Source organism: Perca flavescens, chromosome 7 (genome assembly GCF_004354835.1).
Source record: "Perca flavescens isolate YP-PL-M2 chromosome 7, PFLA_1.0, whole genome shotgun sequence".
NCBI classification, from domain to species: domain Eukaryota; kingdom Metazoa; phylum Chordata; class Actinopteri; order Perciformes; family Percidae; genus Perca; species Perca flavescens.
The window spans coordinates 719532-791620 of NC_041337.1; the positions used below are offsets into that span (position 1 = coordinate 719532).

At 42.2% G+C, this 72089-nt stretch overlaps 3 protein-coding genes across 3 annotated transcripts; 2 read left to right on the top strand and 1 right to left on the bottom strand.

The window, feature by feature from the left end:
* The first annotated feature begins 339 nt into the window (after positions 1-339).
* On the top strand, positions 340-20536 carry ptk6b (PTK6 protein tyrosine kinase 6b). The gene is made up of 8 exons (XM_028583820.1): positions 340-867; positions 6276-6397; positions 8161-8324; positions 8742-8907; positions 12817-12978; positions 14849-15030; positions 15347-15500; positions 20112-20536. The coding sequence occupies exons 1-8, from the start codon at positions 494-496 to the stop codon at positions 20297-20299; spliced, it is 1512 nt and encodes a 503-aa protein (XP_028439621.1). The 5' UTR covers positions 340-493; the 3' UTR covers positions 20300-20536.
* A 37532-nt stretch (positions 20537-58068) lies between these two features.
* LOC114559284 (general transcription factor II-I repeat domain-containing protein 2-like) lies at positions 58069-60229 on the top strand. The gene is made up of 2 exons (XM_028583872.1): positions 58069-58741; positions 58993-60229. Exons 1-2 carry the CDS (start codon positions 58069-58071, stop codon positions 59004-59006), a joined length of 687 nt encoding a protein of 228 aa, XP_028439673.1. The 3' UTR covers positions 59007-60229.
* Positions 60230-61276: 1047 nt separating this feature from the next.
* ppdpfb (pancreatic progenitor cell differentiation and proliferation factor b) lies at positions 61277-65893 on the bottom strand. Its single transcript, XM_028583954.1, has 5 exons — positions 65696-65893; positions 64485-64580; positions 63575-63652; positions 62120-62213; positions 61277-61790 (listed from the first exon to the last, which is right to left on the bottom strand). Exons 2-5 carry the CDS (start codon positions 64537-64539, stop codon positions 61676-61678), a joined length of 342 nt encoding a protein of 113 aa, XP_028439755.1. The 5' UTR covers positions 64540-64580; positions 65696-65893; the 3' UTR covers positions 61277-61675.
* Between the last annotated feature and the right edge of the window lie 6196 nt (positions 65894-72089).

The window sequence follows — 72089 nt, forward strand, 5'->3', positions numbered from 1 at the left end:
ATCTCTAATAGTAGAACCTTCTACAGTGTAGAAATATTCTGTTACAAGTAGGCTAAAACTCCAGCATTCAAAATGTTATTACATTATTGTGCTCATCACTTTAATGTTGCATCTGGTAACGGTGGAGCTCATTTAAATGACTTTATATTCTGTTGGGTAAGTTGTAAACTGAATGATCAACCAAGCTTTTTAAAACCCATAATAATCACATCATTACCCACGTGGGATTTCTAACTAGACCATGTCTGAGATTTTTGACGCGTCTTTCAGATAATAGGCGTGGCTCTCGTGCATTTTATCATAGGCTGGAATCAGGAAGTTTGTGACAGAGAAGTCTCCCTCTCAGCAGCGCAGCCCAGAAGCAATTCGCTGCAAAGGCATTCCGAGGATTCCTCCTCCTCCTGCCCCCCCTGTCCGACAGGTGTAGCCGGCTGCGCTCAGTCGGAGGCATACGGGGGCGCGGCGGCTGAGAGAACGTCATTCATGCTCATCTATGGGTGAGTGTCTGCGGAAAGCTTGCCCGTGTCTGGACGCACTATGGCTGAGGATTTTCGGCGAAAAGCCTCCAGAAGGAGAAGGAGAAGGAGGAGGAAGCGGCGGCGGAGAGGAGGAGAGACCGAGACCGAGACCAGCCAGTCCGCCGCCGCCGCCGCCGCTGGAGAGATGCTCCATGTACACGGCGCTGTGGCCCTTTCAGTCCCGGCACGTGGACGAGCTGTCCTTCAATGAGGGGGACCTGTTCAGTGTTGTCAGCCGCAGCGGGGACTGGTGGACCGCACGGAAAATCGACAAGAACGGGTGCGTCCTGGACACCGGGATCGTTCCCAAAAACTACCTGGAGCGGGCCGAGTCCCTACGAAACCAACCGTGAGTGGTGACGCCTACTTTTTCTAAATAGCCTACTTCAAAACCAGACTGAGGTTGATTCTAAATAGTCTTTTTCTCTTGCTCATGTCCAACCATTGGTAACTTAAACAGTTCTAAATTCAGCAGACATTGATGTAGGCTACCATTGTGCCTGTATAATTTAACTTGTTATGCAATAGAAATAATTTTTAAATTCTAACAAAATAATGGTGAAAAGTCATGAAACGAGCACACTGTTGAAAAGTTAATTACATGCTTCCCAGCATAAAAATTTAGGAAATTCTTGTCGCCTGGAGGCATTGTGGGAAGTATGGACATAAACATACATAGCCTACCCTGCTTCCAATACCCATAGGCTACTTCAAGACTAATATGCCAGAAAAGAAATGTAGTGGGCTATGTCCCAATACATAGTATGTCAAATGCAGAATGCCAAAAAATAAAAAAACATGATGTCCTACTGCATCTGGTCAGATTTTGCAGTATGCAAGCCAGCATGCTTTCTTGGCTATTCTGTCCCACAATCCTTTCGCACAGCATATGAGCAACAGGGTCAAAGATCAAGGCGCAATTCTATGGAGAAGTAGTAGCCTATGTCCCAAACAGTATGTACTCTGTAAGGACAGCCACAGTACATACTCCGTGGCGACCAGTCATTAGGGGCAGGTGTGACATCGCTTAGAGCACCTTTAAAAGGCCTTGGTGCCCCCCAGCCTCGGGATATTGTCATCACTCAAACTGCTGGTAAAAGTAACCGCGGTTAAACGTGGAGTGGTTAGCTTACAAAATAAGTCAAGTTAGCCCAGAGGAAGAACGTTTCACCTTTCTCTTAGAGAGCCCTCAGCCTTGGGTCAGTGAAAACCCATTTTATCATCCTGCCTTTGTGGTGCTGGTCTGTATGGTGATCACGTTGTGTTGGATTGATTGATATTAGCTACGTTAGATGGTGACGAGTGTGTACATGCTCGGTTGTTGTCATAGAATGCATCTGTATGCATCGTCGCATGACGTTAACTTTTTCTGGCTGAACTCTAACGTTACTACCACGGCCCCTAAAAGCACCGTGATCTGGCGGGGCCTGTAGCCGGGCTCGCGGTCACCTATTGACGGCTAAACAACTGGTGCTGGTAGCAGCATCGCTCTATGTGTTCATGTTACAACGCTGTCTGTTTTGTGGAGCCATGCGGTTTGTTGACATGTTAACAGAGTGAGTTGCAGAGTATTCTAGTGTGACTGGTATGTAGGCCATCTTTTGAAATTGTGCCCCACCAATTTTCTTTAGATATAAACACATCACTGTACATACTAAAGGTAAAATAGTCTTCCTACCCCTGTCAAACTATAAAACAAGGCTGCTTGAGGCTGTAGAGATTTGTGCAATAGTTTCATGGTGAGGGAAATACATGTGTTACGTGCAATATGTTTTTACCACGGGATGTGTGCAATACTGTGATTGTGACAGCTTTGGAGTCCAAAACTAATTTCCCTAAGGGGACAATAAAGTATGTCGTATTGTATCGTATCGTATCGTAGAACAAGTAGGCTATGAAGTTTGGAACTCAGCCACTAGACTTCATTATAAACTTTAAAAAAATGTCTAATTTTAATTTTCGAATTTTTGGATTGCATTACATGAGTTAAGCTTGAAGCTCTGTTCAGCTCCAGCCACATGACTCAGTTTGGGATTTGGGGTTTACTGGTTGTTAAACACATGCACATCTTTCTTGTCCACATACTCACAGCACTGTGGAGCATTCCCTTTTGAATTTCTATTTCATTATATTAGACCAGTAGACCCGATAAGAGTCAATTTGGGATCGAAATAGTATTTTCCTATGTAATAAAATAGAAATGTGAGAGTTCTTGGAAGGCACGAAAGCTGATCTAATTTAGTGCCAGTGTTAAGGTTAAAGCTTTAGGCTTAGGGTGTTGTATAAAAAGCAGAACTTTGCTTGAGTTTCCTTGTTAAAACTCAAGTCTTTTACATTTCTCTGAAAACTTGTAAACACATGCTGTTAAACACACTTTATGGAGCGGCTGAACTGCATTAACGGAACCAGAAACATTATCAAGTCAAACAAGAGGAAATGCAAGTTAATTATGTACTTCCACACATTATTACAAAATTGTAAAAGTATAAACATTGTTGCGGTGCTACTCGTTGGACTTGTATGTGTGCATTTGTCGCATGTTTCAATGTTGTGACACACTGAGTAGGTTGGTTTGATAGTTGCCAGAGAAGCTGACAGGAATGTCCTTTGTATGCATCTCATTAAGATACAGAGACACCGTAGTTTAAAATAAGATAATTATACTCTATATTTAGCAATAAGATACATTTGGATGCTATTTGTTTGTCTACAGAAGATCTAATATGAAAAAAAAGCTACAAAATAAATCGTCCATCATCACTCAGCCGCATTTATAATATATTTTATTATATTATATCATATTTATAATTTTTAATATTGAGTGTTTGGGGCTTTCTCATAACATGTCAGCTTCTATTAATGTCCCTTTGTCTCTTAACAGAAAGTGAGCATTTATAGAGCATTAACTTCATGACAAACAGGACATGCCTCAAGCCTCTGTTGTAAGCAACCCTGTGAGAAATGTCGATTACATCTTTCATACATGTCAAACATGTTGACAGCCAGCGTCACCACTTCTTGTTTTCTCTCTCTCTCTTTCTCTCTCTCTCTCTCTGTTTATTGCTTCGACCGAATGGGAAGTGTGTGATGTGAGGTTAATCTCACATGTCAACAGCTGCTGGAAGGCTGGAATTTATTAAAGTGTTGTTGGTTTTTATTTCATTACAATAAATGTTATTTATTAGGTGATTTTATATGTATATTGTTCATCATTATTAAGTGTCCACTTTAAAACACTTCAGCCACATTCATACAACGTAAGATTAGCAGTAAGAACAGTTATTTTAGGGCTGCAACTGATTATTGTCATGAATGACTGATCTGATAATAAAAATTCAAAATGTCCATTACAATTTTCAAGGCTCATGTTGAAAGCAACTAACTGTCCACAGCCAAAACATATTCAATTAAAAATCTTATCATATGACAAAGAAAATCTGTAAAATGTCCCATTTGAGATGCTTGGAGCCAGTGAATGTTTGGCACATTTGCTTGCAAAATAATAAACTATTAACTGATTATCAAAACAGCTGGTGATACATTTTAAAGGTGACATATTGTGCTTATTTTGTGGGTGCTCTACTAGAACATGTTTACATGTTTTAATGTTCAAAAAACACTTTATGTTTCTCACACTGCCCATGGCTGCTGCACCTGTATTCACCCTCTGTCTGAGACGCTCTGTAGGGGCGCCTGTCTCTTTAAGCCCCCGAAAAAGCCCAGACTGCTCTGATTGGTCAGCGTTTCCAGGTGCACATCTGTTCACTTGCTGTCTCTGTACTGTCTGTCATTGCAGCCGGGGATTGACTGTAACTGAGTATAGCAGCACTTTCGTTCGACCATGAAAAACCCCAATAATTACCTCTAAACCAAAAACTACACAACCGACATGTTCCAGCAGCCGTGTTCTGAAATTGGGGGGAAATTAACAACATGTGCAACCAATATTCCAGGTTTCCCCGAGCAGAAAACTCTGAGTTAGTTAACCCTGAGATGAGGGAAACAGAAAGGGAGGTTAATCAAACCTGAGAGAGAGAGGGGGAACTCCCGCCCGTCTCAGAAAGAGAGGGAACTTAACCTCAGAGTCTGTGAACCTAACCCGGTCGGGAGCGAGTTTTCTTCTCTCAGTCTCCTCCCTCTGACTTGGCACTCTTTCTTTTCCTCATTCATTCATTCATTCAGTCTGTATCAGGCGCATTTTAGCACAGTTTGTTATCTGCATGAATAAAAAAACAGGGTTGGTTTGCAAAAAACAATGCGACACAAAGAATGTGCTAGGATGTAGAGCATGTCCGCGATGGGTGACATTAGTGATATGAGGACAGATAAGGTTATGTAGGCTAACATAATAAATAGGTAGTTATCTGGAAATGAAAAAGCATTTATAGTCGGGGTCTCAATATCATCTCCAGACGTATGTTTAACTCCCTGAGAAGTAATACAGCTTCTTCATCAACGGGATCCTTGACAAAAGGAAAAGCCGTTTTATAGTCTGCCTTGCTGACTGTTGCAAAGCACCGTCAGAAGAGTGTGACTCGCTCTGAAACGTTTTTTTTTTTTTTTTTAAAGATTATTTTTTGGGGCTTTTCCTTTTAGTGACAAGAAAAGGGGAGAGAGATGGGGGTGACAAACAGCAAAGGGCAGCGGGTTGGATTCATACCCACGCCGCTGCAGGACTCAGCCTACATGGGGCAAACGCTCTTACTGGGTGAGCTAGAGGCCACCCCCTCTGAAATGTTTTTTAAACGTTTTTGTAGTGTTCCCTGGACACAAACCTGTAAAAGAGCCATGGATTGCAGGTGAATGATGCAAACCCTTTGAAATAAAAGATTATGAATTATAATTCTGTTAATGATGGTGCTGCAGCCTCAGAATGGGATTAGTAGTCGTAGTACTTTTATAGATTATAGGTTCAATACCATTTCACCGGCAACATTATACTTATGATTAAATATGACATCAATGCACTACATTGGAACTTACGCATTGACTCTAGCAGCAATTTTCTCCCGCGCAAATTCTCTCTCTCTCTTGCAGCAGCCGCAGTGTTGCTTTTTTTAACAAAATACATGTTCAGACTCGCGGCATGAGTATTTCCGCCGACCAGTTTGTTTGTGGTTGTTGCTGCTCTGACAACAATATAATCATGAATACTGTTTTAACCTCGTCTGCTACAGTATAAGCCCATCTGTAGAACCCAAAACTGCAACCAAAAAAGATACACCGAGAAAACAAAATCACAACAAACTAATTCCACTTCCAATCTCTCGGATTAAGAACCAGGAGGACTTTGTGCATTCACTGCTGTTCCAGCCCTACCTTCAGCCTCAGGCCACCATCAGAGCCCAGATAATAACCTGAGGCAGAAAGCTTGGTGTGGGAACGGCATTGAATGCTTTCTTCATTTTGCGTACTGTACTCTTGTCTTTGCACCTACAGTACGCAAAATGAAGAAAGCATTCAACATGTTTAGATACTCTGACCTCTGATAACTCAACGTTATACCTTGAAAAATGAAACCAGATCCCAGGATGTTCACAGGTACATATTGTTGTCAGATCCAATGCTGTTTTGATGAGCAGCAGAGAGTAAATTGCCAGATCTTGTACACAAAGATTATTTTAAAAGATGATTTCAGAATATACCATTTGTAAGATATCTCAGAGAATTATTTTCAGTGTCACACCGTTAAAGTGTGAAGCCATGCAACCACTTCCTAATAATTACTTTCGTCTATGGCTTTCTGTCTTAAACCAGGTGGTATTTTGGGACAATGACCCGCCACGAGGCCCAAAGCCACCTGCTGGGATCAGGAAACGATCACGGAGCTTTCCTCATCCGACGCAGCGCGAAAGATGACATTGGATACGTTCTTTCACGTAAGATAAGAGAGAGGAGAGAGGGGAGATGGAGAAGCCCAAAACGAGAACAAGAGGCGTGTGGTGTTTGAGGGTTTAAATAAGTTTCACAGTTCAAAAACTGTGCAGTATGTATATTATTTATAGTGTCAAATCATAACAGGACTTATCTCAGGACACTTTACACTTTAGAGTAGGTCTAGACCACATTCTATAATTTACAGAGACCCAACAATTCACCCTAGGAGCAAGCATTTCTTGCAAGCAAGTTTTTTTGTTGGCTTATCCTGGCAATGTACTTACATTAATCCAGACTACAGCAGCAGTACGTGAACAAATCACACCAGACAAAGTGAAAAAAATGTTAAACACAACAAACAGTATGCCCTTTTAAGCATGTGCATCTATACAAGTAGGCAACATTAATGTAATTATAAGTTATAAGTTAATACAAAGATGTATTACACAGTGCCAGATGGAAAATGGAGATCCAGGCTTTGATTAGCGAGTCCAGAGCATCATCATCAACACATTACCTGACCTTATTTTGTGATGGTAACCTAATTTCGCCAGCATGGGTTCTGTTTTAACTAGTCTCACTTTGTCAGACTAGTCTCACATCCTCCATGGCACTGTGGAGGAGGGTCTGGCTAGTCCACACAGCATTCTGGGATGGGAGAAAAACATGCTCTGGTTTATTGGCATTTCTGTAAACCAATCACAATCATCAGGGGCGTTGCTAAACTTTGCACGGTGCCTCTGCTAAATAGTCTCAGGAAGGAACTTGTTTTGGTGGAACATGTGTACGTTCAAAAGTAGTTTTAATCGTGTGACAGAAACCTCCGATTGGACAGATAGTCTAGCTGTCTGGATTTACCCTGCAGAGATCTGAGGAGCAGATAACCATAGTCCTCACAAATCCACCAGAGGTTAGAACGCCAACACAAAGGAAGAGGAAGGGGACGGACATCGGCGAAAAGACATGCATCCGGCAGAATTTCCTGCGGCACCAGAGCAATCCCAGAAGTGGGACGTGGTGGATATAGACTACGTTTTAACTGATCTTCTGACTAATTGATCCCAAACAACATGAAGGCTGTAATGCGTTATGACGTTGCATAGTCGACAGTGTCACAGTGTCAATAAGATAAAGGGTGTCCCTTACCCCCTTCTCTTCCCACTAAAGTTAATATCATCATAGCTTCATGAGTCTCTATTTGGCAATGTGACTATAAGTTCTAGGCTCTTAAAAAAAAAAAAAAAAACCTGATCAAGAGATTATTTGAGTTCAGCTGGTGGCTTGTGTCTTTGTTAATGAAATAGTTTGACATGCTGGGAAATACACTACGGTTTGTTTTAGGCAGAAAGTCAGAATAGACGATCGATACCACTCTCATATCTGTAGGGTAAATATGAAGCTACAGCCAGCAAAATGTTAGCTAAGCTTAGCTTAGCACAAAGACAGAGGGATACAGCAAGCCTGGGTATTGGACATAATCCACCTACCTGCATCACTAAAGCTCACTTTTTGATATTAATGAACATCCGTTACGTTCAAGCCATTGCCAAAGTTGCAATAAACTAAAAAATTAAACACTTGGAAGAAAAGTTTTAGGAGACAAACCATTTAAAATGTAAATGTAACTGAATTAAAATAAAAGCTTTGCATTCCTGTTGGACTGTTGAAAGTCCCTCAGTATTAAACCTTTCATTGGACTCTATTGAGGATGGATTTGTAGCAGCTTAAACTACAACTTAAGACTTGTTTGTGAATCTTCCTGCAGTGAGGTCGAGCAGTCGGGTGAAGCATTTCAAGGTCCTCAAAGCAGATGAGAGGAATTTTTACGTGGAGCACGGCCACCATTTCAGCTCTCTGATCGACTTGGTGGAGTACTACCGCGCAAACAGCCTGAACAACACCAGCACGCTGGGAGTCTCCTGCAAGAGGGTAGGACGGGCTCTGTTGGCTGGTTGGATCTTCTTGCTTCTTTAGTTCCTCTTATTTTCTGGTCAAAACAAAAAACGGTGGACAGAGAATTCACTCAAACACAGTTGTTGCTAAAGCGATGTGTGTTTGTAGATGTGGTGTTATTTACGCCCCCCCCGTAAATAACCACATCGGGGTACAACCCCCGCCCCCAATAATCAAAACTGGGCTTCTTAGGACATTTTAAACAATTTTGCTCAGTGTTTTTGTCGCATTTTTCAACTTTTTTGACAATGTTTTCCCGAAGTTTTTTTTTTATCCATGCAGACATGTCCCGGGACTGCCCCAGATAGTTGGAGATCTCTTGAATATTTGTATGTACTACATTTGTGTCCCTTTATGACCTACAAGTGTGTGCATGTGTGTTCCCTCCATCAGAAAAAGCCCAGCACTCGGGACTTGAATCCTTTTACGGTGGATGAGTGGGAGCTCCCCAAACAGGAGTTCACCTTGGAGGAGGAGCTGGGCAGCGGCTACTTTGCTGACGTCTACCGGGGGCGCTGGAAGAACCACATTAATGTCGCCATCAAGATCATCAAAAGTGGTATTTCATCATCTCTGTTGATCTAATGAAGCGTGCTTTCATCGATGGGTTTCTGATCATGTGGACGTGTTTGGCTCCACAAATAACTAAAGAGATGGATGAAAAGTGTTCAGTACACAAAAAGGGAAACCTCTCTTTCAGCTTAGAGTACATACAGTAATCTGTTTATTTCATCTAGTAATCCAGTCAGAACCACTGGTTTTAACAAGGTGGTGGATGGATTTGTCTAGAAACTAGTAAACAAGGTGGAAGACAAATTATGATTCTTTACTTAAATCAAAGTACTAATAAAACAATTTAAATACTTAATTACAAATGCAAGTGCTGCATTTAAAAGGTTACTTACAAGTATTATCAGCAAAATGTACTTGAAGAATCAAGAGTAAAAGTATTATTTGATTGTTAATATTGATGTACCAATGTACAATGAATTGTACAGTTCTGCTCAAGGTTTTGACTACTATATATTAAATAAAGTATGATACTTTAATCCAGTGGTTCCCAATTTGGGAACGACTCCTCTAAACGCTCACTAGATAAATCTGGACTTTTTCTCCAATCATACACATCTAAAACATGACAAGGTGCCTAAATAGGCAATGCTTTTGGGGAGGGGTCACAAGCCAACAAGATCGGTATATGGATTGGTGTAATCTTTAACAATGTATTTAGATCCTGCTGCAGTGTAATCCAGGTTGAGGGGGCAGAAAAAGAGAAAGGGTCCTAATTTGCACCCGGTGCAGCGCAAAGCCCAACGCAAGTGTCTTTGCTAGTTTAAGACCGATGCAGTTGTCATTTTCCCATCCAGCGCCCGCGTCGGCACCCATCTGTGGCCGATGAGCGTGCTGGTCTTACAGGGAGGTGTTTTCAGGTGCATTCTGGGGCGTGCTGGTCTTACAGGGAGGTGTTTTCAGGTGCATTCTGGGGCGTGCTGGTCTTACAGGGAGGTGTGTTCAGGTGCATTCTGGGCGTATTGCTATCTTAAGACAGCAGGAAGTGGTCGCGCCATTGACCAACAAAAACCTGGTCTAAAGTCAATAACGCAGCATTTCATTGTTATTTTAACAGAGCATTAGTAAAATGCTCTTAGGCTTGTGCACAGCGCGTGCACACTATGCTTGTTACACACACAGGGACGCACAGCAGCACACACACATGCAAAATACGTGCAAATCCGCCATCATAATAGCAATGCTCCAAGGTCAAAACGCGCCTGGCTTTTAAAGGGAATGGGAGATGATCTCTGATTGGTTGATTGCATGTTACGCCCAAAACACACCTCTGATTAATGAAGACACTAAGGACAACCCTTTAGAACCATGCGATCAAAGCCATTCGGTCCGTTGTGGCAACACTGGCGAATATCCAGAAGTTAAAGCCCGAGCAAGAACAATCTTTGCTGAGTTGTGTTGGTGGCCATGATGTTGTGGCCCTCCTCCCCACGGGGTTTGGGAAAAGTTTGATTTTCCAGCTCGCTCCGTTAGCGGTGAAGGAGATGGCTAAGAATAACGCTAGCGATGGTAACCCGACGTCACGACCAAACGTTAGCGATTGGTTCTGGCAGATCCAGAGTGGCTCTGGGCAGATCCAATAGTTTTAAACTTCAACATAGTACCCGCCTTCAAGGAAGTTAACACTTGTCAATGGAGAGTGGCCAGACTCTCTGTACAAATGAAATGGACCAGAGTCTGGTAGGATCAGGCTACTCTGGACCAGAGTCTGGTAGGACCAAGCTAGTGTACCAGAGTCGGGGAGGACCAGGCTAATAAGCTATGTCCTGCTGTGCAGCTAAACCGTTTTTAGACACCTAAAAAAATCTAAATCAGTTTAAGTGTATGGTATATGTACAATATTTTCACCCCTTTACCTTGCTGTCAGACAGCTCTTTACGACGGGGAACTGAAGCCGTTATCTCTGCTCTCTGTTGTCTTTCCTTCATTGTTCAAGAATGCCAATATGCATAGTCAATAACATGTTAGACCACATTTGAGTGAAACTAATGAGAGACAGAATAAGAATGTAGAGAGATGCATCATGGTAATCCCTTTTGAGACACCTCTTTCTTAAGTGTGGAATTCAATTGGCACCCAGTTGGATTGTTCATTTAAAACTGCTGCTGCTGTCTTGTCAGTAAAACCCTTTTTTGGTTGGGTCTTTTTGGCATAGTGTTAGTGCTTATGCTAATCTCAGTTTCAGTGTAACAAACACCTTTAGAAAGTAAAGTGGGAGTAGTTGGCTGAGCCATTTTAGAAGCATGAAGCAACTTGCAGTGTGTCGAGTAGCCCTGATTAACCTGATGACTCATTGTACAGCAATAATTTAAGGAAGTAAATGGTTTATGCGTCTTGTTATTTCCAGGTATCACTATAAAGTGAAACTCAGGCCAGTTTACTGTGAATGATTCATAATATCATGTATGATCAATAGTTTATGACACAGGTCAACACTGACTATACTGTTTGACTCTAATAAAGCACAGCATTTCCCTGTAGTCAGTTTCCTTTGGTTAGTTTGTAAATCATGCTTGTGACATCATTTAAGTGATGAGATTTGAGGTCATTGACACAAACCTGATGAAAAAGGTACTCCGATGAGATCAGTGGAGGAATGGAACTAAGTACATTTACCCAAGCAGTGTTTTCCCTGGCTTTGTGGAAGATTTAGGTGCGGGTATCTGGCGATGGGTTAAGGCGTCCTTTCTCAAGAAAATGTTGTGTCTTTGTAGTTGTGTCGTTTCTCTTTTTGGTCATTTTGGTTTCCTTTGGGGTTGTTTTAGCTCTCTGTGCTTATTTATCATCTCTTTTTTAGTCGGTTCGCATCCCTTTGTGGTAGTTTTGTGTCTCTTTTTTCACATCTTTTCAGGCCGTTATCTCCGTATCTGTGTCTAAAACGTTGGAAAAGATAGAGCAGATAATAAATAACTTGCACTCAAAAAGCAAGGCAAGAAAGCAAGGCGGAAAGTTAGTGCCAAAAGTCACGTGACAGTTTTTTGTACTTGTAGAATTTGTTATGTACTTGTAGGATATTTTTTGTCATTGAAGAAATACGTTTTTGTATGTGTAAAACATACTGTATTTGTTTGATAGGTAGGTTTCTTATTTGCAGAACAAAATGTATTAGTTTGTGAATGATGTTTTGTATTTGCAAACCGCAATTAGTTTGTTTGTGAATCGTTGGGCGTGAGTAAAACACGTTTTGTGTGTGTGTGTGTGAGGTTTTGGCATGATTCTAACTCCATAAAAATGTCACACGATTGTTTGTTTTGTCCAACCAACAGTCTAAAATCCAGAAATATTCAATTTTTATTGATATGAAACAAAACTTCAGCGGCAAATCTTCACATTTTAGAAGCTTTGTCTCATCCTTTCAGCATAGTTGAGGACACAGTCATGTCAGTGTTCCGTGCTTCCGTTCAGTATGATCATGGTCATTTGATCTGTACAGTGAGAGCATAAAAGTCCTTCAGCCAGAAAGTCTGATTTCAACTTACTGTATATATCCATAAGTTACCACAAACAAGATGAATACAAATGCACAGTGTCTGCTCAGCTTTAGACCACGAGAACAAATCCCTTTTATTGCTCTTTAATTGATCTCCCAAGCAGCATGCAAGATATTTTCCATAATAAAAGGCTGCATACTTTGCACAGTATATTGTATAATTACCACAGTTAGCATGGTTTTAATTATAAATAAAGAGCAGTTGCAATGTCACTGTGCCACAAAATCCTTTAAAATTAGCTTACCATCTTATGTTTACGAAACAGAGTCCCATCGTTGCATATCATATTTTTGTCATATTTGTTAAAAGTGTGGTTTCCTTGGTTTTCTTTTCTTTCCTCTCTCTTCCTCTGTTGTCTCCCTTCCTCTTTTTTTTTTTTTAATCAGTGTCTTTCTCTCTCCCTTCAGATTCAGAGTTGAACCACCGTGAATTTCAGAGCGAAGTTCAGATCCTAAAGCGTCTCCGCCATCGTCACCTCATCTCTCTGTTTGCCGTGTGCACGGCCTCGGCACCGTACTACATCATCACCGAGCTGATGGAGAAAGGCAGCCTGCTCAGCTTCCTCAGAGGTAAAAAAACAACAACCTCAGTCTACTTCAACTTCTCTCTTTTGTACCAGTCAAATATCACAATATTTTTGACCAAGTTCCTCAATATGGATACTTAAGATAGAAGTATGTTAAACTAAGTAAAGCGCTGAAACGTGGACACATAGGGTCACATTTGGGAATGTAGCGTTATCAGCACCGTGGCCAACTCGCAGAAAGTGCACGCTGTGATACTTCAGCTTATGTTGTATTTACCAAACCTGCAGTTCATCGGGTCATCAGCGCCTTTCTCCTCCCACTATACTGTAAATTGCGTGCATCTTTCTAGCATGGATCAGCCACCATGTCAGTCAAAACAGTGAAAACAAAGATTTAGCGATAACGTTAATCTGCTTGTTCATGAGGTAACCGCTCGATGTGTGTTATTTCGGCATTAGTGGTGGGGAAATGTATGTATTGACTAGTCCTGGTGCTATGATAGGGCTGAGTGCAGACTGCCATATACCCACTGCTGATGCTAGGATGGTTTGAAATGATCCTGATGCCAATATTTGTAATGTAGCGAGGAGTTTAACAGCTGCTGGAATGGAATGTGAACGCTGAGTCAGAGATATGTCATCTTTGATTTCTTCCAGTAACTGTAACATTGCATGGCTGCTTAATCTGTAACACTTAATGATTTAATGTTCACTCAACTGAAAAAGTGTGATCCTTGTGGCAGCTCGTCTCCTTGACCTATGTCTTCGTCTTGCTCGGATTACTGCTGCCAGTTCACCAGGAGGCATACGCCAGGAAACCCTCTTCCTTACACCTGCTTTTTAAGAGGCGGAGAATTTTCATCGCAAAGTAGAGTTGCACTTTCACGGGGCGGTTTTTGTACATACAGCGGAATACATAATTAGGAGCACTTTACTCTTCCCCTCCCATCTCTGTATTGGAAACTCCCACTGTCCCCTTGACCCTCCTGCGAATGCATATGCATGACACGGAAAAGCGCAATTTACCATTTTCAGTCCCCGCGACAGGCAGTCTGCGCTTTTACCTCAGTGCGGCCTGTTTGTACATACCTCGCCATGCTTTTACGCGCACGTTGCGAAACAAATACACCTGAAGTGGGCGCAAATGCGTTAGTACATCTGGCCCATAGTGCCATAGAACGATAACACCCGAGCAGCAGTTGCTGGTTGTATTTAGCCGCTACAGAGCTCCAGGACGTTGGCTACCAGCGGCAGTTGTTTAGCCACCAACAGGTGACTGTGAGCCGGCTACAGGCCCTTTCAGGGGCCGTGGTAGTGGAGTTTAGACAGAAAAAGTGAGCGTAATGCAGCGCTGACAGTTAAACAGATTGTTAAGTTTAGGAAAAAGATCATGGTTTGGATTAAGATTTGAGCGTTTCCGAGCTGAAAGTATTTTGTTTTCGCTGCCTGGCTCTAAATCCATGGTGGTATTGAAAGGGGGATTTCATTCTTGCATGTTTTGTTATTTTTATATATATATATATATATATATATATATATATATATATATATATATATATATATATGTATGTGTATGTATGTATATATATATATGTGTATATATGTGTGTGTATGTATGTATATATAAATGTGTGTATATATATATATATATATATATATATATATATATATATATATATATATATATATATATATAGATAATATCGAGCCTCATATCACAATATTGATAAATAATATTGCCCAAATAATGTCCAATAAAAAAGGATACGAGGAGACATTAACAAGCAAAGTGAATTTATTTATTTGAATACCATACAAGAGTTTTCGCAAATCTAAAGTTACCATCTAGACCTGGTCGGGGTCTGATTCTCTGTGCTGATTGTTTTCTCTGTTATTTTCTTGTCCTGTTTCAGGTCCAGAGGGGCCAGCCCAAGATGTTGTATCTCTCATTGACATGGCGGCCCAAGTGGCTGATGGGATGGCATACCTGGAGGAGCAGAACAGCATCCACAGAGATCTGGCGGCTCGAAACGTTCTGGTGGGAGAGGACAACATCTGTAAGGTGGCCGACTTTGGATTGGCCAGAGTGATCAAGGTACGGGCAGGGGCGTAGCACGAACTTCTGGGCCCTGTAGAGAGGCATTCTCTATGGGCCCCTCTCCACATCCACAGCTATTAATTCTAGCATCTTTTTGGGTCTCCCTCACTAGAGCTGGGTATTGTGACTTTGATACCTGTTCCTAAACGAAATTTGGTACCCAGCCCTACTCCTCACATGAGGGCCCTGGGTACTCAGTCCCCTTTCCACTCCCAGTCCGACAACCCTGGGAACAGGGAAGGAAGGGATATGGAGTGTCTTATCTGAAATCAAGTCAAACTTGTCGTTTTTAAGACCAATATTTCCAATCCAGGAGCCGTTCTACATCACAGAAGATAAAAAGATTCCCTTCAAGTGGACCGCTCCTGAGGCCATCAGCCATGGGAAGTTCTCCAACAAGTCAGACGTCTGGTCTTTTGGTGTGTTGCTCTATGAGATTATCACCTGTGGCGGTGCTCCTTACCCAGGTTGGTGGAACTAAACATTTTTTGGATTGGATGTTTTAAATATTTAATAGCACTTTCAATCATGACGTAACTACAGTGGGGCTCGAAAGTTTGGGCACCCCAGGTAAAAATTTGTATTAATGTGCATAAAGAAGCCAAGAAAAGATGGGAAAATCTCCAAAAGGCATCAAATGACAGTAGACATTCTTATAATATGACAAAAAGTTAGATTTTATTTCCATCATTTACACTTTCAAAATAACAGAAAACAAAAAAATGGCGTCTGCAAAAGTTTGGGCACCCTGCAGAGTTTATAGCATGCACCGCCCCCTTTGGAAAGCTGAGACCTGACAGTGTCATGGATTGTTCTCAATCATTGTCTGGAAAGACCAGGTGATGTCAATCTCAAAGGTTGTAAATGCCCAGACTCACCTGACCTTGCCCCAACAATCAGCACCATAGGTTCTTCTAAGCAGTTGTCTAGAAAACTGAAACTGAAAATAGTTGACGCTCACAAAGCAGGAGAAGGCTATAAGAAGATAGCAAAGCGTTTTCAAATCCCAATATCCTCTGTTCGGAATGTAATTAAGAAATGGAACAGTCATCAGGAACAGTGGAAGTTAAAGCAAGATCTGGAAGACCAAGACAAATATCAGACAGAACAGCTCGCAGGATTGTGAGAAAAGCAAGTCAAAACCCACGTTTGACTGCACGATCCATCCAGAAAGATCTGGCAGACACTGGAGTTGTGGTACACCATTCCACTATAAAGAGATACTTGTTTGTACAAGTATAAGGTCTTCATCAGAAGAAAACCTCTTCTACGTCCTCACCACAAATATCAGCGTTTGAAGTTTGCAAATGAACATATAGACAAGCCTGATGCATTGTGGAAACAAGCTCTGTGGACCGATGAGGTTAAAGTAGAACTTTTTGGCCGGAATGAGCAAAGGTACGTTTGGAGAAGAAAGGGCACAGAATTTAATGAAAAGACCTCTGTCCAACTGTTAAGCATGGGGGTGGATCAATCATGCTTTGGGGTTGTATTGCAGCCAGTGGCACAGGGAACATTTCACGAGTAGAAGGAAAAATGGATTCAATAAAATTTCAGCAAATTTTGGACGCTAACTTGATGCCATCTGTGAAAAAGCTGAAGTTAAAGAGAGGATGGCTTCTACAAATCGATAATGATCCTAAACACACCTCAAAATCCACGGTGGATTACATCAAGAGGCGTAAACTGAAGGTTTTGCCATGGCCTTCACAATCTCCTGACAACAGAATTGAAAATCTGGATAGACCTTAAAAGAGCAGTGTGTGACAGACAGCCCAGAAATCTCAAAGAACTGGAAGACTTTTGTAAGGAAGAATGGGCGAAGATACCTCAAACAAGAATTGAAAGACTCTTGGCTGGCTACAAAAAGCGTTTACAAGCTGTGATACTTTCCAAAGGGGGCAGTACAAGGTATTAACTCTGCAGGGTGCCCAAACTTTTGCAGACGCCATTTTTTTTTTTTCTGTTATTTTGAAAGTGTAAATGATGGAAATAAAATCTAACTTTTTTTGACATATTATAAGAATGTCTAATCTGTCATTTGATGCCTTTTGGAGATTTTTCCATCTTTTCTTGGCTTCTTTATGCACATTAATAAAACAAATTACCTGGGGTGCCCAAACTTTCGAGCCCCACTGTATATGAAATGATGAAATAACAAGTCAAAGTCCTGCATGAGAGATCAAAGTTTGTAACAATTCTCCATCATTTAAGATAAGTCAGTGCCACACAGTAGTCTATAGTACTGCTTGGATGTGTGTCCTCAGTTGGGATGAGATCTTTCAGGATCTTTATTTATGCACTGTTCTCAGCTTTCCTTGAATCATACTTTTTGGACACCTTTTAGGCTGGAGGCAGACAGAACAAACAATATCATTATTCGTAGTAAAGGACACTTTTTTTTTCTTTTTTTTTTTTAAAGGTACAAGCACAGCTTTTTCAGGGGTTGAAAATATGTTTGTTCTTCTTCACCATCCCTGGCTTTCCTCAATTCTGATACAAACAGGGTTTGCTGACTATCTTGTAAACTGGTCTATTTAGTAAAAGATTTCCTGTTAACTCGTCCATTCCAGCTGGATAAGGAAACACAAATGGAAAATGTTATTCTAAAAAGACTGTACGCACCTTTTGAAAGATACCCACTAGATTTGCTTTGGGAAGGGATCTCTTAAATATGAGGAATGTTTCAATTGACATACTATTGTTTTAGGACCAGACTTTTTCGAAAGGTTGTGAAGCAATCCTTTTAAGTATATGCCCCTGTGTTTGTCACAAGAAATAACACACACTTGTCATTTCTTAATGCATCTTAGGGAGAAATTAGAAGCGCAAACACAGCAGTAATCATTGTCCTGTAGAAATGAAATGACGCCTGATTGAATCAAGATTGTGATCTTAATGGAGTAATCATGCAACCCTAATACCACTGCTATCCGTAAAGTAGATATAAGTTGACATCCGTAGCCTTCTTAACTAGAGATGCTCCAATACCATTTTTTCCTTCCCAATGCCGATTCCGATACCTGAACTTGTGTATCGGCCAATACCGGTTTCCGATCAGATACCAGCGTGTCATATATTTTACTATGTTGAATGAACAACACAAACAATGAACGCTGTAATACTTTCTTTTATTATCCAGTTTGACTGGGAGTCATAACAGAAAAAGAACATAAATACATTTTTAAGTTGATTTTCTTCGGGGGTTAGGGTTAAATTACGTGGTATCAGATCAGTGCATCAACTGCAGTACTTCCGATACCGATTCCAGCATTTTAGGCGGTATCGGAGGCTTTTCGGATACTGGTATCTGTATCGGAACCTCTCTACTCTCTTCTCTTCTAATCATTTACTTACAGTACAGTAGGCCCATATATTGTTTTGGTTAAATTTATAATAAAACATCAGATTTTATAAACTAAATGTGTTTTGTGTGCAGAAATATTTATGTGTAAAGTAACTAGTAACTAAAGCTGTAACAGATGAATGTAGTGGAGTAAAAACTACACTATTTCTCTCTGAAATGTAGCGGGGTAGAAGTAAAAAGTGGCATTAAAAGAAAAAGACTCAAGTAAAGTGCAAGTAGCTCAACATTTGGACTTAAGTACTGTAATTGAGTAAATGGACGTAGTTATGTTTCACCATCTTGGATAACAGTCATGGGCAGTCGAATTACGAACGCTGTGTTTGAGCTGTGTTACTGCTTAATGGTTGCACGGCGTTCGTCGTTTGACTGGTCATGACTGTTATCCAAGATGGCGGCCGCATGTAAATTTATAATCTATTTTTGTAATAAACTGTCTGTACACTTACAACGTTCTCAATGCTTCAGTTTACATGCAGGGACCCCCATTATGCTACCGTGGAAGTGTGGTGATATTTTGAGCCTTGTTAGTGGTGTAGAAATAGAGATTTACCCTCTGCCCCGCACCAGCGGTTTGCGCTAGCTTGTTTAAAGCTAGAGACACATTGGGTTAGCATGAAAACATATCCCAGAGAACTGTCGACTCGGTACACATATGTTATTAACCCCTAGGGTCATTTAGCACCGGAATTGTCCTTTAACATTAATTGTTAATTGTTAATATGTCAGGTCTTGTCGTTCTTTCTAGCGTTCCTGCATTTAAAGGTGAACCGTTAGAAGTTGAGGGCAAAAGGTGATGAATTTTATCTCTAATTGTTATAATTTTATCATTAAAGAAGCTCATGAAGTCATCACTACTCAGAGCTAGAGGAATAGATGGCTCAGTAGAGCTGTGACTCTGTCAGCCTGGCTACAGTGCTGAAAAGAAACCTTGGGTTGTTTTTATTTTCTTCTATTACTGATGAATAATAGTCTGATCTGGCCTTTCTTAGGGCCTTCCTATAGGTTTTCAGACTGTCTTGCCAATCTAAACGAGAGTCTTCCAGTTTGGTGGAACGCCATTTACTTTCAAGTTTTCGCGAGGTTTGTTTAATTTGGGAGTTTGGGAGTTATACCAAGGTGCTAGTTTCCTTTGCTTCATCATCTTCTTTTTGAGGGGAGCAACAGAGTCTAAAGTCGTCCGTAGGCAGGCCGTCTACAAAATTATCAATTTAGGAGGGGCTAAAGTTAACATAAGAGTCCTCTGTTATATTAAGGCACAACATTGAGTTAAATGCTGTTGGAATATCTTCCTTAAATGTATCTATAGCACTGTCAGATAAGGCATCTAGTGTAGAAGCTTTTATCTAATTTCGTATAGACTGGGAGTGAGAATTAAAAAGTTATTAGAGAATGGTCTGATTATAAAGGATTCTGCGGAAATACTATTAAATCTTCAATTGCGATGCCATATTGCCAGCACAAGGTGGAGGGTGTGGTTAAAACAGTGAGTGGCCTTATGCACACTCTGACTGAAACCAACTGAATCTAGTAGTGAGTTGAAAGCATAAAGCATGTTAGTAGTCAAAGTAGTGTTAGATACATTTTCAAGATCACCCCATCTCAACTAAAGCTTGCACAGGAATACATTGAAAACAAAGCCTCCATGTGTATCTACAGGTATTTTAGTGGGAAAGAATGTTAACCTCTCCTCACTATTTCTGTTCTCCCTCAGCCTTTAGCAACCAGGAAGTGTACCAGCAGGTTACCAACGGGTACAGGATGCCAGCCCCGGCCAAATGTTCCAACTCTCTCTACCAACTCATGCTGAAATGTTGGAGCTTAGAGCCCGACGACAGGCCAGACTTCAAGACTCTCAAGGCCAAACTGGACAGCAGCTCTTACGAGTTGGAGAGTGACTAATTTCCTTTTTTGTCTGACTAAACAGAAAAAGCAGTCACATTAGGGAGGCTGAAACCAGAGCATGTTTGGCATTTCGACAAGAGAAAATTCAGTAAAATTTACCTCATTTTCCTATGCTTATGTGTGTACGTGACTGAGAACAACCATCTTTGAAATCGGTCCAGTATTGAGTGAGAACACTGTGACATCCAACCGGGCTGCAATGTAATCCTGTAGGTCAATTTCTGTTTTTGCTGCTGACGGACTCAGATTATTATTCTAAGTGTCTGACAACATTATGGAAAGGATCCCTACAGAGATAGACCTTTTAGTTAAAGAGTAGAATCTTCTTTGTTTAACCAGAAGCAGCTCTGAAATCGCTATAGAGCCAACATATTTTTAATTGTAAATCTGTAAACTACGTTTTTATTTCAACCAAAACTAGAGTTGTGATGGTTGGAAAAGACGACCCAAAACGGTTTATCATAGTTTTATTTTGTTTCTGTCGACTTTGAATGAAGTGTATTTTACGATGCTAAAATGACTGATTATTTACATGGAGTCTGGTGGCTTTAGAGACAGCAATTTCTCAGATGTTTTTTATGTTTAAAAGAAGGATCTTACTCTTTAACAGAAAGGTCGACCTCCTTAGAAATCCTTTCTACAATGTTGCTGACACTTAGATCAATAAAACATCAGCGGCAAAACAAGCACTTTGGTGGACGTAAATTGAAGGTGCGCAATTGCCCATTACAATTGCACATTGTAGCTTGTTTTTTCACTGACTGCCGACTGCAGCGATCTATATAATACTGGACCAGTGTCAAAGATTGTTGTTCCCATCAGTCACTTAGACACAAGAACATATGAAAATAGGGTCCAGGTTGAAAAAAAGTTATCCTTTTAATGTGAATTTGAATGTATTCTTCATCTTGCCTCCTGTCATATTCTATCATTCTTGACCTTTGAAACAACTCTTGACAAAGAAATCTTACATAAAGCTGCATGTGGTAGCTGCTCTGGAGCTTATGATCATATTACAGGCTCTTCATCAGCAGATGGAGTTTGACTGTTTCAAGCAGGAACATTGAAAGTGGAGATTTCAACAACTACATGTCAATGACAACTGGGCTGACAAGCTACAGCCGCTGGATGAAGATCATGCAATATGATCAAAAGCTATGCAAAGGGGTGACTAAAGAGACCCTGAGCTTAGATTGTTTTGTCAACACTCTCCATTTAATTGGTGCTGGATAGGGCTGGGTATCGTTTATTGATACCTTAAAGGAAATAACGACTATTTGTGTGGCTTTACTCCAATCCCTTTAAGGTTACTAGTATCGAAAAATAATCAATACCCTGCCCTCGTGCTGGATGAAATTAAAGTAGAGCAAATGTCTTGAACAGCTCCAGCTAACAGTATTGAGTCATCATGACAATATCAAAACATTTAAAGAGAAATACACCAGCAGCCGTGAACCCATTCATTTAAAAAGCATTAAACATGATCAGTTAGCTAGAACAAATGTCTTACTTACTGATAGACTCAATAACAGCTGTCTGCAATATTAACCTTTGGCCAGCAGGGGGCAGCACAGTCACAGTATGTGAAGATCTCCCTTTCTTTTCTAACCAGTGAAGGTTTTAATGCACATTTCTTTTACAATTCAGTTGCACATACCATTCCAGCTTTTTCAGCAGTATCGCTCAAATCAAGTCTAATCTTCTCTTAGTTGCTATAAACAGAACCAGCAAAAACTGGTGAGTAAGAATCATCCCTCGCCGTTTCTCAGTTACTTTTTGCATCAGTGCCATAGATCAGCATGCAGCACCTTAAATTAAGCAGCTACATACAACCAAAGAGTGATGTTTCCCTTTGTTTAGAATCATTCAATCAAGGCCCGAGAAAGTAAAATCATCCAGATTGGAGGGAGGTCTAAAAAGATCAATGATCAGTTTGTGTTACATAAATGTTATATTTTCTATTTTCTTAATCATCTTGAGAATCCTCAACTTTATTTGTGACAGCTTGTGGGGGGGGGCGGTCCAAATGGGAATATGAAAAACAGGCCAACAGTTACAGAGAACACATCAACAACAGTTCAAGTTTCAAAGTTAAAACAAAGTTTTTCATCCCAAACACTCATATTTTCTTGATTTTAAACGGTATCAAAGCCGTAAAAGCCGGCATTAAATGTAGTGACGTTGCCCATGGGAATAATTGTGTTTTTAAAAAGAGTTTGATCCAATGTCAGTGTTTGATTTCCAGTTCTTTAAATGTACACGTGTTTAGTCATCTATGCTGCTGATGAAACGCTTGGAAAAGTTCTTGGTTTTAGTGTCAGACTAGTGGAGAAGCATTATAAGCCGTTCCACTCGTTTCTTATCAAAGCACCTGACTAGCATCTACTACTGTCCAAGCACAAGGTCACTTTCTGCACTTATACTGTATGTACAGTCCTCTGTATAGGCTCTTTTGTTGTTTGTATGTCACTTAATGTGCAATAAGGAAACTTTTGATATGCATGTGCATCTGTGTGTTACAAAAAGTGCTTTCCAGCCATAAATGCACTCTTATCTGTGTGTGTGTGTGTGTGTGTGTGTGTGTGTGTGTGTGTGTGTGTGTGTGTGTGTGTGTGTGTGTGTGTGTGTGTGTGTGTGTGTGTGTCCTCCTATCTGCTATGGAGTTAACTGTGTCAGTAACACTTAACATTTGACCCTTGTCCCTCTGCTGTACGAGTTCAAATTTAAACAGCCATTTTTGCCAAACACTTTATGAATACTGACATAAAATGTTGATCACTTGTAGTAAGTAATTCACAACATTTCATAAGACTTTTATGAAATGAAATTCATATACATTCAATCTGTGTGGATGTCAGGGAGGTTGCTGGTTGGTTGGGGGGGTTTTGAGGGAGGAAGGAAGGAAGGAAGGAAGGAAGGAAGGAAGGAAGGAAGGAAGGAAATAAGGAAAGCCAACCTGATAAAGGGTATAAAGTACAACTGATAAACAGTTATGGTTGGTTCACAGTGCAGCACCTGTATGTCTCTGAGACTTTCTTGTGTGCAAGAACTTTGTAACCTGCTATACTGTAATCACGGAACAAAAGGAAATGAAGTGCAATTTGATCCTTCAACAGTCCTCTTAGAAACAAAAAAGTTTATAGATTTAGAAGGTCAGTCACTGACTTATCTGGACAATTTTTGTAAGGTCGCATATTAAGATTCATCAATTAATCTATCCTTTGTTATAATTTTATTGATTGTTTTAGTTCGGAAAATGCCCATCAAAATGACCCAGAACCCAACAAAAGCAAAAACAGAAAACCTCACATTTAAGAAAGCTGGAAACTGAGAAGAACTCTCCATTGCTGCTTAAATCCACACACACTATTTGTCCTTAACAACGACCTCCTTTTGTCATTCCAGTGATGATGCAGCATTTTCACAAAGTACACACAAAACAACCCACATACACATGCATACCTGAAACAACATGCGGGCACATACACAAGACTTGTGTCACATACGCACACTTATCTAAGTCACTGAGGTCCCTTGGGTAGCCTAGGACAAGATGGTGCAACAAAACTGTATACGTGAGTGGGTGTGTATAGGTGATTCCTGTAGAGTCATGTCACCCAGGTACCATATATTAACTGTGGCAGCAACAGCTTTACTTCCAAAGGAGCAACACCTAATACATCACGCATGATGTCTACACAAATACCCTCTTTTACATGGAAGTATTTAAGTGTATTCAAACAAGAGTCCAGCCATTTCCTACCTCATGGACGTGCAAGTACATTTGTGTCTTATGACTTTTTGGTTGCATCACTGTTCACTGAACCTGATGGTGTGTTGTGGTCTCCTCCCCATGCTGGTTTTCCTAATGTAGTCTCCTGCACCTCCAACTTCTGTCTCATGAACATGTGCAACTCCTCCTTGCCTAGTTCTACCTCCTCAAGAAACCTTTCAGCAGCAGCCAACACAATTTTGTTAGTTAGGCTCTCATAGTATTTGTTTTCAGGTCCTCAGTCTTACAGAAAATCTGTATATTTCCATTTCTCAACATTGTCACATTAAGTACACTTCCCATTTCAGCCTTTATTTCATCAAACAGTTTGAGAGGGCTTTATCACTGCCTGGTTAAATTAATTCCCAAAGTCCTGCAAATTGTCCGTATTGTTTGGCAACCGTCACACCAAACCTGTCAGATGGTACAAAAACTCGCCAACACACGCTGATTCAAACGGACCGCCACTGTCGCTTCCGCCTCACACCAACGTTAGCCTACTGAGCGCCTCTGACTCTCTGTGACGACTTTCCCGCCCTGAATTCAAATTCAGCGCACAGTTAGTGACTCTTTTTAGGCCAGTCAGCAGCGGTTGGTCTCTCCCCGTCCCCCCAGGTGGAGCTTGGCAGTGCCGGATATGCTGTGTTCCATTGTACTCGGAAATTAGAAACGTCCGACAAGGAAAGGTATGTTACATTAATCGGGCCAGGCAGTACATTTCATTACTGCTAACTCACAATGGCAGACCAACAGAATAAAAGAAAAGAAAAATGACTTAATGAATAAATAACTCCCACACCCACAAGAGGACCGAGCTGATGCTGGCTGAGATGACCTGTCAACCTTTTCCATCGACTGCAGCGACCCCCCCTTATTTTAATCAATAAAGGGTGTACATTACAGGTTGGTTTAGATGTTAGCCATGTTGTGTCAGCTAATAATGTTAGCAATGTGAGGCGCCGCACTCGGGTTGGTTCAGCCCTTTCCTTCCCGGGTGAGATGAATAAGGGGAAGGCTGTGCTGGCCTTTCTCCCTCAGCCTCCACTTCATCAGCTAATGTTATATCACATTCTGCCTCAGTGGCTAGTAGGGTGTTTGGTGGTTAGATTGAATGCTATCGCTACGTGGCTAACCGTGCTATACAGGCAACAGTGCTAATGCAGACAAGACGGCTTCACTGTGGAAACATCGCAACTCCCCGATAGCCTCGGTGAGTAATACTGATAACTGCGTTAGCACTGTTGACCGTGTTAGCACGACTGGCCACGTTAGCTAGCCACTGCCTCCTTAACCAATTTTGTCAACTGGGGTTTTAATAACTCAAGCATATTATACATTTTTGTTTATCAAATTGTAAGAAATGACAGGTAAATGCATAGATTTTTATCAAATAAGGTAATACAGACTCATTGCCTTCACTGTCTGCGGAGCGATCATGCTTAGGCCTACTGCTGTGTGGCAAAGGCAGTTAAATATTCAGCTATATATTCATGTATTTGAGTGTCATGTAGCACAGTTTGTTCTTATTATGTCAGATTACAGAAAAGTTGGCAGGAACATCTAATATATACACAATAAGTCTGACAAACATTCAGCTCTGGCAAACAGCCAAAACTAAATCCAATATCCATTTTTGAACCCGATCACCCTGAGACGGCTGGCAGGGAGTTCCATTCAAAGCAAACACACAGACACGTAAGCAGCATTTTAATGTTACAGCTGGTGGTCATGTTCATCAACTAACTGGATCAGCAACACATTTGGGGTCAAGTGTGCTCAACAATGGCTGCTTTGTCTCCTCAGATCTTATTTCTTTTCCGAATGCTTTACACTCCTGACACAGAGTGCTGTTGTAGGATGGTTCTGCAAAATCCCGGATTGCGTTGATTCCTAAAAATGCATGTGGTAACAACGGCGATTGGACGTGAACCCAGATGGAGTAAAAGTCAAACTCCATCCACCACCTCGACATCCACCCTGTTTTTACTGATATATGTATTAATGTATGTATGTACACTAGTTTCTATATGAACACTGAATTAATACAGCAAAGAAAGAAAAACAATGACAAACTTGCAAAAAACTTGCAAAACTGCAAAAACTGAATTAAAAATGTGTTCTAATTCACTTTCATTCATTCACATCAAACAAACATGCAAATTCATAGTAATGTCATACAAAATAGAGTTTAATTTTGATATGAAAACCACAAGTTTCCATTAGACCATGTCAATGTTTTTCTTTCTCTTTCCCTGTGAAAGACAGGCAAACACAAATTGTATTACAGTGAATCTTGATTTGACTGAATGTCAGACTGTATGTCTACTGCTCCAGGCAGCTTTTCCTGCCACACCAGTCTCCCATCACCTTTGTACAGAGTAACCTTTGTACAGACTTAACTTTGCAGCAAGTGACATCGAGGAAAAACCAAATGCAGCAAGGCGCTCATCTACATTTTGTCATCTGTGTTATTAATGTCAAATTCTTTTGTGTAATGTGAGTGTAGCAGACTTACTGATTTGTTGTTTAACTGTACTGGAATCACATTTTCTGGTTTTAAAGGTGAAATATGTAATATATTTACTGTATTAAATCCAAACATGACCACAACATGTCATCTGATGTTGTTAAGGAGATGAAGTTGAAAATCTTTTCCGACAACAATGCTAATGCCAGTCTTTTCTCCTTTTGAAATTTCCGTTCCGTGACAGAATTTCTGTTTGTGTTTTGGCCTGTATGTTGGTATCAACTGCCCTGTTTGACAACTGAGAAGGGTTGCCAGATATACCTGTAAACATGCAAGCCCAGTGGGCTACTTCTGTAGAACAGCCATAAATAGATTCTACCTCAGCGTTTCTAAACAGTTGCATGACCAGAGACATCATTTTAAGCTGAGAAAGTGTGTCTGTCGGCTGGTAGAGAGGACGGCAATGTAATGGTGTTTTTAGCAGTTGTTGCTGTAATTTTAAGCCAAGAAGGTTTGTCTATCAGTCGGGGAGACAGGACGGCGAGGTAGTGGGGTTTCAGCGGTTGTTGCAGTCATTTTAAGCCAAAAAACTGTGTCTGTCAGTCGGGTACAGAGCTCCGTCAACATAGCCAGCATCTAACGTTAGCTACTCCACCACACTGTGAAGTAATGTACAGCTGGTGAAGTCAGAACAACTTGGAGCTACTGTAAATGCTCTGAAGACAGTGGAGATGGTTGTGGAATTTAGAAAGGACACAGCCCCGCCCCCATCACCCTGGGTGACTCCAGTCAACATTGTCGAGTATAGCATGTCAAAAAAAGTCATGGTATAGTATATTGAAAAAAGTGATAAAAGGTTATAGTATAGTATATGGAAAAAAGTCATAGTATACTATAACTCTTTATCAAAAGTGTCGAAAAACGTGATAAAAAGTCATAGCATAGTATATTGAAAAAAGTGATTTAAAAAAAAGTCATAGTATAGTTTGTCAGAAAAAGTCATAGTATAGTATGTCAGAAAAAGTCATAGTATAGTATGTCAGAAAAAGTCATAGTATAGTATGTCAGAAAAAGTCATAAAAAAGTCATAGTATAGTATGTCGAAAAAGTCATAGTATAGTATGTCGGAAAAAGTGATAAAAAAGTCATAGTATAGTATGTCAAAAAAGTCATAGTATAGTATGTCGGAAAAAGTGATAAAAAAGTCATAGTATAGCATGTTGAATAAAAGTGATAATAAGTCATAGTATAGCATGTCGTAAAAAGTCATAGTATAATGTATTGAAAAAGTGGTAAAAAAGTTGGTTAGTTTGTTGGAAAAAGGTATATTATAGTAGTTCGAAAAAAGTCATAGTATAGTATGTTAAAAAAAAGTCATAGTACAGTGTATTAAAAAAAGTGGTAAAAAAGTCAGTATAGTGTATTAAAAAAAATGGTAAAAAAGTCATAGTATAATATGTTAAAAAAAAGTCATGGTATAGTATGTCGAAAAAAGTGATAAAAAGTCATAGTATAGTATGTCAAAAAAAGTCATAGTATAGTATGTTGAAAAAAGAGGTGCCGTGCTTGGACGGAATAACTCAAGTAACTCGAGGGTGAAAGGTTATGTGACGCCACTGACTTAAGGAAACGTCCTGTGTCAAAAATAAAATAACAGATTTCTCTGGGTTTGTAATTTGGTGGAAACATTTGGGATAGTATATAAAAATATATAACATAGGTATGTTTGTTTTTAATGCAGAAATGTTACATATTGTACCTTTAAAGTGCAGTAGCTGTAATTCAATTCAATTCAATTTTATTTATAGTATCAAATCATAACAGAGTTATCTCGAGATACTTTACAGATAGAGTAGGTCTAGACCACACTCTATAATTTACAATTTACAAAGCCCCAACAATTACAGTAATTCCCTCAAGAGCAAGCATTATAAATGGCTATTGCGACAGTGGCGAGGAAAAACTCCCTCTTGGGAAGAAACCACGGCAGACCCAGACTCTTGGTAGGCGGTGTCTGACGGGGCCGGTTGGGGGTGTGATGGCGATAATAGTTGCATTGAAGATAGTGGAACAGTGACTTTGAAGGTAGTCGTTGTAGTTCATGTCACAGCAGGACGTTGCGGGATGAAACGTGGTGCTGCAGAGCACGGGTGGGTGTAGCAGACGCAGCAGGACGTGGCCGGGCGTTGAAGGGAATCGCAGAGCTATGCTCTGCGATTCCCTTCAACGCCCGAAGAAAGAAGAAACTAAGAAGAAAACATAAGGACTCCGGGGAGTAAACTCCCCAGAGCTAGATTAGTAACAAGCAGTTCTGGGACAGGATGCATACAAAAGGAAACAAATGAAAACATTGATGAGAGGCTGTACTGGCCTGCCTCCCTCTACTCTCACTATATTATTGATTATATGATCAATAAATCTGATGACTACGAAGAGAAGCAGGTGGGCCGGGTTAGGCGGACGCTGCAACTCCTCACTCCACCATAGACCCATATCTAACCTAACTATAAGCTATATCAAAGAGGAGAGTTTTCAGTTTACTCTTAAATGAGGTGATGGTGTCTGCCCCCCTAACCCAGACTGGGAGCTGGTTCCACAGGAGAGGAGCCTGGTAGCTGAAGGCTCTGGCTCCCATTCTACTTTTGGAGACTCTAGGAACCACCAGTAACTCTGCATTCTGGGAGCGGAGTGCTCAAATGGGACAATAAGGTACTAAGAGCTGTTCTAGATAGGATGGTGCTTGACCATTTAGGGCTTTGTAGGTCAGGAGAAGGACTTTAAAGTTAATCCTGTATTTTACAGGAAGCCAATGCAGAGAAGCTAATACGGGAGAAATATGATCTCTTTTCTTAGTTCTCGTCAGAACACGTGCTGCAGCATTCTGGATCAGCTGGAAAGTCTTAAGGGACTTATTTGAGCAACCTGACAGTAGAGAGTTACAATAGTCCAGCCTGGAAGTAACGAATGCATGGACCAGTTTTTCCGCATTGTTTTGAGACAGGATATTCCTAATTTTGGCAATATTACAAAGATGAAAAAAGGCTGTTCTCGATGATTGTTTTAGATGGGCGTTAAAGGATATATCCTGATCAAAAATAACTCCTAGATTTCTGACAGTAGTGCTGGAGGCCAGGACAACACCATCCAGAGTAGCTATATCTGTAGATAATGAAGTTCGGAGGTGTTTAGATACAATAACTTCAGTTTTGATACAGTTTAACATCAGAAAATTATAGGTCATCCAGGATTTTATATCTTTAATACATGCTTGAAATTAAATTCTCTTCTTAAAAAAATCCACTCTCGATCAGTTGGCCTTAGCCAACTATAGACCTGTAACTAATCTCCCCTTTCTCTCTAAGATGCTTTAGAAGGTTGTCATCAGTTATATGTCCTCTCAAAGCCCTTTGGGTCGTTCAAAGCACACCTTTATCCCTGTGTGATCCTCCCCACCCCCTAACACAGGTGAGACATGCAGGCTGATGCACTGGATAGTTCGTCTCGAAAGAACTCAGCTTTCTGCTAGCAAAGGCAACTGGTCTCAGCTCTTCTGGGTGTTCTTGGTTGAGCACAGCCCCTAAGACCTTGAACCATCTATGTGTAACACATAGGGTTTGGCTGGGTTAGCAAATGCCAGAACAGGTGCATTAGTGAAGCAATGAATGATCTTGTTGAAGGCCTCTGTGCCTGACTGATCCCACCTTTCCCCAAAGGTTTCACTCAATTTGAAGTATGTCTTATCTGTTACCTTGGCCGCTTTCCTGTTCTTCTGGATTTGAGGGTAACCATTGCAGAGTTCTGAGAGGTCCGACTATGATAGAGTAGTTTTTTTATGAAGCACCAGTAGTACCCATAGAGTCCTAGGAAAGACTGCGAGGATGTGAGATAAGTGAGATGTTCCCAGTGGGCTACCGCTTCAACTTTGACAGGGTCTGTAGCGATTCCATTCTCCGACACAATGTGTAGGTTACAAGTTTAGGTTACCTGTTGCTGGCCAAACTAAAAATGTCCTTTGACACCTTCAAACCAGTCGTTTCCACTCTGTCGATCACTTTGAGGAGTCTTGGTTTGTGCTCTTCCAAGGTTTTCCTTCAGATCGTATGAAGGTGGTTTTCTCTTTATCCTCTTCTGCCATCAGGATCTGGTGGTAACCACTGCGCAAGTCCATCACTAAAAACCACTTGCTTCAAGCCAGGCAGTCTATTGCATCATCGATCGGTAGCACTGTGTAGTGGTCATGGATTGTTCTATGGATCAGCATTCGATAGTCCACACACACACACGCAATTGTCCAGATTTCTTACACAGTTTACACAGTTGGATCCATTAGCCCCTGCACTAAGCAATTCAGCTGATAACGCTAACTCTGCCAATGTTCAACCCAGGTGAAAAAAGCTTCTGGGGGGTTGTTTGGCTCGAGGTCATGGTGCAAAGGACCCTAGGGTGAAATTACTCCGAACCATCACTTTAACTTAAGGGGCCATGTTAATTTCACGGAATTGTTTCGTGGGCCCATCACAGAATTTTCGGCAATTCTGTGAAATTGCCACAGATTTTGAGTTAAGGGGTTGGTAAGTACAGAAGTGCACAATTTGAGACACAGCGTAAAGAGATTCATGGGGAAGGATAAGGGAGGGGTGAGGGAGGAAAGAGAGAAAGGATAGGTCTGCCCCCCTTAGCAAATAAAGGAGGTGTGTTGTGCTGATAGGAGACACTTCACTGCTGAGAAGAAAAGTGAAACAACGAGCAATTGATTGGCCTCCTGATGCTCCATCATCCCTCTATCAGTCATCCCTGTTTTTCACCGTGTTACTGCTTTCTGCTTTGGACTTCTGCTCACAATATTTTTTGGATTTATCTGAAATTCTCAAAGTATTGGATCTAAAAAGCCTGATTAACATCAAACATTGAGTAAAGGTAAGACTTTTAAACTTCTCTAGCTTGTTTCCATGCACAATAAACACTAGGCAGAAATATGAAAATGTCCTTGTAATAATCTTGACCTTTGCTATTTTTGTCTTAGAGTGAACATTTGAACAGAGCTGGTGTCTAACTTGTTGCTGAGAGTGAATAAATGCTCCAATGCTTCCTTCTTGCATAGTTTGATCAGAAAGTGCAGACTGCAAGGAAAGATAAAATGGGTGCCAAGGGTCATATTTATTGTGAAAAGCCCAGGAAGTGAAGGGAGTTTGTTTTGTATCCTTTGCTACAAACTAACATGATCTATTTCATCCAACAAAATATTAAGATTATTGCACAAAATAAAAATTAGACAGCTGTAGTATGATTTGACCAGATTAACAATAACTTAATAGATTGACTATTTTTTGCAGCACATTGTAACCTTTGTATTTGTGTCACTTTTCTGGCTACTAAATTTTAAAGCATAACACCAATCACTTTCTAAAATTATAGACTTGTGGTTGATCGGAAATTGCAGGATAATTTATTTTTGATACTTATATATATACTTATCCTCATTTGCCCTTTGGCTTTTTGGCTCGTGACTTGTAGAGGAAACTCTTGGCCTGAGTGCAGCTCTGCTCTCAACCAACTCCAGTTACACTTTTACTCCATCATGTTCCAATCCCAGACTGTGTCTGAAACTCTCCGTGTCGTCGAGTTTAAAGGGACAGTTCGCCCCAAGTCAAAAATAAATCCTCTCCTCCCCCTCCCCCCATCTGTATTAGTGCTATTCATCAATCTAATATTTGGTATCAGCCCTAGAGATGTCTGCCTTCTCTCCATTATAATAGAACCAGATGGACTCAGCTTGTGGTGCTCAAAACAATACGTTTGAAAAACTCAACATCTATGTCTCTTTCCAGAAATCATGAACCAGTTACTCAATAACACCCACACACCTGGTTTTAAGCAATTTCATGTAGGAAAAATGTTCTTTGTACCGAAATACACTATCCAACCTTATCACTGCCCATAAGGAAGCGTACTCATGGATGAGAGGTATAAGTGCTCGTGACAGCATGAAAACATGTCAACATTAATGGCGTCCTCCTTGGCTAAGCTGTAGCTTTAGCTAGCTCAGGTGAGCTAGCAGTGTTGGTTAGCTACAGTTACAGCTCAGCCGTGGGGCACGAGCCAGCAGCCACACGACAGCCACTGCCCAAGCATCCATATTTATGGAGTTCAGGGTGAAAACGAGTTGGCACTACAGGTAAGAGGAAAAATATATATTTTCGATTTTGGGGTGAACCGTCCTTTTAAGAGCCATTAAAGTTCTGAATTTCCGACAACATGTATTTTTGTTTTGGACAGCAGTTATATCAGTCCTGATATTCTCTCTAAACTCATCCTGGGGATGGCATATTACGTACACATAGTTTCATCTTTCTTTGCACAATACTAATCATTATTTTTTTGTTTTTTGATCTGTACCTAGTTATTGTCACCCCAACTCCTAGCTCAACTGGTAAATAGTGTAATTTAATCCTAATGAGACTATTTGAAGCAAGTACTGTAGGTGATGTATATTTGCTGCACAGCCCACAAGTGAAGCATGTTAGAGCCTTTATGAGTTAGAGTTACTGTTCAACGTAAACCAGCAGGAGGTAATATGCACTCTGAGGTGAGGGGGTTTACAGCTTGTTTTTGGAAACTCTCTGCCGTCAAAGATCTTATTGCTCTGCAATCTGCCAACAAGGCAAAATCTCCTTGGCATCCGCGTCATTACTCAGGATTAATAAAGATTTGTTGTTTCACAGGGTTCAGGGCAAAGTCAGCGCTTCTGTCACCGGGGGAGTCCTGTGGAAACAACCATTTACAGCTGCAGGAGGTGCGAGACAAAACTGCCCACACCAACTCTTACCTCTTTGTCTGTATACTCAGTTACTGTTTTTAGTGAAATATCGTGGTTAAAATAATCCAGCGAGATTAGATTTTTACACTGTGTTTGTTAGAACACACTCCACACAGGACTGAAATACACACTCATGCTCAGGTCCTATACATGTACATATGGAGAGATGTCAGAGTGAGGGGGGGCTGCGACTGCTGGACAGGCGGCCAGAGTAGTTGGGGGAGTTTGGTGCCTTGCTCAAGAGCACCTTGGCAGTGCCCAGGAGTTGAACTGGCACCTCTCCAGCTACCGGTCCACACTCTGTACGTTGGTTCGCATGGGGACTTGAACCTGCGACCCTCCGGTTCCCAACCCACGGACTGAGCTACTGCCACCCCAAACATGGGAACCGGTGCAGCGCTCTCCACACTGGCCACTGAGAAGAAGTGGAAGTGGATTAGATTATCTCCGTTGTCTGTGGCACATTTGTTCTTACTGTTCTTTTCGTGGGATTTGTCAACAACAAGTTCTTCAATGAGAGTCAAAATCAAATAACAAAATCAAAATAACAACTCTGCACCGTCATGCTGATGGAAGGAGACCCTCCATTTACATCACTTTGACCTCTGACCTACATCCACATAGTATCCAATTATCTGTGAGGTAAGAACAGCTGCTGACATTTTGACTTGGATGCTACATGACTCCTGCGCTGCACATGAAACCCAAAACTGCACCGGGATTCCCCGCAGAGAGGAGCATGGATGCATCCTAATGACTGGATAGCGGATCTGAACCTTTAAACACTTTTTAAAACACTTTTGCTGCTACCCCCCCCCCTTAATTTACTGTTTTCAGTCAATTACAATTACAATTACGGACAGTTTTAACTGCTCAATGACAAAAAGTATTTTTAATAGAACATTTATTGTAAAAGAACCTTATTACAACATTAACATCTACAACATGTGTGTGTGTGGGTGTGTTTCTGTGTGTGTGTGTGTGTGTGTGTGTGTGTGTGTGTGTGTGTGTGTGTGTGCGTGCATGCATTTGTGTGTGAACATTGGTGCTTCACATGCACAAGTGGCAACATGACACATGAACTTTGTGTGTGTGTGTGTGTGTGTGTGTGTGTGTGTGTGTGTGTGTGTGTGTGTGTGTGTGTGCGTGTAATATGTCTCGTTTGTGGACGTGTGGGTGTGTGTGTGTGTGTGTTTCTGTGTGTGCGTGCATGCATGTGTGTGCGAACATTGGTGGTTCACATGCACAAGTGGCAACATGACATCATGAACTGTGTGTGTGTGTGTGTGAGTGTGTGTACGTGTGTGTTTGTGTGTGTCTGTCTGTCTGTTTGTGGGTGTGTGGGTGTGTGTGTTTCTGTGTGTGCGTGCATGCATGTGTGTGTGAACATTGGTGGTTCACATGCACAAGTGGCTACATCACAACATGAATTGACAACATGAAGTACGTGTGTGTGTGTGTGTATGTGTGAGTATGTGTGTCTGTTTCTGTGTGTGTGCATGCATGTGTGTGCGACCATTGCAGTCATGGTGCAGTGTCCCTTGCAAATGAAATATTTGCACCTGTGAATGGGTACACAAGCACAGGAAAGCTGTAGGAGTGTGTATGGAGATGTCTTTTATCTCCTGGATGAAAATTATACTCTTTCCCATTCATTTCCTATGACGGTCATTTTTTACCGTAAACATAAGAAGTGTGACTAAGTTGAATAAATCACTCAAAATTCAAAGAAAGTAGACAAAATGAATGTTATGTGTTCAAATGCTTTTTGTGAATATTTATGCTACAGGGAATGTGTAAATTGGTCATTTTTGACTGGTAACAGTGTTAGAAGGTTAAAATAGTGCCTAATCAGATATATTAGTTGCTTACCTGATGCATACGGCAAAAAACGTTTCTAAGCTTCGTTTCTAATGAATATGCGCAGTAGTGTTTTCCCCCCCACTGGCCCCGCCCAGGAGTTCCCGCTCAGCCCACACTGCGTTCATCTGTAGTATGCTGTTAAATCGATTTATTCTGCAGTATGCTAGGCCAGGCGGAGCCTTTAAACAAGCACTGGACAAAAAACTCACACCACTATTTAAATGAAAAATAGTCTCAACTTCTGAGAAAATTTGCAATTTGCCATCAGTTTTCGTAAAACCGCCCTTATTCAAACTCTACAGAGTTCAGTGATGAAATAGCAGACGAAAATTGTAAAAGGTTTTGCCACAACGGCATGCCGCGGTTGTTGTGACTGTTCTGGCGCTTTGCATTGTGAATCAGTACGAAATTTGTTTGCATACTGCATACTACATGCTACATTTTGGCCAAATCAGTACGTAATGCTAGTATACAGTAGTATGCAGTTTCAAAAACGTCCAAATAACAAAAGCATGTGGCCTCTGACAGGAGTCCATGGTGCATTCATGTGCACCTTGTTGAAATAATGGTGCCTTCAATTGCACCTCGCAAAAACTCTGAGAAACTCAAACTGCTATTGCAAAATACCCTTCTGCTATCTAATGGCTGTAATTGACTCACTGCTGAAAAATAAATGTTTAAATTGGAAATTGACCCCTAATTAGAAGAGATAACTACATCCCACTTTGTGACAGATATTGTGGGTTGAGTGGTGTAGCACAGCACTTAGTACTGAGTGAGATTTCAATCAGCCTTAGCGTGTGAAGAGTCACCCACTTATGAAATACCGCACGGACTCTTTCCAGCACACACATGCTGGTATCACCCAAGCATGACCAAAATGTATTAACCAAGACTATAGGTGTGCCTCTTGTCACATTTTAAATGTGTCAAATTTTGCAGAAAAATCTCTTCAATATATTATATTGATATATTTATATATTATATTTATATCCACACAGTTACAGGGATTTCCAGATGGTCCATTTTTTCGTCTCTTATCTCTAGATATTTTTGCAAATGCAAAACGCTTTTGTGTCAAAATTGTCCCAGCAACCACAACTGAATTAGCATGAAATTAAAGATTTGGATTAACATGTTCCTTGACGCTTGAGGACAGCAGTTCAATGGGTGTTTTCAGCACAAACAAGGAAATCAAACCTAAACTGGAGCAGCAAGGTTTTTCAAAACAGAACCATGATCCCTGGAACCCCGAGCTAATCTTATCAGTACAAATAAATGACCTATTGCTTCAACGAAAGCATGAAAATCACCAGACACCCCGTGGCCATAGATTTCAACACCAAATCAAATATTTTGAGAGTTAAAAGTAACTTTTATCTTAAACTAACAGGGCTGAGCTGACTGAAGCAGGACAGGAGGGACCTTAACAAACAGCCCATGGGTTGTTGACTTTGCGGCGACTGATTTAATAGTTGACAACTAATCGATAACAATAATATCCCCTCCAGACAGAAAGTTTGTCTTTGAAAAACAAAAAATACCCCTCTACCATTTAAATGTAAAGGTAAAGCGATGAAAATATTCTATATAAGAATATAGCGTACATTTAAATGATTTAGATTGTATTCAATGGAAGCCAACGACCGCCTAATGGCAGAACATATCTTTTTCTTTTTAAAGATTATTTTTTGGGCTTTAATGCCTTTAATTAAATAGGCCAGCTGAAGACAGGAAAGGGGTAGAGAGAGGGGGGGGATGACATGCAGCAAAGGGCCACAGGACCACAGCACCCACTCAACCAGGCGAGCTACCAGGGCGCCCCATGGCAGAACATGCTTAACAAAACCTCAAAATCTTGTTAAACTCATGAATTTGTAGTAAACTGGCTGAAGCATGAAAAGAAAACTTGGTACTCTCACTTTTTTGTTATGTCATGTTAATTTCAAGAGCACTAATTATAACTAAGCCAACTGGAAACACACAAAGATGATATGTTGACTTTGGACCTCTGACAGTAACGGTAACGGTCAGAAGTGGCAAATGGGAGAATGTGTATGATGATAATAATGGAAATGGGGCGACCTCTAGCTCACCTGGACTGCGTGTGCCCCATGTATGCTGAGTCCTTAGCAGCGGTAGCCGGTTTGAATCCGACCCACGGCCCTTGGTTGCATGTTGTGTCCCCCCCACCCCCCATCACTCTCTCTACCCCATTTCCTGACCTCGAGCTGTCCTGTCAATAAAAGGCCAAAAAAGGAAATGCCAAAAATATTCTCAGTGAGATATAAATTAAGGCATCTACAGGGAGACAATGTTTTTGGTGTCAATTCCCATGTTGTTCACACACACACACACACACACACACACACACAGTATCTAATAATAGCAGCATCAGGGTTCCAGGTGACAGGTTGAACAAACTGTTCATTGGAATAATCGTTTGCTCTGCTTGCTTGTTTGGACGTTCACCTCAGCTCAGTATGTACCTTCTGTCCTGTCCTGTACCACGTCTCCCTCTTCCTCCCTCTCACACTCTTCTTTGGACTCTGTCTGTGCAGATTTAACTTTTTGTTTTAATTTAAATTAAATAATGATACTATTGAGTATAAACTACTGTATGTACAAGGTTGTGACTCCCATGACTGTCCCGGGACAGTCAGACACTGTCCTGTGACACCCATGAGTCACAGGACAGTGTCTGAGAGTCACAGGGCAGTGTACAGGACAGTGTCTGACTGTCCCGGGACAGTGTCTCCTTAGGACACTACTAACAGGACAGGACAGTTTTTGCTGCCACTGCTGTGGGATGGCATCCCATTCTTCAACCAGCATTAGTCGCACGTCAGCCAACGTGGTCGTGTTGGTCACTCTGGCACCAACGGCACGCCCTAGCTGATCCCACAAGTGTTGAATGGGGTTGAGTTCAGGACTGCTAGCAGGCCATCCATCCTCTCCACTCCCACACTCTGGAGGTAGTCTCTGATAAACCCCATCCTGTGGGGGCGAGCGCTGTCATCTTGGAGGATAGAGTTCGGTCCCAGACTGTGGAGATATGGGATTAGCACTGGTTGCAGAATTTCCTCTCTATATCTCTCTGCATTGAGATTGCCTCCAATTGCTCAATAGCAACAGCAAAGAAAAGCTCTTTGGCATTGTAAGAGATGATTTGGCAAATATTTCATGGGTGCAACCCACATACTCAACGCTGCAGCTCATCCCACAAATGCATGTTCCTTACAAATGGGGCACCATTTGGCTTTCCAACGAAGAAATAATCTACCAAACACAAGTTTGTATTTGGGATGGACACAGCTTTAGTTTTTGTAATGAAGACAAATGGAGAAAACTTTCTCTTTTTTTTGTTGTTAAGATCTCTAAACCCAAAATGTGTTCACATGCAACTGTTGTCCAGCTGATTCATTAATGAAAACCCCTGGCTGAGTCATCTGCTGGAGTGACTGGAGTGACGACATCGGACAGCTTTGACGTTTGACTGAACTGAGTCATGCTCTCTCTCCCGCTCGCTCTCCCTCTCTCTCCCTCTCTCTCTCTCTCCCTCTCTCTCTTTCTCTCTCTATTGCCCTCTCTCTCTCTCTCTCTCTCTCTCTCCCTCTCCCTCTCTCTCTCTTTCTCTCTCTATCGCCCTCTCCCTCTCTCTCCCTCTCTCTCTCTCTCTCTCTCTCTCTCTCTCTCTAGCATGTTGACCGTGTAGGTCAGCAGCTCCACACATCTGACACCATGACCAGCGTCAACTCTCCAGCCTGTCTGCTCGCCCGCAACCACTTCTACAGAAGTATGCATCGCACGCACACACACACACACACACACACACACACACACACACACACACACACACACACACACATGCACACACATGCACACGCACACACACGCACACACACATGCACACGCACACGCACACACAGCAGGCTTTATTTTTAAAGGGGAACTATTATATAGCATTTTCAGGTTCATACTTGTGTTTACATGCTTTAATGTTCCAAAAAAACGTTATCTCCAAAACCACTCCAGTCCTGCCTGGCTGGAGCAAGTGAACAATCAGAGAAGCCCAGCTCGGCGTTATGTGATACTTAGCCAAGAGGAGCAAAAACTGCTGAAACCGGAGCGTTCAGAACAGTTGGACATCTTATCGTTTTAGCTCACGGAGATTTCTCTAAATATAATAATGCATTTTCCTCATTATTTGTTTTGGCCACGTTTAACATGCAAATCCGACATTATGACATTGTAGATATGACAGAAAATACAGAAAAGCGGCGCCCAGATAGCTCAGTTGGTAGAGCAGGCGGCCATGTGTAGAGGTTTACACCTCGACGCAGCGGACCCAGGTTCGATTCCGGCCTGCGGACCTTTGCTGCATGTCATTCCCCCTCTCTCTCCCCTTTCACTTCTTCAGCTGTCCTATAATTAAAGGCCTAAAATGCCCAAAAAAATAATCTTAAAAAAAAATACAGAAAAGCTTAATATGTTCACTGTAAAGGGACAAATATTTGAATGAGAACAAAGGTTAGGCGTTGTGTGTGTGGGTGTGCACACATTTCCTTCATGCCGATGCTAACTGTTGGAAAACAGTACTGCCCCTCTGAACCTTTGACCTTTGAGTTTGCTGGAAGAACTCAGCGTTCCTCCAGGGGGAAATAACATCTTGTTTGTCTTAATTGGTAGCGTTCTGGTTGAGTACCTTAAAACAAGTTGTACTCCGAGTAACTTTGGTCTGTCACAGAAAGTAGAATAACATGTGGACTTTGGGGACAGGTATGTTTTTGGTGAGAAATAAAGGAAAACATTATACCCAAGTCAGGGTTTCCACAGGGTCATAAAAGTCTAAAATTTCAAAATCAACATTTTAGGCCTTAAAAAGTCTTAAATTCGCATAAAGTCATTGGCGCAAGTCTCTTTTGGTATGCTATCGGGGAAGTGCAAGTTAATGGATACTTGGCTTGAAAAAAAATTTCATTTAGGGATTAGTTGATGTCATTCATAATGGTCTTAAAAAGGTCTTAAAATTGACTTGGTGAAACTTTTTTTATTAAAGGGAAACTTCACCGATTAGCATTAAGCTTTGTATCAGTAGAAACCTGGTAGTATTTTTGAATGACCATGCTTCCCTCCCTCATGTCCCCCTGAGAGGGGAGATCTCTGTATTGTTGGTCTGGAAAAAAACGCAATCAGTGGGGAGCGTTGAACAAGTGTGCCGGTGGAAAGCTAACGCTAGCCGGCCACCTGTTCACCAATCCTGCTTGCAAGTGTCCGCTCATTAAACAAACTGGACTACATCCAACTTCAACCAAACTCCCAACGCGAGTTCAGAGACTGCTGTGTTTTTGTTGTTGTGGAAATATTGCTGTGGACAATCCAGCCTGCTGTCACCGGTTAAGACTACTAGTGGAGGTGGGCTGTGTTACCCCGGACTGCCTGTTGCAGAAATGGGGTGATTTGTATCCAACTAACTGCTAACTGCTGGTGGAGTTGGTGACTGTAAAATGCCGACAATTCTAGCTACATCCCACGCAAATGTACAGCTGTGTTTATACTCGATGTTTATACCACAGCCCACCAAGAGCTAATCCTAGTAGCTATGAGTTAGCCTTCTTTTATTACATGGCTTGGTTGAATTCTAATGTAGAATGCGGTCTGTTATTTCTTGATAACAGACCGCTGCTAAGGATAACACACCGTTGCCATACAAAAGCAGAGCGTTGCCAGGGACGCAGTTCTGTTCACTCTGGAGGACAGCTATCAATCAATCCGCTGAAAGAAGTCCGGATAATTTAGCCTATCAGCTGTGGCAAAAAGTGGGGAAATGTGGAGCAACTTCTGTCCTCCAAGCAATGACAGCAGATCTGATGAGCGTCTATTGCTAGTATCTTTCTATACCGTCTATGATCGCTAGCTACGCCGTAACAGCCGTAGGGACAACAACGCTAATTAGTTAGCTTACATTGCAACTTGTTTAACGTTAACTTACAGGTGTGTCAACATGCAGCGGCTCTGCAAAAAGGAAACGAGATGAATGAGGACATAAACGTCCACATAAATATTCCCAAAGAAGCCATTCACCGTGTCTCACTTCACCGTCAACAGAAATGTTCAGTTTAATGTAAATTAGAGCAGCCGATAGCCTGCTAGCTCACTACAACGCTTCAGCTATTGTTGTGTCAATTCCTGCAGTGATTAAAACAGCAGCTGGGTCATTGGTCCACCACGGCAGCACCCCATAAAATATATACGGCTACTACCACAGCCCGTAAGGTGGTGTTGAGTAGCTAATAGACGAAGGATTGCATTACAGAGTTTTTACGTTGCTATGGACGCAGGATTCCAACCGTAGAGACGGAACGGACTATTTTCTCTAGTGGAAGCAATACAATCGTATTTAAATCAATAAACTCCCATTTAAATCAATATTTTGTCAAGTTATTAGTCAAATTATTGATTTATTTGGTAAGTAGCCATGTAATAAGCGGGATAATGTAGAGTGTGGCGGTTGTTATAGCGAATACAACCCTTTCAGGCTGATTCAAGACCCCTCGGGGTCGGGGTCCTGATCACCCTGTCGGGGTTGTATTCGCTATAACAACCGCCTCGCTCTACGTTATCCCGCTTATTACATGGCTTGGTTGAATTCTAATGTAGAATGCGGTTATGTTATTTCTTGATAACAGACCGCTGCTAAGGATAACACACCGTTGCCATGCATAGCAGAGCGTTGCCATGGACACAGTTCTGTTCACTCTGGAGCTATCAATCAATCCGCTGAAAGAAGTCCGGATAATGTATCAGCTGTGGCAAAAAAAAAGCATGTTTTAAATGTGTAACACCACTTGAGCCACGGTGAAACGTTTTTTTGTGTATATGGTTGAAATGACAATAAAACACACTTGTTGAGTTGATCGTTTCACTGTCTGTCTGTAAAGGGTAGGCGTGGCTTGGGAGTGGCCTCATACAGCAGCAAAGCAAGTGCATTCTGGGATTTGGTGTCTTTCATCCATATGAGCCAAAAACACATTTTCTGGCTTATCTCGGCCTAGAAGGCACCAATTTCAATTTTCGTTTCACATTTCTACTACATAAGTGACCCAATTTAAAGATATATTCAGCTTTCCAGCGGTGAAATTTCCCTTTCAGTCCAGATAGTTTTGGTTTCATCGGCCAAGTTAAAAAAAATGAATAGACCCAATTACAATGTTTTTTGATAATAACTTCCGGGCAGAAAACTCCTGCGTCCCCCTACAAACAATTAACGGCGCTGAGCAAATGGGGATGAGGAACATCAGGATCTACTCTCATCTGCTTCATCTAAAATGCATATCTGATGTTTTCATATGTCAACACTTTGTCTAACGTTAGCTTGAAAAGATAATGTACCTGTTGGGCCACAGGCTAAAGGAGTTTTTCTAAAAAGTTAATGGGAGTTGTCCGAGCTAAAAAAAAAAAGTTGAAATCGAAAATGTAATCGAATCGTGACCTTAACATCGATAGTCAAATCGAATTGTAGATTTGGAAATTCGTGATAAGATGAAATGATTAATTGGAAAATAATAAGATAATAGGCACATTGATAAATAACAAAAATAGAATGCGGACACTGTTTCTGGAAAGATGACAAAGCCTTTTAAAATGTTGTATCTCAATACTGTAAAAAGAACAAAAAGACACACACACACACACACACACACACACACACACACACACACACACTCACTGTACATAACACTGAATCAGCAGAATGGCAACAGAGCTCAGGTCCAGCTTTGTGTTGCGCTGCACGTGACTCTCACTTTCTGCATACTTTGTTGTCTCCTGGTGGGGATAAAGTGGGTTTGTATGAGTCCCCAGAACACTAAAACCTAATTACTTAGTGAGATGGTGAAATCACTGACATCACAGATGGGAATTACAACTAAAGACAGAGAGAACTGAAGAAATGATTAAAGTGCACAGATTTTGGTTGCGCAAAGTTCTCCAGGATGAACTTAAATCTCTTTTAGTCAAATACAAATGTAGTCTCTTTCTCTCTCTATGGCCCTCTCTCTCTCTCTCTCTCTCTCTTTCTCTCTCTCTCTCAGACTTGCCCCCCAGTCCAGAGGAGATAAAGCCTGTGTTCAGATGTCAGAACGACTCTGTCAAACAGAGACAAGTCACCCTCTGGGTTACCATGGTAACACCTCCTGGTAACTCACACACACATACACACACACACACACATATATATATATATATATATATATATATATATATATATATATATATATATATATATATGTATATATATATAAATATACAGTGTTGTGCCTGAACGCGTTCATTGAACAATAGTTCATGAACTGGTTCATATTTTGGGCGAACGTGACCTGAACGTACTGTATCTTTGGCCTGATGAACGTTACCGTGAACTCCTTCATTCTGGTGTCTGTGAACGCCACGCTCTCTCAGTTTACCTTCATCCAATAGGGTGCCAGATTTCTATAGAGCCTTCCAAGAGAAAACCGGGCTAAAACACACCGTCAACAGGCCTTCATATATAGCGGAAAAAACACCCAATCTGGCAACACCAGCCAGTGTCTCACCGCCGCATGAGTCATCAAAACAGGAAGCAGCGTGGATCATTTAAACCAGTTTTTTGACGAGGTCGCTGAGGATGGAAAAATCTGACATTTCTGTGAAAACTTTGCCCGCCGGCTTTCAAAAAGAAAATCTGCACTTCAGTCCCATCCACAGCAAACCTGAAACAGCACGTTGAACTGATTGGATATGAAGATGAAATCTGACGCATAGTTTCAGTGTTAAAACTGATAAAATAATTGCTGTCTGTGGTTCTATATGGGCTGTGGCAATAATTTAGAAAAATAATAGCTCGCAGCAACATATGGAAAAAATCCATTTTTGGAATTGTGAACTTAGTTCAAAATTTTGAAGTATGAACTATAAACTGAACTAGTTCATGTAGAAAGTGAATTTTCCCAACACTGTATATATATACATGATTATTTATTTTTTTAAATACTCAACTCTTTGTGTTTCTTTTTTTTTGCAGGATCCCCAGGTAACATTGGCACCAAAGGATTATGGGTCAACATCGTCCTGGGCTCTTCTTCTTCTCTTCACTTCTCCACCTCCAAACCAACGAGCCCTGCTGGCCGGTGCGTCAAGTAGAAGGAAACAAGCGCACCTCACTGGTTAATAGACTGAAAGGAAGTTGAGAAATCAGGACCCCTTAACTTCCCCATTTCTCAGCACTGTTGGCTGCTCAGCCGGAGTCAAATGGACACGCACAGACAAAGTGGACGACTTCCAAGTCAAAAGACACTTAAATGTCACCGTTGATATCAAAGCCTGTCAATGCAGTGAAGGATTATGATTGCAATGTGAAATTGGAGGCCCCGAGTGGAGTCAAAAGTTGCCAAATATCACCAAAAAGTCAACTTACATTTTCAACTACTTGTAGCTCTTTCATGGAGCAGGTTGAAATGGTCAGAAATGTAAACGTAATGTGGGAACTAACCATTGTATTGGGTGCCATTACTGTCAAAATTCAGGAGGTTATGTTTTGTAAGATTGTTTGCAGCGAGTCATTTTAACTTCAGTCGAAAGTTAAATATACAGGCACTGAGGATAATAAATAGATGATATGATTCCTCCCCGATTCACTGACATGTGTATTCAAATTCAATTTTTAGTTGGTGTTGTTTTTTACTATAGAAGAAGGAAGCCGCCTGCTCATCTCTGACATGTCCCGAAGGAACCGGCAGTATCTATGGCCGAAAAGAAAAGTAACTGTGAATCCACTTGGATATAGGAAAAAGCAGTTCAATCTTGTTTCATCATTCATTGCATCAACTTCAGCCTGTTTCTGTATGGCCAGTTGGTGCGTTCCTGTTTTCACTCTCAAGTAATAAGCAGATTTCCATATTTGGATTATAGCCTATCTGACATTTTCCCTGAAACAACGTATGCCTACCATCCACCAGAAGACTTTGAAAAGCCTGCATCTCACATCTGTTAAAGAGTGTCATGATATGTAAAGACTGGCGATCTTCAGGGTCACACACTAGCTAGCTACTGCTAGCGTAAGCTGGTAACTTAAGTGAAAGTCTGCTGATGTTCTGTTCTGCCGTACATGCAGATGAAGGTCTCCAGTACCCAGAGGTCCACGTTTATCCACCGCTAAAACTCCCGTTGGATTACGCCTCTCATAAGGGTTTAAAATCAAAAACTTTCCCTCTTTAGCATTTAGCATAGCGCGGCGCCAAAGCAACCATAAACAATGCGTTATTATGGATCCCACGTAACATCTAGGAAATGCCTGCCCTACGAAGCAGCCCGATTGGTTGGGGTTAGGCATTGACCTTGAGTGGTTAACGTTAGAATAGCCGATTGGTCAGGTGATAGGACCTGAACAAATCAGGTTACATTACCTTGCGTAAGCGTGGACGCCTGGCCAATAGTAGTGTGTGAATGCTATTGAAGGGTGGGCCTTTCCTAGAGGTTGCGTGGGTTCCAATAATAACGCATAAACAACACTGGCTCTAGCCGTTTGCTGCTTCCTGTTTGAGGGAGCGCACCCATTGGTTGTTGACAATGTTGACATGATTTAACTTCACTACCACGACTTAAAACTTACGATAATATCTAAAATGTTTGATTTTATCGGAACGTCAAGACGGGAGAAAGACTGACTGGGACTGAGTTTTATGACAACCTTACACCAAACGATGGAGTAGATGGGAGAGCACCCCGATTTTTAGCAAGACTCTCAAGAGTTCATTCCATTATTGGAAATTAGTCTGCGACAGTGGTTTAAGGTCGACATAAAATGTCCCTAAATATCAAATCCACCTCCAAATTTGAAGGTGCCAACCAGCGTCTAGTACTCTAGACCAAAGGTCTTTTTGAACGTCTTGGTCTCAAATAAAGAGGACTCTGGATTTAATTTCAATACCGGTCAAGACCACAACTGCAGGAATATCACTAAACTGCCTGTGCATTGTTTATGTGTTAACATCATAATTGGATGTAAAATGTCAAATGCAACCAATAGCTTGATTAGATTAGATTAGATTAGATTCAACTGTATTGTCATTGTGCAGTGTACAAGTACAAAGACAACGAAATGCAGTTTGCGTCCAACCAGAAGTGCAACAAAAAGCAGAAAAGTGCAATGTGATATATAAAGTATAGACAAGTGGTGCATAGGCAGGACAAGAAATATATTGCAGTGTTATAAGAGCAGAATAAATATGGTTATGTAATATGAACAATGTATGAACATGTACAGATATGTGCAATGTAGTAGCAGTGACATTATACTAGTAGTAAGAATAATACAGATACAGATATATGCAGTGTATTATGTATCTAATTAGAAATGAGTTACTTTCTTCATGAATGTTCTCCCCTTAGTGTTTGCATATGTTTGCTCATAGAAAACAAAGGGACACTCCTACACATAAAATGCACCTGTGTAATCACTTTTTGATAATTTGATAATTTTTTTTTATGGAAATGTAAATCTTTCAGATCAATTTAGGGAGTGCCTATGGTTAGCATTTTCCCCATTATATGACATGTAGCGTGGGACTCAACCGAACAGATGTTGAGAAACTAAAGGAGGAGAGGGTGGTGACTGAGATCCGGACAGAGAAGAGACCAATGGCCACCTTCACTCCCACTTCTCGATGGCCCTCGGAGCACCCAGTGACCTGGAAAAACTGCAGTGTGGGAGGACCAGCGGCCGCAGAACAAACCCTCTTTTCAACCGTCCAACACTGTCATGCAGAGGGGCCACTTCGCAGCATTGTTTGTCTTTCCTCTGTTTCATAGAGACACACAGAGAGACCGAGGGGGTGAACAGGGGAGCGCGGCGCTAACACAAACCCATTTTACAGTCGAGTGGCAAAATCCTTGCGTCAGGATTAGTGCTTGCAGTACAGTCAGCAGGGAGATTTACTCCGCATGTCAGATACCTTGTATGTCAGAAGATAAAGGGGTTTTGTGGAATTGTTGTTGTCTGCTTTCTGCGTCGTCTTCACCCCAACTGTATGCACAGTGGGCCTCTGTGTGATGACCACCCCCATTTGGATACACACTTGGTCAGAGACTTAGGCTTAGACTTTTTTTTGCTGTTAGCCGATGATCACGAGTAGCACTGAGAGTTTATTGTACAGATGTATGGGTGTTTTAATTCAGTTGAATTCAGCTTTATTTTTTACCTGTGAAGTGAATTATAAGCAGCAGTTCACCACCCAGGTCAACAGATAACACTGTTAATTACAAAATCATTGCTTTAAATTGAAATCTTTTCCTAATGTTTGTCTCAATATGAAGCATTTGGAGAAAAGTAGGAACAGTTTAATGACCACAAAGCTGATATTACAGGAAATGTAATTATGTTTTTTGTTAATTGCGACTTACAATGACTTACAAAGATACATAACAGCTACAAGTGTATGCACTATACAGGATTTACCCTATTATACTTTATTGACAGGAATTGATCAAACAGCAAACAGCCACCCACAAATAGTCTATAAACTGTCATCAGGCTGTCAATGAGATTTCACATGAACAACGGTTAAAGTTACTCAGGCTACCGAAGAATACCATAACTCCTCTGTTCAATTAGGCCTAAGAGACACACCCCAAGCTTCCATCTTTAACCGTTGTGCCAGCAGCGTGTTGGCATTTGAACAGAGTGCTGTGTGTCCACAGTGTGTGCAGACTGTAGTTACAGTTTTGCCTGAAGCCTTTTGGAGCAGCCACACTTAGGTTTTAGTTTGTGATCTCCCTGCGGGGGACACGGTCTCTAACATGTTCTGTTTGAGCTTCAACTTTACTCTGCAAACAAAAGTGTATTGGAGAGTTGAAATTGGAATTGCCTCCAGCCTGAAAATGTATAACAAGAACTTTGCTACTAAAATGTGAAAAGGTGAAGTGAAAACATGCAGCTGTTACTTGCATCTATTCTAAATAAAGGATGCAGCCAATGGCCAAGTGTGACTTTGGCATTATACTGTCAGCTATTCCATCAACCAATAGATAATCTCTCTCAAGAGTTAAAGATGCCACAAGGGTAACCAAACAGCCATGTATATGGGCTCTTCAGCCTCTCCACTGCTGGCTGTTCCAGTTTAACGGGAGAGAGGAGCGACAGGGGTTAGGATGGTGACCGGCCTCTGACGAGCTGTTACCACCTCCGTCTTTAGCCAGAGGGGTTAGGATGGTGACCCTCTGACGAACTGTTACCACCTCCGTCTTCAGCCAGAGGGGTTAGGATGGTGACCCTCTGACGAGCTGTTACCACCTCCGTCTTCAGCCAGAGGGGTTAGGATGGTGACCCTCTGACGAGCTGTTACCACCTCCGTCTTCAGCCAGAGGGGTTAGGATGGTGACCCTCTGACGGGCTGTTACCACCTCCATCTTCAGCCAGAGGGGTTAGGATGGTGACCGGCATCGGACAAGCTGTTACCACCTCCATCTTCAGCCAGAGGGGTTAGGATGGTGGCCGGCCTCTGACGAGCTGTTACCACCTCCGTCTTCAGCCAGAGGGGTTAGGATGGTGACCCTCTGACGAGCTGTTACCACCTCCGTCTTCAGCCAGAGGGGTTAGGATGGTGACCCTCTGACGAGCTGTTACCACCTCCGTCTTCAGCCAGAGGGGTTAGGATAGTGACCCTCTGACGGGCTGTTACCACCTCCATCTTCAGCCAGAGGGGTTAGGATGGTGACCGGCATCGGACAAGCTGTTACCACCTCCATCTTCAGCCAGAGGGGTTAGGATGGTGGCCGGCCTCTGACGAGCTGTTACCACCTCCGTCTTCAGCCAGAGGGGTTAGGATGGTGACCCTCTGACGAGCTGTTACCACCTCCATCTTCAGCCAGAGGGGTTAGGATGGTGAACCTCTGACGAGCTGTTACCACCTCCATCTTCAGCCAGAGGGGTTAGGATGGTGGCCGGCCTCTGACGAGCTGTTACCACCTCCATCTTCAGCCAGAGGGGTTAGGATGGTGAACCTCTGACGAGCTGTTACCACCTCCATCTTCAGCCAGAGGGGTTAGGATGGTGGCCTGCCTCTGACGAGCTGTTACCACCTCCATCTTCAGCCAGAGGGGTTAGGACGGTGGCCGGCCCCTGACGAGCTGTTACCACCTCCATTTTCAGCCAGAGGGGTTAGGATGGTGACCCTCTAATGAGCTGTTACCACCTCCATCTTCAGCCAGAGGGGTTAGGATGGGTGACCGGCCTCTGACGAGCTGTTACCACCTCCATCTTCAGCCAGAGGGGTTAGGATGGTGACCGGCCTTGACGAGCTGTTACCACCTCCGTCTTCAGCCAGAGGGGTTAGGATGGTGACCCTCTGACGAGCAGTTACCACCTCCATCTTCAGCCAGAGGGGTTAGGATGGTGACCCTCTGACGAGCTGTTACCACCTGCGTCTTCAGCCAGAGGGGTTAGGATGGTGACCCTCTGACGAGCTGTTACCACCTCCGTCTTCAGCCAGAGGGGTTAGGATGGTGACCAGCCTCTGACGAGCTGTTACCACCTCCATCTTCAGCCAGAGGGGTTAGGATGGTGAACCTCTGACAAGCTGTTACCACCTCCATCTTCAGCCAGAGGGGTTAGGATGGTGACCAGCCTCTGACGAGCTGTTACCACCTCCATCTTCAGCCAGAGGGGTTAGGATGGTGAACCTCTGACTAGCTGTTACCACCTCCATCTTCAGCCAGAGGGGTTAGGATGGTGGCCGGCCTCTGACGAGCTGTTACCACCTCCATCTTTAGCCAGAGTGGTTAGGATGGTGACCTGCCTCTGACGAGCTGTTACCACCTCCGTCTTCAGCCAGAGGGGTTAGGATGGTGACCCTCTGACAAGCTGTTACCACCTCCGTCTTCAGCCAGAGGGGTTAGGATGGTGACCCTCTGACGAGCTGTTACCACCTCCATCTTCAGCCAGAGGGGTTAGGATGGTGACCCTCTGACGAGCTGTTACCACCTCCATCTTCAGCCAGAGGGGTTAGGATGGTGACCCTCTGACGAGCTGTTACCACCTCCGTCTTCAGCCAGAGGGGTTAGGATGGTGACCTTCTGACGAGCTGTTACCACCTCCGTCTTCAGCCTGAGGGGTTAGGATGGTGACCTGCCTCTGACGAGCTGTTACCACCTCCGTCTTCAGCCAGAGGGGTTAGGATGGTGACCCTCTGACGAGCTGTTACCACCTCCATCTTCAGCCAGAGGGGTTAGGATGGTGACCTGCCTCTGACGAGCTGTTACCACCTCCGTCTTCAGCCAGAGGGGTTAGGATGGTGACCCTCTGACAAGCTGTTACCACCTCCGTCTTCAGCCAGAGGGGTTAGGATGGTGACCCTCTGACGAGCTGTTACCACCTCCATCTTCAGCCAGAGGGGTTAGGATGGTGACCCTCTGACGAGCTGTTACCACCTCCATCTTCAGCCAGAAACCAAAATGAACTAGAACTGCAAACAGTCATGACGGGGCCCAAGCCTCCGATGCCAGTCGCCTCCGATGCCAGTCGTCCCCGACACCACGGTGAGCCGCGCCAGTCGCCCCCGATGACCCAGGAATCTGCGCCAATGTGGGACCTGAAGCATTACGTGGGCGGTGCAAACATTGGTGAATATCGAGAGGTATGATGCACAAGGTCTGCGGTACTCTGCCATGGCACCTTTAACAATTCTCTACTATAAACAAACCTCTTAACCCCCATGACCACAGGGGATAGCAGGGAGAAATGAGAGAGTGACTGAGAGGGTGGAGGGGGGGAGGCAGGTGTGGTGGTTGAAAGAGCAGGGGAGGTGGTCAGGTTTTTGTAAACGGTGTCATAGGCGCCGATTGATGTTTTCCTCCGTGGGTGCTCACAGGCGCACGTCGTTTAAAAAAAAGTACTCAAAAGCTGTTTGCATTTCAGAACCTTAGAAAATGGAATTTATTATTATTATTATTTATTATTTATTAACTCGATAATAAAGACGTAAAGTAGGCTTTCAACTCAGGACAGCGGCACTTCTCACAAATACAGATAGGATTGGAGATGAGAAGTTTAACTGACACGTAACCGCGATCAGCTTCGTGGGAAATTAAGAATCAATGCCACCGACATAACCAATCACACTATGACAGACTCTCCACTTAGCACCAACTGCAATGTTTAATTGCACGGTATCAGCACATATGAATGGTGTTGATTTTGGATTGAAAAAGTGGGAGAAAAGAGTTACATTTGTCCACTGTGAAGGTTGTAGAAACTTTTCCTCAGAGCGGCATGCCGAACGAGCAACACATCTACAGTTCTATATATTTTGAGTCATCCAGTGTAAAAATAAACATATTGAACATTATAACTCATAATGGACAAACTATTAACATTTCTTACACACAGTGTATCAATCTTGGATGTAACAGTATGGATTAATTTCACAGAAAAACTCTGGACTTCTAGGCTGAATCCAAAACCTTCTGTAAGGGCTAGGAAGACAAAGATAACACCAGCAGAAAGGGGCAACTGTTAGCTGTTAGCTCTAAAGACCCTACATTTTGACTATTTATAATTATGAAGTTATAAAGTTATGAATCAGAAGTGCCGTTCGGGATTGAATAAAACATGCTCGACCTCAGACGGGGTTAAAAGGCCCAAATTGATATATGTTGACTATAGCGCCCCCTAATGGCCGATCTTCACCAAATTTGGTACAGAACCTCAGAACGGCACGCCGAACAAGAATAACAAGTTTCGCGTTGATTGCTTTTACTGTGGCAGAGATATTACAATTGCAAATTTCCTATTTAAATGCATTGAGTTCTTGGCCAAACCAAATAAACGTTGCTTATAGCGCCACCTAAAGGCCGATCTTAGCCAAAATTGGTACAGAGCATCAAAGTGGGATGTTGAAAAATGGTCTCAAGTTATTTGCTGATAACATTTAATTTGGCCGAGATATGAGATGATAGTCGAACCTCGGGTTGAGGAGGAACAATGCGGATTCCGTCCTGGTCGTGGAACAACAGACCAGCTCTTCACTCTCGCAAGGATCCTGGAGGGAGCCTGGGAGTATGCCCAACCGGTCTACATGTGTTTTGTGGATTTGGAGAAGGCGTATGACCAGGTTCCCCGGGAGATACTGTGGGAGGTGCTGCGGGAGTATGGGGTGAGGGGGTCTCTACTCAGGGCCATCCAATCTCTGTACGACCAAAGTGAGAGCTGTGTCCAGGTTCTCGGCAGTAAGTCAAGACTCGTTTCAGGTGAGGGTTGGCCTCCGCCAGGGCTGCGCTTTGTCACCAATCCTGTTTGTAATATTTATAGACAGGATATCGAGGCATAGTCGGGGTGGGGAGGGGTTGCAGTTCGGTGGGCTGGGGATCTCATCGCTGCTCTTTGCAGATGATGTGGTCCTGATGGCATCATCGGCCTGTGACCTTCAGCACTCACTGGATCGGTTCGCAACCGAGTGTGAAGCGGTTGGGATGAGGATCAGCACCTCTAAATCTGAGGCCATGGTTCTCAGCAGGAAACCGATGGAATGCCTTCTCCAGGTAGGGAATGAGTCCTTACCCCAAGTGAAGGAGTTCAAGTACCTTGGGGTTTTGTTCGCGAGTGAGGGGACAATGGAGCGGGAGATTGGTCGGAGAATCGGCGCAGCGGGTGTGGTATTACATTCAATCTATCGCACCGTTGTGATGAAAAGAGAGCTGAGCCAGAAGGCAAAGCTCTCGATCTACCGGTCAGTTTTTTCCTTCCTACCCTCACCTATGGTCATGAAGGCTGGGTCATGACCGAAAGCACGAGATCCAGGGTACAAGCGGCCGAAATGGGTTTCCTCAGGAGGGTGGCTGGCGCCTCCCTTAGAGATAGGGGTGAGAAGCTCAGTCATCCGTGAGGAGCTCGGAGAGCCGCTGCTCCTTCGCGTCGAAAAGGAGCCAGTTGAGGTGGTTCGGGCATCTGGTAAGGATGCCCCCTGGGCGCCTCCCTAGGGAGGTGTTCCAGGCACGTCCAGCTGGGAGGAGGCCTCGGGGAAGACCCAGGACTAGGTGGAGGGATTATATCTCCAACCTGGCCTGGGAACGCCGATCCCCAGTCGGAGCTGGTTAATGTTGCTCGGGAAAGGGAAGTTTGGGGTCCCCTGCTGGAGCTGCTCCCCCCGCGACCCGACACCGGATAAGCGGACGAAGATGGATGGATGGATGGATGGATGATATGATATGTGTGTGGTAGCTAGCTAGGAAAATTTGTTTGGTTGTCAAATTGGCATACCTTAACGTAGCAAAATTCTTTCCATAACTTTTTGTCAGGTCCATCTGGAGATGCTAACTACCAGGTTTCGTGCAGATCGGTCGCACGGCGTAGGAGGATTTCGAAAAAGTTGGTTTTGCACATTGCGCATATTGCAAATAAACGTTTGCGTGGAAATGGGCGTGGCCTATATCAGGTAATTCAGCTTGATTCAAGGAACACATGGATGTAAGAATTTCTAATGTGTAATGTGGGAGTTAATGACAAAAAAACATTATAGCGCCATCTAGTGGTCCACATAATTTTTGGTAGGTGTGGTTCAGAGCCCATTGACCATCTATGTCAGGCTACAATGGCGGACCCAAATGCACGACTCAGGAAACAAGGATAAAGGTGATCGGTTTATTGCTCCCAGAACAATGCAAGCAACGGTACAGATCCAACAGGCAGGCAAACGTGATCGATGATACAGGCAATAGGTCAGGGTACACGGGGAAACAAAACAAGGGAACGCTGGAAAGTGAGTCAACATGGAGCTACAACAATCTGGCAGAGAACAAGGGAACACAGGTGAGTATATGTACACGGGTGAGGGGAAGACAACCAGACACAGGTGAATAACATTAGGGCGGAGACAGGTAATCAAAAACGGCGGGAAACAAACAAAGGCAGGAAGACAAGTGAAGTGAATGAAGACACAAAGTGGATGCAAAATAAAACAGGAAGTACATGAAAACAAACAGAAAACACAATAAGAGCGGAGGCAGACGTGACAATCTACCCTGTAAATTTAAAGTTGTTCACATTAGTGTAAGTCAGTGGTTCTCAAACTTTTTCAGTCATTCCCCACTTTGGACAAGGTGGAATTTTCAAGCCCCACCTGCCCCCATCGGCCCAACACAATGCTAATAAAATACGCAACAAGCTTAAACTGTTCCAATTTATTGCCACAACTAGTATCAGTATAGTAAAAAGTTGTATCTAAATACAAACTAACAATCTACATCAAATAACAGCGAGTTCAAAAATAAAGAAAATAAAATTACAGCTGTGTTAAAATTTGTATCAAGTTCAAAAATAGAAAATAAATAAAAGTGCCACTTTGCAATCTGTTAAAAAAAGAAAAGAAGAGAAATCCATTTGGCAAGTGAGGTCTATTTATCCCTGCATTAGTGGCTGCAATGAGCCTGTTTTGCATTGGACAATTTCTCAAACTGGGGTTGTAGGCTTGATACTGCCACTCTCAAGTCATGCTCAATGTTCAGCTGAGATCTGTACTTTGTTTTCAGTGAAGCAACAGCTGAAAAGCCCATCTCACAGAGATATGATGTGGCATAATAATATAATATAATCCAATAATATATATAATATATTACACTGCATAATGAGCACTTTTACTTTTGGTACTTTAAGTACAGTATATTTTACTTAAGGACAATGTTGAATGCAGGACTTGTAACTGACAAGTAATTTGTAACTCTACAACACAGTTGTTTCTACTTTTACTGAAATACATGATGTGAGTAAGTCTTCCACCTCTGGAGATCACCAACAACAGTCGTGCATGAATAGCTGCAGCTGTGTTTAACACTGAAAACACACAGCTCAGTACAGCATTTACTCAGAGGTCTGTTCAAAACTTTGTGCACATTCAAAATATATCTTTGTTCTCTGAGATTTGGAGGAGTCGTGATATTTTGAGAAAAATAAAGTACCTAAAAAAAACCTATAAAATAATCTACCTGCACCATAGTCTGCTGTGCGTTACGTGATTGCTGTGCTGATACAGTAGATCTCAGACCTTCTGACAGACACAGAGCCCTGTTTGGGAACGTTTAGGGAAGTGTCCATACGCTGCTCTATGCTTTTTTCTCATTGGTTGTTGCGTTAAATCTTACCCAGATACAATAGTGCTCTGATTGGCTATTGTATATGTATAGCCCCTTTCTATTTTTTTGATTGGCTGATAAGTGGCAGGCTTGACTAAGAACTCCAGGGGAGACACCCTTGATTCCTGTCAGTTCCATAGGGAGAGCGGCTTGCCAGAAAACTTCTGGGCGCTGAAGAATATTAAATATGTTATAAATAGTTTTTCCGCGTGAGAAAGACAATGTGTGGCGGGAGTGCGTGACAGTCACGCTCAATGTGTGACACTTGAGAGCCCTGGTTTACTTGCAGCGAACCTTTACCTTTACCTGCTGTTTATATTTTTTCTACAAGTCTTTGAGTTAACATGAGTTGAATTTGCACCGCCACGTCTTGATGCTCATGCCAACAATAGCATGTATAGTATAGTATATAGTATAGTTATCTATATTGAAGTGAATTAGGTTTAAATTGCCGTCATGCATGAATGAATGATATTTTTGCAATTTTACACATAATAATCCACGATGATCACATTACACAAAACTGAAATTGCACGTCAAAATGACACTGACTCTCGCAATTTTGACCTGCCACCCTTAGTCATTATACCCTGGCGCCGCGAATCAAACCCATGCTTCAACGTGAGCCACGAAGCCAGTAAGCCTGTTTGGAAATGAACACATCTGCTGAAGTGTTAAATTTGTTAACGATAATAATGATGAGACGAGACTGCTTTCACTAAACGCTGACTGTGGCGATATCAACACGTATCATTGACAAAAAAGACAACACTAAAATGTAGGTAAACAATAAGTCTTTATTTGCATTGCCTTCCACCTTTTCTTGGTGACGCGTTTTCAACGGGCACTGCTCTGGTGGAACCAATGGGCCGAAGCTCTGACACAGAACACAGGTCATTCTTACATTATCAACATTCACTCATGTTTTGTTTTAACTTTAGGAAAGATCCTCTAGATATTACATTATTTTTTAAAGTTGCTTTAGTGTCAACTCGAAAAAGTGAAGAAAATAAATTTACCTTTAGAAGCAAATCCACATCTAAAAATCTGATTGGAACTTCAGAAGCAAAAAAACACCCTGTCTGTGCGGGGGGACTTCCCATTTCTTCGACATCCCATTGTTCCGACCATATAGGGTTAGGGTTATGGTTAGGGACAATTATTTAAAATATTTCTTTAGGATTTTTGCCTTGTTTAACATGTTGGGAACCCTAAAGTTTCCCGTTTGAAATAGCCAAGATGAGGTGTCTTAAGTTAGTTTCACATTGGTTATTGCAGGGATTATGCCCCATTCCTATTCATTATCATTGCAGGCTTATGGAATTATAAATACATATCCAACCCAAAACTAACTTTACCCTGTTAGACTTTGGACTTAGCCTACATTTTTATTTCAGTTTTTCAAAGATAAACATTGAAATGTGTTAATAAGCTAGAGAGAAGTCATTTTGCTTGTTATTTTTGATTCAGATTTAAAGTTACGGGGGGTGATCCACATAAGCCTATATGGTCGGAACATTGGGATGTCGGAGCAGAGTTTTTTTTGTCAAAACAAAGGGACCTCGGACTAGTAGGCTGTAGGACCAAAAAGGGAATTTTTCGGGTTATTGAGAGGTCGGAACAATGGAGCTGTGCAGGATTTTTTTATTTTTATCCATAGAGACGGATGGACTCAGTTTTCCAGATGTGGTGGGTGTGTAGACGCTGAGCAAACAGTTACACAAGGCCAGACTCCGGGTTCACCAGCAGCAGTGCTGCTCTCTGTTTGCTCTGTTCCAGGAATAGCCCTGTACAAAACCATTCACTCAATCCCTCCCTGGCAAACACTGGCACTTTCACCTCCTGCTCCTTATAGGGCTATTTAAACACACCACTTATTTTAAAAGGTACAAACAGTTCAAATTGTGTTCTTAAAAACCACAGAGAAAGCTGTATGGAAGTTCTATTGTAACCAAGGCTTAACTTTGGTTTGGGGAAGAGTGTGTGGGAGTGTGTTTTCGATTTGATTCCCATTTCCTGCGTTTCTACATACATTTAGGGACTATGATGATACAAAATCCAGGAAATAACTCAGTACTCATAATAAATCATCCTACAAAGAACAGTACTAAACTATGTAAGATATTTTTTTTAAAAGTCTTAGGCCTACTTTCTTTATTGTTTAAAATAGGGGCTGATCACCAAGATGTGTAAATAAAATATCAAACGAATTTGAAAGAGTGGGGTGGGGATGGGTTACAAACGGGATTTTAAAAATTGCCCCTGTGCCCAGGCAGGGTATATACAGAAATCCTGGAGATAAATTCAATACCATTTTTAATTCCTTCTCAATATTTTTTAAAAACCAACACGCCAGTGAGTTACAGGTTTATACGGCAACATGTTTTCTAACCATTAAGCTGAGTTTGATTTATAAAACTACACCCTCTAGGCCAGACCTGGGCATTTTACGGCCCCCGGGCCACATACGGCCCTTTGGTTGACTCTGACCGGCCCTTGTAAGGTTAATTTGGAAATTACAAAATAAACATTTTTTAATTTTACCTCATGCATGGACTAAAGCTGCATTGCTTTTATTTTGAAGTTGTTGGTTTTATTCACGTACATAATGACGCAATACGTATATCAAGACTTGCGCATTATTGGATCGTTGTCACGAGCAGGTCACAAGAGGACTTTAGCGCTCAAAAATGTCCGCTCATGCTAGAAAAAGAAAGGTAGATGCCGAATGCAGGATTTTCAACAAAAATTGGACTGCTAAGTATTTATTTACTGAAGTCGGAGGTAAAGCAGTGTGTTTAGTTTGCGGGGAGCGGATCGCCGTGTTTAAGGACTACAATTTGAGTCGGCATTACGAGACAACACACGCAGAGAAATACAAAAACTTGTCTGATGCTGAAAGGGCACGAACATCGGAAGCTTTGCTAGCTAAGCTGCAAAAGCAGCAAGGCTTCTTTACCAAGCTTCACACATCCAGGGATGCAGCAACCAAGACCAGCTTCGTGATATCCCACAAAATCGCTAAAAACAGTAAGCCATTCTCGGAGGGGGAGTTTGTCAAAGAGTGCTTGGTGGACTCTGCAGCACTAATATGCCCTGAAAAAAAAGGAGCATTTGAGCAAGTCCCGCTGTCCAGGCGAACCGTGACGAGAAGGATCGAGGAAATTGCGGGAAATCTGGAGCTTCAACTGCAACGTGAAGTGGCATGTTTTGACTTTTTCTCCTTGGCTTTGGACGAGAGCTGTGATGTCCGCGACACAGCCCAGCTACTCCCGTGGGATTACGGACTTCAAGATTACGGAGGAGCTGGCAGCAATGCGGTCGATGAAAGGAACAACGACAGGGAGCAATCTGTTTACGGAGGTAAATGCGTGCATGGACACCCTGGGATTGAAATGGGACAGACTGGCAGGTGTCACAACGGACGGCTGTCCCAATCTGACAGGGAAAAATGTCGGACTTTTGAAACGTATGCAAGATAAAGTGACTGAAACCGACGCCGATCAGAAATTGGTGTTTTTGCATTGTATTATACACCAACATGTGTTGTGCAAGTCAGTGCTAAAAATTAACCATGTTGTTGATGTTGTTACTAAAACCGTAAACTTCATCAGGGCACGGGCATTGAATCACAGACAGTTTGTCGCACTTTTGGAGGAGCATGAGACTGAGCAGAGTGACATCGGCTACCACACAGCTGTCAGATGGCTCAGCCTGGGCAAAGTGCTAAAAAGAGTTTGGGACCTGAAAGCAGAGATCCGAGAGTTTTGTGAGAAGAAAGGCAAAGACATCCCAGAGCTCTCAGATGATGACTGGATGGCAGATTTTGCATTTGCTGTTGATGTGACTGCAATGATGAATGAACTGAACACCAAACTGCAAGGCAAGGGCCTTTTTGTTCATGAAATGCACAGCCTGGTGAAGGCTTTCATGAGAAAGATGCAGTTTCTTTCAAGCCAACTGGAGAGCAACACTCACTCACATGCAAACCCTGAAAGAAGTCAAACCATCAGCTGATCACCTCCGCAAGTACTCATCCATGTTAGGAGCATTGCATGGTGAGTTTTCAAGGCGGTTTGAAGATCTCAGAACAATCGAGGATGAAATGCACATGATTTCCTCTCCCTTTACCTGCAGTTTGGATAATGCACCCAGTGATGTTCAGCTGGAACTCATTGACCTGCAGTCTGATGCAGTACTGGCAGAGCACTTTAAGTCTGGATCTCTGCTGGATTTCTACTCTTCTCTTAAGGAGGAGAACTTTCCAAACATGAGGAGACATGCTCAGAAGATGTTGGTTCTCTTTGGCTCTACCTACATATGTGAACAAACATTTTCAACGATGAAGTTTACAAAATCCAGGTATAGATCCTCTCTCACTGATAATCATCTGTCAGCTGTGCTTCGCATCTCCACCTCATACATTCAACCTGACTTCGATGCACTCGTTAAAGCCCAGCAGAGACTAGATTTCTCTCACTGAAGAAAAAATAACTTAAAAACACCAAATGAGGTGGTTAGACCACAAATGTAGGCATGTATACCCTCCTGTTTTTACCTCTTATCAGTTTCTCCTAATGTCAGCAATTGATTTTTAATTGTGAACTGGTACACTTTTTTTGGAACCCTTTTTCTCAATATTCACAGTTTAGTGATGTACATTGACAGATCAATATGATGTGTCTTGCTTAATGTTTGGAGCACAAATACAATATTGTGATGTCTTTAGAATGCTAGGAATTTCTTTCCAACAGTATTTGAAACTCAAAATGTGTTTTGGAGTGAATGTGACAGAAAATATTAATATAAGTCAAAATGGTAAAAAAAAGTGTTCACATTTTGTTTACCATTGCTTTGGGAAATTTAATTGAATAAATTACATTTTTTGTAAGGCGACCTCACTTTTTCATTGCTTAATTTTAAACCTATAGTCTACTCTCACCAGCTTGTCAAAACAATGTTATTTACTGCTTTTTATAAAGAAATACAATTAATATTATGCAGAATTGAGTTCAGCCTTTTGGCCCGGCCCTCCACAATATTTTCTGTTTCTCATGTGGCCCCATGGAAAAAATAATTGCCCACCCCTGCTCTAGGCCAACAGAACAATGCAGTTAGGGAAAGTCAACAGAATAGATTAGACTCACTGATTTTGGAAACATCTTGCAACCCTAACCAATCATGTCACCTTTAGAATAAAATTAATAGATGAAATAAAATGATAAATTAAAGCAGTTCAAAGAAACAAGCATTTGCTGATGCCATTATAACTACTTAAAACTAACTGAACCTTCTTCTGTATGTACAGACACGCAAAGGAGTAGGCTACACATAGAAAATATTCCATGAGGCAAGTGAAATAGAAGAAAACAGACAGACCTACCATTCTAACCATTTGAAACTAATGGCGCTTTTCCATTACATGGTACCTACTCGCCTCGCCTTTTTTGGTTTTCCATTACGAAAAAAAAAACCGGTACCCGCTAACAGGTACTTTTTTTAGTACCTCCTCAGTCGAGGTTCCAAGCGAGCTGAGGCGAGCCGAGAAGGTGACGTGAAACCCTGCAGGCTACAGATTGGTCGGAAAGAAGCGTCACTGATCACTGCATTGCTAGCAACAGACAGCATTTTTAAATAGTTTAGCCAGCGGTGTTTTTTTGCTGCCGGAGGCTCCACGCAGAGCTTTCTCCGTAGTAAACAAGTGGCCTGATGGTTATACTTGTGCACTGGTGTGTGTCGAGTCACCGTGTGTGTGGGGAGCTGGTGAGCAAGGGAGAAGTGAGATAGTGACTGCAATTAGCTACGCAGCGAGTAGTGACTCTAGATTCATATAGTGAGAGAAACAAAGTGTCTGCCCTGCGTGTGAGAAGAACAGATATGAGAGTCCAACACAGAACATTAGGCTGCTAGAGTCTACTTTATTGCATTTGCAATAACAGGGAGACAAGTGAAAAATGTCTAACATAGGCATGTGGATGTGTCAATGCAACACAGTATTACAAACACAGTACAAATGTTTTAAAAAAAAAAAAAAAAACTCAGTTGCATCATTAATTATTATTTTTTTTTTTTTATTCTTTATTTTTTTTTCCCCCCTCAATAAAAAAAACACAAGGTTGCAGGAACAAAAACAAGTAAGGCAGCCTAGAACTACAATGAATGAGAATATATATATATAAAAAAAAAGAGAAAAAAATAAGGTTGTAGACGGGACAACCTCCCGTCACCTAGCGTTGGTCGCTGGTTTGATTCCCCCCCCCTCCAAGGTGTGGCGTGAATCAGAGTGAGACTGCAGGATCAGGAGGAGGTGGAGCCTCCCGCCTCACTGCTCTCACTCACCTGGCGTTGCGTCACCATCTCCCTGGCAACGCAGGTGATCTGACCATTCGTCAGTGTGCCTCGGACCCCCGCCCTGAGAGAGAGAGCGAGAGAGATTGTAAAAAAATTGTCTTGATCCTGTATAATGGAAAGGTTGTGTCTGTGGTCATCTCGGACGCACAATTCCACAGAATTAAAACAAAAAAAACACATCGCCACTCTAAAGGAAAACAGTCTGCTACATTTCACAGATGGTTATTCTGGACTCATGTGTGAGTTAGAGACTAGAGGAGCAGAATTCTATCTGTTGGAGGGACGAGCAGCTGGGTTAATGGTTTTAGACACGGTTAGGATGATGACCAGGATTAAGTAAGACTACGATGCAGAGGCAGTATTATGGGATGTGGGCGTGTTTATACTCACTTCTGCTGTGCCTCCTCGGTCAGTGGAGTCATCCCTGGCTGCTTCCCAAAGAAGAAACTGGACCACCAATGGCCAGAGTCCTGCTTGGGGAGTCCTGTGGAGGTGGATAACGAAGGCGTATACTGTACGTTAAAAAGGTTACACAGAACCTACTGTTCCATTTAGATATTTTGGGGAATTTTACATTTTAACCCTCCTGCACAGCTGGTTCCAGTTTAGAGCTACTTTGCTCTTCATTACGAGCTGAGGAGAAGTAAATCAACAACAACCAGCCACTGAAGCAGGACGACTGAACATTACAGTAACCACAGGTTAAGATTGGGAGTGTGTGCGTTTGAGTTGAGTGTGTGTTTCATCAGCTACACCCATGACTCAGGTTTCCTAAACCCCCCCCCCCCCGGACTCGTGTGAATCGTGTTTGGCTTAGTGTCAAAACTGAGTGTGACACGTTGAGTGGTGTCTGAACAGCTGCATTTACATCCAAATGGTTACATTTAAAGAACGTGTGCTATAGTTGGCTTCTAGAACAAGCTAATTCTCAGAAGGGGAACCACTTAGGGACGTATAGTTTGGTTGGTGTGTGTGTGTGTGTGTGTGTGTGTGTGTGTGTGTGTGTGTGTGTGTGTGTGTGTGTGTGTGTGTGTGTGTGTGTGTGTGTGTGTGTGTGTGTGTGTGTGTCCGTCCCAGCGGTTAAAACAGGCATGCTCACACAAACCCAGATCCAGCACTTCTGTCAGCCCAGATGGTTTTCACATCAAGCTGCCTTTACATGCTGATCCAGGATCACTGGAGAGTTCAGCAGATAAACTGGTTGCTGAGGGTTATTCTGGCGCTTTTTGCTTTTAACAGTGACATCTGAACGCTGACCCGAGAACTGAATGGTAATCCCCGAGGAGGGGAAAGCGGCAAAAAAAATAATACACAAGTGAAACCCACTTTCCTGCTGGATTAGAAAGGAGCGAGGTCAGAGCCGAGCTGGGTGTATGCCAGCATGACTCAACCACGGTAATGCCTGTGTGGTCCGAGGTAACAGCTGACTCAACCGCAGAGATCACTGAGGTGAGTGAGTGAGTGAGTATCTGGATCCGGTACAGAGACACTCCTGGGCTTGGTGCAGAACACACTGTTCTTTCCAGAAACACAGCAGTTTACACGACTCGCTCTTTTTAGGAGTGCATGACTTGATCACTATACCCCATTATAGTCAGCAGCAGCTGTGAGTCACTTTATTTGGAGCAGCAGTGTTTAGCCAACAATCGCTGTGTTGGGTTCCTATAAATATGACGGATGCATCCATTTAAAATCAGCTTGTTTGTTGTTCTGTGGAGAAGCTGTCCTATCAACAATAAAGGCCTACACATGCTCCCCCCCCCCCAAAATGACAATGACACACATTTAACTGTGCAAGGAAACTATGAATATCTGGAGTTCTGTTTGTTGGCTACAAACACACACCTGGATGGTGAGGGATGACCTCTCCACTGTACTCCGAACTGCCGCAAGAGCTGCTGCTGGACGTAGAGCCGATGCGCCCTGTGGGGGAGACAGAATGAGCAGAAAAAAAGGAGTTCAACAAGTGGTCAGTTTAATCCCAGTCAACCAAACGGAGAAAGCGAAACGGAACAAGTAAAGAAGTCCAGGTTCAGGAATGCTCCTGCATAAGATCTACCTCATAATGTGAGGGGCACATGGAAAATGTTGATCTATTTTATCTTGTGTAACAGCCTGAGGGGCGACTCTGTAGTTGTAATGCACACTTGGTTTACTTGTCACTACTGGAAACCATAACAGAACTCCTACCACAACCATCCCATAGTCCTGAAGAAGCCAAGGATATGGTCTCTTGTGACTTTGAGATTTTCAGAGTCTAGTGTGCAGCTACTCCAGATATACTAACTAGACAAGAACACAGGAAGGGTGTCGCCTTGAGGCTCTACTTTAAGACTCGGTCCTGACTGACCCAGCATTGGATCGCCTACTACTACTACCCCAATCTTCTGAACATAGCCATACTGAGAGATCCAGAGAGAGTTGTGTGGAGCCGATTAACCGATTAATTAGCTTTGTAGCAACTCATCTGGCAATGGCTTGAATGTAACGGACGTGCAATAATATCAAAAAGTGACCACCTTTCACCAAGGCAAGTGTTAATTATTGTAATAATAAGCCCTTTCCTGATTCTATTCAGACAATCTGAGGTGAACAATTACCTCTACATTGTAAGCACCTAATGAGGCCTTATCTAGTGGGAGTGTAGTGCAAATCCAACATCAGAGTAGCAGTAAAGGTTGATTTATGCTTCTGCAAACCCCCACCCACGCTCTGAGCATAAAACAGCCTTAAGCCCCCAGAGAGAGAGACTCACTCCGGTAGTAGTCCGTGGTCGCCACCAGAGAGCCGCCTGCTGGAATAGCTGCCATTCTACTGGAGTTGGTTGCTGTACGCTGTGCTTGATGGAAACCTGCAGAGGAAAAATAAACCGTAGGATCAAAACCAGACCGGGATCCATTACTCCGAGAAGGATTGGAGACTGGAGTCTTCATTTTAGATTCCTTTTCCAGACAATGAAGATGAACTCATGACAGCAGCTTCACCTAATTAGAATTATTCTCTTGTTCTTTACATGGGTCTCGGAAGGGGTAACAATTCATCGTGTAGCCCTGTGTTGTAAAAAATAAATTAATTAACCATATAACCTTGTACTAACACATAGCAGGGCTGCAACTAATGATGGTTTCCATAATCAATGACTCTCTGCATAACTCCCTTTAATCGTGTACTCTAGCTTTATGTCAGAAAACACAACAGCGGGCATATGTTGGGCTATTCTGCTCGATAAACAGCTGATTTATACTGTAAGGTTGTTATTTTCAGGGGGTGGGGGTTGTTATTGGTTAGAGAAAAGCATCTTGGACTCCAGGCATGTATACAAAAAGAATATAGAAAACATGATAAAACCGAATATGAAATGCACATAAGCTGCTCATGGCCAGAAAACATAAATAATAAAAAAAAAAAAAAAGTGGAGAAAGATTAGATTTTTCTTTCGCCGTTTCCAGCACGTTCACGTCTTCAATATGATGACGTCAGCGCACGTTTAGCATAGGGCTTGTTTACATCAGACTGCACCAAGCCGACATTTTGACGTTATTCTTCAGTTCCATGAAAAATAGGAGAAGTCGAGCATCATTTCAAAGTGAGCCCGGCTGTTAAACAGAGGCTGTCCTGGTCGGGATAAAACAACCCATCGGACACCCGGTCTGTCGTCACAACAACATTTGGTCTCACACAAAGACTAACTACATCTCAATCTGTTGACATTTAAATAACGGTCAGCTGCTGTTTATGTATCGACATCAGCCGTTAGTAGGAGCTAGCTAGCTAGCTAGCTAAATAACAAGCTATGTAAACGGAAAAAAAGAATCCAACGAGAGACACGGCTAGCCAGCTAGCCAGCTAGCTACATAACGCTTGTTCTTTTTACAAAACAAAACTGCAACAGCTGCCATTATCCCAAACACTCGGCCCTCACCCACCACCATTTTATAAGCCGGGAGGGGGGAGCGGGGCACCCACCTTGTTAGGGACCCAGATGATGTTCAGTAGCACCCAATTCAACTCAGTCAGTCGGCGAGGCTGGGGGAGGAACCGCTAGGCGACGGGACCCATTTGAAAACAAGTTTTGGGTAAATGTAACCCTCCAAGGTCCGTAACGGAGATATCAGCGGGGCTTCTTGCTGCTGTCAGCGCTCGGCTCGCGTTTTTATACAAAGACAGGGGGACGGTGACGTAGACATCAGCCAGGGGGCGGGGCCACCGGACACTGCTGCCGGTCCATACCGGTTCCTACCAATGGTTCATACACAGTCTATATGGACACACACACACACACACACACACACACACACACACACACACACACACACACACACACACACACACACACACAATGAACTGATATTCTACATATTTCAATTAGAATAGAATAACAATAAAATACGACAGACTAGATAAAAGGAGCTCTAAAGGAAGAAATAAAAAGGAAAATTATATTTACAAAAAATGTAGCCTACAATATATTTAACATCAGTGTGATATGAATGTTTTAAATTATAAAGCTAACCGAAAGATTTGTTCAGCATTTTCCTCTAATTTTTTTTTTTTATCTTGATTGAAATCACCAAAATATCTAAATGTTTAGGGGCTGAGCCCCCCCTAAAGGTCTGATCCTACAATCGCCCCTGACTGTAGTCCTTTGGCGAGAAGTTTTGAGAGCAGAACTAGAGGAAACAGCGAGACACTAGAAAGGGATAAATGTACAGAGAGAAGACAATAAGAGATCATAAAGACACGTATAGAGCAACAAATGAGCTTTCTCAGAACAGAAGTCGTGCAGAGCGACAGGAAGCAGCAAAGCCATTTCCAGTTACACATCAACAGTATCCATCCACATTCAGTACAGGAAGCCATGCAAGCAACGACACACAGCCAAGCAACGCGGACCAGAGCCCTCTTCCTGCACCATGCAACCATGAAAAGCAGTAACAAGCAGTGATACAAATGAAATACACTACATCACTCATGATGTAGATCTTAATACAATATTACAGGGTGCTGTACAGGTTAATAATATGGTTAAATAGTTAAAATACAGCTTCATCTTTTATACATAGGCTACCCAAGGCCATCAGAGATGACTATATATCTGACAACGGGCAAGACATACTGTATATAAGATATGTTAGCAGCAGGTTAGCAGTTGTAGAATAGAGCCATACTGTTCAGTGACCCTCTGCCCACGTTCATGGCATGGACTCAACCATTCTCACCTGACGTCATTCATTCCCAATCATGGTCCAAACTCACTTGACTTCACTCAATGTAACTTTTGTCTTTTTTGTTTTCCTTTGTCCCAGCAACATGCAAGGGCCCTCTGTCCTCATGATTCAGAGGCAAAATCCGGTAGTTGTGTGTGAGAAAGTGAGTTTATTGCCTTCCTCGCATGTTGTGTTACTCCAATGGTTATTGCAAGTGGATGTGATTTAATGCTTGACCAGTCTATATATTGGTAAAGGCTGAATTGTCGTCTTGCCTGTTTGCCTTGAGACTACAGCAATAATATTGTGTGTAAGTGCACATGATTTGTTGATTGTAGCCTCAAGGAAATACCAGTATCCTTATAACCTGATTTAGTTCAATTTCTTATGTAATTTTCAAATTAGTGTTTATCTGTTATATATAATTTAAGCAGTGGTAGGCCTACCCCTCACCCCCTCGGGTAAGAGTACTTATACATATTGTTTGTTGATGTTATATGTTGATTAACTGTGTTGTAATGTAATTTGTCTTTTTTTCTGTTTATCATTTATAGAACATATAAAAAACATAACCGCCAAGCCTCATCATGTGCTTTCACCCTGAATGTGTGCAGAGTAAATAAATGGCTTAAACAGAAACACCTGCAGTCCTTCATACATTCTTGCTGATGTACCATGACAATGCTCAACTCCAAAAAACCCATCCAAAGAGGCTCTACAGCAGTAATAACAATAATAAAAACACAATTACCAGGTGATTAAGAAAAATATACGGTACTTTAGTATTTGTGGTTATCACTATTAGGCTATGTCCCATACTCCTATGAAGGCCTATAGGCCAATATTCTATGGTTTGTACTATATCCTAGCCTTTTGGTGTCCTGTTTTAGTTTTCTCCCGTTTATCTGTAGCTCAATTTAAAAACCACAGATGACTCAGACATTGAAGTCTGGCTTGTTAATTTATTGTCTTTGTTGTTGTATTCTATTGAGCCTACAGTATATATATTTTTTGTTGTATTTTCTACAACATTTCCAAAAATGTATCTGGTTCAAGTTACCATATTTTTTTGTGAAATGCACTCAATTTTAGTTACTTTCATCAGTCTCTGCACAATCACTGCCTCTATTACATGAATGTACTGTATGATAAAACCCTGACTGACCACAGAGAGAAACACTGTGCACCATACACGGAGCTCACTCTGGTGGTGAAATCTATGAATTGCACCTCCATTTAAAATTCAATATAGTAGATCAGTAGAAGGGATATGTAGTTGTATTTTCTTGTGTGCAGATGCATGTTGAAAATCATCTTTTGCCATTACAGTTTGAAGTTATTCAAGTAAGGTCATTTTGCACAAGAAGACAAGAGTTTGTATTGCACTAAAATAAATCTATCCTAATACATGACAAAATTATTATCATTATCATCAAGTATTCTTTTATATGGGTTTGGTTGACTTTGCTGTAATACAAAAAAACTGTACGAAACTTATCGACTTGCACGGTTGTACAACAATCGTTTGACTAAAGAAGGCTAGTTTAAAGAGCAATGTGCAGGTTGGACACCCCTATACAGCATAGTGTATATTAATGATAAACAACTACATTTTCAAAACTGGAGGAATATATAACCGCCATAAACGATATTTTGAGATAAAATTGTAATAAAATAACTTCCGCATCGATCTATCACTGACCGGAAGTGACGTAACGCGAGGGAGTCTGGTCAAGTTCATGCTCAAATTACAATGGACGTGGATGAAGAAACCGAGCTCTCCAAAGTTGGCGAGCATGCCTATGATGGCCCACATAGTTGGGTCATCTATAGCAGTTCCGTGACCGTGGAGAGGAAAGGTTTCTCACTGGATTTGTCATCTATGAAGGTTAAAAAAAGAAATTAGCCGGGGTGCCCCTCTCAAAAATGTGGGGACATTTTTTGGGAGCCCTATATCCAAAATGGCTGCCGTCAGCCTAGCTGGAAATTAACTTTTTAATGGTTCTGCCCACAGTACTGCATAATACATGGTTTCAGAGTCTATTTGGGTCAAGAAATTCATAAATGATAGAAATGAAAGATTTATTGATTTGACCTATTTTTGACCTTCAAATTCAAGATGGCCGCCAATTTTTGGCTCTTTAAATGTCATTTTTTCAAAATAGTCATAGAGCCTTAAAGGAGAATTCCGGCCAATTTTTACGTTAATCTTGATCGCTATAGCTACGTGAGTACTTTCGATAGAAAAAACCCCGACCCAAATCAGTGCAGGTAACACGGAGAAGCTGCAGCTACGTACTACAAGCGTCCCCTGACCTAAAACGGCAGTGCTCGGGGCAAGTTTTAGAGTGCCTTTGTGCCTCTTAACAGACACAATATGCAATTAATATGTCTGTGCCACATGAACAGGGCCCTTACGTGTCAACAAGATGCGTTTTCAACTCAGACATTGTTTAAATTCACCTACCCTGGTCCCTGTCTCGATCCTGCCAGTAGCTAGCTTGCCCTGCTAGCCGTTAGCTGCCGTTTGGTGAGTGTATTCAGACAGGCTTCTGTGATAATCATCCCAATAACAATCCACGGAGCGGTGGTGGTGTGGCTATGTCCTCCAGAGGACAGGTCATGTCACGTCTTGAAGTGTATTCCCCTAAAAAAAAAACAATAGTGCTGTAGTAGCTGTTAGCTGCTAGCTGCCCTCCGGTGAGTGTGTACAGCCAGATAGCTGTTAGCCGTTAGCTGCTAGCTGCCGTCCGGTGAGTGTATTCAGCCAGGCATCTGTGATAATCATCCCAATAAAAATCCACGGGCGCCCGGTGGTGTGGCTATGTCCCCAGTTACTGAAGGCTACATTTAGCTTGTGCTTGGGCAGCAAGTTCATCTGCCTGTTTCCCCTCTGTCTGTCAGTCTCGTTCTTTCCAACTCTTGAGGCTAGTTCTTCGTCTGTATACTCTGGTTCGAATAAATAAGGATGACCATCAAGCATAAAAGGCTCTTCCGTGTGTTGCATATCTGCTATATTCTTCATACTCCAAGCTTCTTCCGTTATAAACAACTCCGCTTTTCACTCTTCACACACACTACGCTCCAATCTGCAAATTACTGTTTACCTTTTTCTGCTACAACTGAATTCCCAGGAGACCGCGCGATGCAACAGCTAGGCTTCAGTAACGCTATTACTGTGCAAGCCACAGACATCGTTTATCCCATTTCCATGTAGTTACATAGTCACTGATATGGTCATAACCACTACAGTGCTCAATTACCTATTTTGAGGGGGAAATAATCTAAACCTTTCGCTGCAAAGGCATGATCTGTCCTATGCAGGATATCCACCAACCCACCGGGAACTCCGTGGATTTTTATTGGGATGATTAGCACAGATGCCTGGCTGAATACACTCTCCGGACGGCAGCTAGCAGCTAACGGCTAACAGCTATCTGGCTGTACACACTCACCGGAGGGCAGCTAACAGCTACTACCGCACTATTGTTTTTTTTAGGGGGGAATACACTTCAAGACATGACATGACCTGTCCTCTGGAGGACATAGCCACACCACCACCGCTCCGTGGATTGTTTTTGGGATGATTATCACAGAAGCCTGTCTCACCAAACGGCAGCTAGCAGCTAACGGCTATCAGCTAGCAGGGCAAGCTAGCTACTGGCAGGATCGAGACAGGGACCAGGGTAGGTGAATTTAAACAATGTCTGAATTGAAAACGCATCTTGTTGACACGTAAGGGCCCTGTTCTTGTGGCACAGACATATTAATTGCATTTTGTGTCTGTTAAGAGGCACAAAGGCACTCTAAAACTTGCCCCGAGCACTGCCGTTTTAGCTCAGGGGACGCTTGTAGTACGTAGCTGCAGCTTCTCAGTGTTACCTGCACTGATTCGGGTCGGGGTTTTTTCTATCGAAAGTACTCGCGTAGCTATAGCGATCAAGATTAACGTAAAAATTGGCCGGAATTCTCCTTTAATATTAGGCTCAAATGAAAGCTCTGCTCATACTGAGTGCAGTTATGGACAGTGTAGGACAGCAAAATTAAAACATACACATATGTCATCAGATGTCTGGGTTGGAACCAATGAAAGAGAGGAGATTATTAGGGCCCGAGCGCCGACAGCGGCGAAGGCCCTATTGAAACCAAAGGAATTATTATTATTTTCTGCAAATTTATCGCCTTTTTGAGGGGCTTAACATATTCAAAAACTCACCAAAATTGTTATCATTAAGTCTGGTGAAAATGTACATATTTTAAGGGTTTCAGGGAATAGGTGCGCAAAAATGGCTCACTAGCGCCCCCTACCAAGTTAAAGAAAATGGAGCCCCTGCAGTGTGTTTAACGTAGACTCACGAAACTTGGTGCACATATGTAACATGTCAAGATGTACAAAAAGCTTCATTGGAGCCATACCCTAAACCCAACAGGAAGTCCGCCATTTTGATTTCAAAGTTTGAAATTAGTGCAATTTTGGCGATTTCCACATGTCGTACTTTAACGAACTCCTCCTAGAGATTTCATCCGATCAACTTCAAATTCGGTCTTTGCCATCTTAAGACCTTAAATGGTTGATAGAATGATTATATAGGGTATTTCACACTGTTCCTTAAGGTCTCCTAATGGGGTATGTAACATTGGTTGGGCTGAAAATGGCCTGGTTGATATTTTATTGGCCCTTATGCATCCCTGTGTTTTGGCCCTATCTGTAACAAGAGCTTTTCTTTCAAATATAGTATGCTCATGAATATTTAGATAATCTGCCCGCTGATTGGTTGAGCAAAACCCCCATACACACATATTATAGACGAGACAGCAGGTCTCATATTCCAGGCACTTAAATGTTTCGTTACCAAATTCATTTCTGAGACTTTTTTATGTGAGAAAAACAACTATATTAAGCTCAAATATTGGCCGTTTCACAAAAATTGATGGCCATTTGCAAATTTGGTAAGACGTGTCGGACTTTAGGGGCTCCACACAGTCTGATAAGAAAGTGGCAGCCTGCTGGGGTCCATACCCAGGGCAAAGCCACCCTTTGTGGATTACTGCAGTAGGCCTACCGACTATTACAGCTGCCGGCATAACTATAATATATTTACAGTTTCTGTCACAGCACTTATATCACAGCTACCCCAAGGTCTTACAAAGCT

Bases quoted from the DNA above. Each gene is read 5' to 3' on its own strand.
- ptk6b (XM_028583820.1), top strand. From the start codon at position 494: ATGGGTGAGTGTCTGCGGAAAGCTTGCCCGTGTCTGGACGCACTATGG. The intron at 8,908-12,816 runs GTATTTCATCAT...CTCTCCCTTCAG, and splicing joins CATCAAGATCATCAAAAGTG to ATTCAGAGTTGAACCACCGT. The intron at 15,501-20,111 runs GTTGGTGGAACT...GTTCTCCCTCAG, and splicing joins TGGCGGTGCTCCTTACCCAG to CCTTTAGCAACCAGGAAGTG.
- LOC114559284 (XM_028583872.1), top strand. From the start codon at position 58,069: ATGTCCGCTCATGCTAGAAAAAGAAAGGTAGATGCCGAATGCAGGATT.
- ppdpfb (XM_028583954.1), bottom strand. From the start codon at position 64,539: ATGGCAGCTATTCCAGCAGGCGGCTCTCTGGTGGCGACCACGGACTAC. The intron at 63,653-64,484 runs GTGAGTCTCTCT...TCTCCCCCACAG, and splicing joins GACCACGGACTACTACCGGA to GGCGCATCGGCTCTACGTCC. The intron at 62,214-63,574 runs GTGTGTGTTTGT...CCACCTCCACAG, and splicing joins GGTCATCCCTCACCATCCAG to GACTCCCCAAGCAGGACTCT.